The following is a 70,751-nucleotide window of genomic DNA, read 5'->3' on the forward strand; positions in this document are numbered from 1 at the left end:
TTTGGTAATACCTATGACATACAACTTTGACCGATTAGTCCAATTCTTGTTGCCTTCACCTGGGACCCACTTTTAACCCAAATGTATATTTGAAGACCCATTTCTTAATCTCTTGACATGGTGACAGTGCGCCTGTTGTGAGCCACCTTGGATCAGATTACGACCCACTAGTGGTTTCTGACTCATCAGCTGAAGGTCACGAATACAGATGGCAGAAGCAACAGTGAAAAGCACACGGCCTCTGTCCCACTCCTCATCCAGCTGTCACACCAACTACGCAGGTTTGCTTGTGTTTTGGTACTGGCCAAGCACCAGCCAGATGAAGTGGATGAACTTTAATATTACCAAGACTCAAAGCCTTGATTCTTTAAAATGATTTGATTAACAGGGAATAGGAACAGGAATCTGCAACACACCCAATTGTCCTCCCACTGTAGAGTCACACGCTTATTTCACTAAGAAAAATAAGTTTATTTGCAAAATAAAAGGAATTACATAGTGATATAAATAAACTGACATGTACAAATAATCTATGTAAATCCCACAAGATATATTTCTGCTCAAACACTTCAATGTCAAAGTGGGCCACCAAAGCTATCTACAGAAGCCAGAGGTTCTAAAGTCTGGCTTGGAAATAAATGGTGAAATCTGTGTTTTCATACATGAAGCTTCATTTATTCTTTTTTCTACTAACAAACATAGTTGAGTAGGAAAACTACTGAGAGCCTCAAAGTCTGACCTTTCAACATTTCTCTAGAGAAGAACACACCTCATTTTAAAGGCATTACTTTCATGGTTAACACTATGTAAAGCATAAGGCCTACTTTTAATCTCATTCCTTTAGATCAAATGCAAATTTGTGTTGAAAGCTCCTATGGATTTAGAATAACACTCTTAAGAAGGACAGGATACAGCTAAGCCTTGATGCTTAATGTGGAGGCAAATCTATACAACAGAGAATGCAAGAGGACATTTAACACTTCTCTTACACTGAAATGCAATTTCACACATAAGCTCCATTTACACAGGCACACTGACTTACTGAGCACCATTCCTTAGCTTCTTTTAAACTTGAACACATTAATGTTCAACTCTGGCAATGGAAAAAGAAGTACTGTCAAGATGTAAGCATCACAGTATCAAAGCAATGGAAAGCAGGATTCTCTTGGATGATGAAACGCTTTGACAACCAGACTATCCAACACTTTTACTGAAACCAAGCTACCCTTTCAAAAAGAAAAAAGGGAGGAAGAACAAACAAAGCACAGCATTGTTAATCATGGTTTCTCCAAGTTCATTGCAGGTGCCCTTCCCTCTGAATTCGAAGGCGCTCCTTCTCCACTTGCAAACGTTCTTTTTCGATTTGCAATTTCTCTGATTCAAACTTCAAGAACTGAAGCCTCTCCTTCTCGAGCTGTAAGCGCTCCTTTTCAATTTTTAGTTTTTCAGTTTCTAGATCCAGAGGTTGCAAGGCAGGTTTTTCTGACTGGCTGGGGTCATTTTCCAGCACAGGTTTCTCAGCATGCAAAGCCTCAAGCCTCAGTTTCTCTCGCTCTATTTGTAATCTCTCCTTTTCCAGTTGAAGCCTCTCATGCTCCAGGTCAATGTGTCGTAACCGCTCTTTTTCGATCTGCAGGCGCTCCTTCTCCACTTGCAGGCGTTCTGCTTCGATATCCAGCCGCTGTTTCTCTAACTCCAGCTTCTGTTTTTCAAGGCTAATCAGCAGATGAGAATCTTCATAGGCCAGCCTAGCTTGAGCAGAGCTTAGATTGCCAAACTCTTCGATGTGAGTGAAATCAGGAAGGTCACTTTCCTTTTTAGAATCTGGCAACACTGAGGACAGAATCTCCTCTTCTTCCTCAATAGGAAACTAAGAAAATTAATTAGCAATTTAATGATGTTCTGCACTAGGTAAAGATACACCTATCAGCTGTAGGAAACGCAAGGCAGAAACTTTATATAGCTTCTGAGAGAGGCCCTCAGACTAAGATTTTTGTGAGCCTTTGGAAGAGCACATTAAGATCTCACCTACATGTTTCATTGTTATCCAAACTTTGTGCAGATTGAGCAATGGACAGAGCAATCCTATCTTGGGGTGGGGCCCTGTAGTGTTCTGCTACTTCCTAAACCTGCTGGCCCTTTTTAGGGACAGGTCTAATGGACAAGAGGTCTGAGGATATTGCAGCTCTTTAGCTACCCTGACTTGCCCTCTTGTGGTCTCACCACTGGCATAAGACTGTTGGCACAACATCTATGCCTGCAGAGTTTTCCTCATGGGGGCTCCAATGCCATAAATGCCATCCTGCCAGCAGGCCTCTGAGTGGCACTTACACTGCTTCCAATGACCCATCAGTGGGCCTTCAGTCAGATTTTAGTATAAGGTTACCAGATTTTTTCAATGAATCCAGGGACACTTTTCACTTCAATGGATTTTGTATGGGGATTGATCTGTAAATCCAGGGACTGTCCCTGAGAACAGGGACGTCTGGTAACCTTATTTTAGTATTGCTCTGTAAAGGTGATTTCGCTTCAAATCTAGGAGACAACAGAGTGAGTTGTCACTAAGGACTGGAAATTATACAGTAGCTGAGCTAGGAAATTTTACAGAAGGAAAGCATACAAATAAAATATACTTACCATGAAGGAACTACTTACTTCAAAACTCTGTGGATCCTCCTCCTCTTCTTCCACTTTTATTTCTGTTAATGATCCACCTGCTTCTCTAAAGTCTGTAATATTCTGCCATTCAAAACCAGCTTCAGTTGGAAACCCAATTTTCTCATCAATATCTTCATTGAGAGAATCATCCAAATCAGATGATGGAAGGTGAAAGCCAGCACCCACAAGCTTTATGTTGGTATTAAGTCGCTTCCGTTTCATAAGGGCCCTCCAATCAAGGTATCGCCTTTTGACTTCTGTCCCTGTCCTTTGCTCTCCTTCACCAACAGCATTAACACATTCTGCTATTTCCTCCCAAGCCTTCCGCTTCATCTCATTAATGGTTGTATTTAATTGTTTAGAAAAAAGCACTTCTCTCCTTTTTCGGATTTCTTTAAGTAGCGTTTGAGTTTCCTGAACACTAAAATTGCTTTTCCTTTTCCTTTTTAGCTGTTTCATCTTCTTCAGTTTTCAATGTACTTCTTCCTGTAGCAGACAAGAGATTAGTGATTTGCTATGTTCCTTAACAATCACCCCCGCAATTCAGCTTGTTCCTGCAGTGAGATCTTGTTTCAGTAGTTCAGCTTTTCCTCTTATCTTTCATAAATGCAAGAAAGTAAATGCCATCGAGAAATATGCAAAGACTGAATTTTAACCAATGAACTAAAATCAGTTCAATTAAATAAAAATAAAAGCATCTAATAAAGGAACAAAAGGGGAGGAAACCTTAGAGGTTTAGACAAGACAACCAATTGCGTAATAATATTTACGCAATAGTATGGAAGATACTATTGGTTTCTCATCAAAATAAGTGTTAGTGGATGCTATTTGTAAAAAAGATATAGTACTTCAAAGACATCAGGCAATCAATTGTCTAATGTGAATCTTTGAGGTATCCAGTTTTTATTTATAGAATGCAAAAGCCACCAGGTTTCACAAGATGTGGCAATGCTCACTGGCCTAGATGCCTTTAAAGGGGGATTAGTCAATATCAATGATAGATTTATCAATGGCTTATTCACCACAACAGCTAAGGGAAACTTCCAGGTAGCTTACTTTTAAATAGCATTTGCTGTGATATATAAATACTCAGTTTTGGGACAGTAGGGAAAGTCCATTGCCTTCATTACCTGGTTTTGGGCTTCCCAAAAGCACTTGGTGAAACACTGTAGAAAACAGGATGCTGGACTACATGGTTCTTTGGCTTTACCCTGAAAGGTTCTTCTGCTGTTCTTAGCTTCCATATGCCAGTTGCAAATGTGGCAATAGCCTGCTCTGAAATGTGTACATTTGTGTGACTGTACAATTCAAGTTTGCTTCTCAAAAGCTCTTTCCCATTTTGAAAATCACTGAGGAGAAAAATTTGTTTAAAAGCTAAGGACCAAATGATCTATGGGGAAAGCTTTTATTTTTAAATTTATAAAACCTTTCTCCTGGTATTATGCTTTCTTCCAAAAAAAATACCAATGCTGATGATTTTTAGAAATGAAGAGAGGTTAATTCAGAAGCAGAGACAGATGCTGCATATATAGAGATGAGCTATTTCCACATCCTGTTGAAGCTTCTTAGAATTCCATCCCCCGCCCCAAATGCAGCTCCTTGCATTCCATTTTCTATCATGAATTTTCTATCACAAGACCTTGGTGTCATAGTGCAGTGTTTTTCAACCACTGTTCCACGGCACTCTAGTGTGCCGCGAGATGTTGCCTGGTGTGCCGTGGGGAAAATTGAAAAATTCGAAAGATTAAAAAAAAAAAAAGTCAAATTTTCGCCCACTAGGCGGGCGCCGGACTGTGTCCACCCTATTTTCCATCTGTCCTGGGTGGGGATCAGATTGGATGGGATCGGATGAGAGTGGACAGGCGGTCCGCTCTCATCCGATTCCCTATAGAGAGCAGCAGGGCTCTGACATCTCACTCTCCACACACAGTGCGGAGACGGAGCTGTCATCCGCCGGCTTAGCAGGGATCAGCGGATCGATCCCCGCTGAGCAGAGAACGGTCCACAACGTTTTTGTTTGCCATTAAAGAAAAAAATATTAAACATTTTCTAATGGTGGTGTGCCTCGTGATTTTTTTCATGAAACAAGTGTGCCTTTGCCCAAAAAAGGTTGAAAAACACTGTCATAGTGGATAGTTCGAAGATGTTGACCTATTGTGCAGCAGCTGTGAAAAAGACAAATTCCATGCTAGGGATAATTAGGAGAGGAACTGAAAATAAAGCTGCCAATATAATGCTGTTATACAAATCTCTTGCATAAATGCATTTGGAATACTGTGCAGAGTTTTGGCTGCCTCAATATTTTTTCTATCCATTCGTGTTCTTCAGTCTGTCCTCTCTTAAGATCCTAATTGCAAAACTAAAGACTGACTTCACAGCCTTTCCTCAAAACCAAAAAGTACTTTTCCAGATTTACAACAGCCAATGAAAACTGAAAAGTCTGTACACACATTATGTAAAAGCTTTACATCTTTCCAAGGAGCTGTCCACAGCAATTCCAGCACCTCTCTCTTGGGTAGCAACAGCTAATACAGAACACAATGTTCTGTAAATATACCTGGTGTTCCTTTTCTAGTATATTCCACCTGTCAATATTGAATGTCATCAACAAGTTTTATTTCCAACTTGTTTATGCTGCAAGATCCAACAATAATCTTCACAGTTTACCTTTATCCCACTACCAATAGTCTATTGATCAGTGTGCAAATACCAATAATTTATCCTGTGCCCTCTGTACACTTACAGAGGGATGCATCACAGAAACCTGAGAATAAACCGATGATGTCAATGAAGTCTGGAAATCCCAGATTTTAACCTTGGGTTTAGGGAGAGGGTAATTTGTGGATCCATTTTGGATTGCATCTCAGATTGCCCTGGTCAAATCGTAAATTGAACTGGAGGTTGAATTATTATTTTTTTCAGACATCTAGAAGAGGGATGAGCAGCCTGTACCTGTTAGCCTCATTTAATGTGGCTGTCAAGAAGGTGGTAAATGGGGCTAACAGTGAGAGAGAAGTGTTGTACCTTGCCTACTTTGGGTTCCACCTCTATCCTCCACCCACATATAAAGCACCCAGCCAATTACCCCAAAGGAATGTAGCCCTGAAGGTCATCAGCTGCAGGAGAATGCCTGACTGGGCAGGAGAATCTAGTGGTTCCATATGATTTTAAGACTGTACCTTGTCCATGCACCTTCAGTGTTAACTACATCACACAGACTTCTTTGTAAACAGAACCGGGCAGGTTTTTCTTCTCCATGAGTTAATTTACTCTCCAAATGATTACAAGAGGCAGTAAGGGCTGCAGCTGATACTGTTTTGAAGAACACTGAATAACAGGTGACCAGCAATACTATCCTATGTTGCAAATATGATCAGAAAGATGGGGAAAGCACATGATATATATTTAAAGTGTCTAAGGGGGAAGAGAAAGCACAACATCCATCCTGTATGAGCTACCCTTCTTCACCATACAACGCCTGGGCTTTGATCAGCATATGTTCATATCATGGCCAACACAATCCTAACTCCACTCAAAAAGTCCCACTGAGATCAACGCTGCCTGTTTCCTATGTTAGCTGACTGCATCACACTTATAAAGTGGCTTTTTTTCTTTATAAAAAAGAGATGCTGGATCTTGACCACCTTTTTTTAGGGGGAGCATCCAGCCAAAGTTGTTGAGTGACAGAGAGCCTTTGTATGATTGGAACAGGGTGCCCAGAGGAGGATGTTTTGAAAACTAGCTCTAGGTGCCGTTGATCAGGAAGTCGCCACCTCAGCATAGCCCTAATGGCCAACTTTCTCCATAAACTTGTGATGCAACCACTAATCTACTTTTAAAGGACACCCTTTTAAAAAAAAAAAAAACCCATCTCATTGTAAGGAGAAAACAAGCACTGTGGGTGAGAGTTTGGCCCAGAACCTATTGTGCAATTTCCCATCTTGCAGCAGTTTACAAACAGGTATGTAGGAATAATTCGAAAAAGGAATATGGGGGAGGAACAAGAAGATGAAATAAGAAGATAAGGTATCAGAAGGCAACCCTCCTCAGCTGCCCTAGGAAATGAACTCTTGCTCTCCAGCGGGGCTGTTGCTTTAGCTTTCGAGTAGGCAGTCCTTGGTGCAGCCACTGTGTTTTCTACACGTCGCACACCACTCCAACGGCTCTGGTAGGAAGAATGGGGATTTAAATCCAACAAAACAGCAAAAACACAACGACAATAGCGACGGCAGCATCCCTCACCAGGAGCGGCGCGGCCCATTCTCCCACCTCGGGGCTCCTTCGGGGGACGAGGGAAATGAGGGGCCGCCGCGGTTCACCTTCACACAAGACACACACATACACCCCGCTTTGAATTTGAACGTGTGGAGATGTTACGAAGCGTTGTCGACGGCGAATATTCTCCTCGGGAAAACGGGTGGGGCGCGGGGAGGCTGCGCACCTGGCGCCCCCCGGCCACGCCACGCGATGGCGGAAGAGGGGAAGGAAGCCCGTGAGGGAAACGGAGGCAGGGGTGGGAGAAGGCGGAGGAAAAGAGCCGAGCTTCCCCCCCCCCCCACATACACACACACCATAGCCAGGGAACTGGGATCTACCCCGGCGCTCCCTCACAGGCGGACGCGGCTCCTCCCCTTCCTTCCTTCCTTCTTCCCTCCCTCCTTCCCTCAGCAGCGCAAGAGCGACTCACCTGCGCGCACCGCTCCCCCTTCCGAACAGCCGGCCTTTTGACCCAACCCCCACCCGCCTGCCGCGGCCGCCGGCGAGGCCGCCTGTCACTCACCCATCCACGCGGCGCTCCGATTGGACGGCGCCGCGCGCTCGCCACTCGCTCGCGCTCCCCAACGGTTCCAACCGCCTCCTTTCCCCAACTCGCGCAACTTTGCCCGCCACGCCCCTAGCGCCACGCCCCCACTCGCTCGCTCTCGCGTTCTGACCCGTCTCCCGCCTATTGGTCCCGGCGGCTGCTTGTCAACGAGCATGGCTTCCGTCATTGGTGGAGGGGGCGAAAAGAGGCGGTTGTTTTCGCGGCGCCTTCGGAGGAGAGGGAGAAAGGGCGGGTGAGGGGGCGCAGGCGAGGCGGCGGGTTGAGGAGGAGGAGGGAGGGAAGTCGGTGGGCCTTCCCTAGGTACGGCCGCAGAGGAGGAGTCGGTCTTCGCCCGTGTCAGTCCTCACCGGGACGGAAGGGGGCGGGCAGAGGGCGGTGGATTCCGTTTGCGATTTTTGGGATACCGCTGTGGAAAGGATTGGATCACCTCAGAGCACGCGCAAGTTGCGTACCGCTGCCCGCTGCGTTGCCGCCTACCTGAGCGGCGCAGCGGGAAGGGTTGGGTGCGATCCCCGCTTCTGCAGCTTCAAAGAGAGGGGACATCCAAAAGGGGGGAACATGCTTTATAAACTAACATTTTTTTAAAAAAAATAGCTTCGTGCACGCCACATTCGTAGTTTGCAAAGTAGCCAGTTGTTGCTGGTGTTTGCATTTCCCTGCGCACAGCTGCTTCCACTGCAGCACGCACACCCCATCCCGTACAGTATTGGGTGATGACATTTGCCTCCTACGATCCTCGGCAATGGAAAAGTCCCAAACCTTTGCAGCATGTGCCGTGTTGGGGTGTTCACTTTGCTCGTGTGTAAACGACCACTCAGTTCGGGAGAGTAGTGGCAGGGGCATGGAGGAGACAGGGAAGAGCATCTGTCTTGCAATGCAAGAGGTCCCAAGTTCAAGCCCAGGTATAGCCTGGAGGGATTTCTTCCTGAAACTCTTGCAGAGCTGCTAACAGTGCTGAGCAAGGTGGGCCAAAGGTCTGACTTGGCAGCTTTCCGATGTCTTTGCATTGGCTGGGAGCTGGGAAGACAACATCATCTTGGAGGCCATAGATAAGTCCCCCATCCTTACTGTTGGCAAGGCAGTAGCAGCAGGCCCATGCTTCTCCCTCCAGAAAGAGGGAGGGTGAACAAGTGGAGAATTCCCTGTAAAGAGCAGCCACAATTTCTTCCTCTATTTCATCCTGGCCCAGCCCTCCTTACCCTGACAGCAACCTTGTGCAAAGAGAAGGCAAGCAAGGGGTTGGTAGACCCACCCCCTCAGAGGGAGGAGGCCGGAAAGTCTGATTTTAACAGTATCCCAAGGGTTTAAAATGGGATGTGGGTGGCGCTGTGGTCTAAACCACAGAGCCTTGGGCTTGCTGATTGGAAGGTTGGCAGTTCGAATCCCCGCAACAGGGTGAGCTCCCGTTGCTCAGTCCCTGCTCCTGCCAACCTAGCAGTTCAAAAGCACGTCAAAGTGCAAGTGCAAGTAGATAAATAGGAGCGGTGTTTCTGTCCGCTGCTCTGGTTTGCCAGAAGTGGCTTAGTCTGCGGACAAACGCCAGCTCCCTTGGCCAGTAAAGCAAGATGAGTGCTGCAACCCCAGAGTCATCCGTGACTGGACTTAACGGTCACGGGTCCCTTTACCTTTACCTAAGGGTTGTAAAGCATTTTATAAGGGTTGTAAAGCATTTTATAAGTGATCAACACTATCACTTACTTCACTCAGTGCAGGCCAGAGATAGAGGGTGAGCAAGCAGAGGGAGTGGCAGTGGCTGTCAGTTTCCTTATACTGGTCCTGGGCGTTAAATAGGAAGTTTTTAGAGTTCATACTTGTTTTGATGGTTCTATAGCTTTCCTAGGGTTTTAATTACAGATAGGTAGCCATGTTGGTCTGCCATAGTCAAAACAAAATAAAAAAAATCCTTCCAGTAGCACCTTAAAGACCAACTAAGTTAGTTATTGGTATGAGCTTTCGTGTGCATGCACACTTCTTCAGATACCAGGTATCTTCAGGTATCTGAAGAAGTGTGCATGCACACGAAAGCTCATACCAATAACTAACTTAGTTGGTCTTTAAGGTGCTACTGGAAGGAATTTTTTTATTTTGTTTTGACTAGGGTTTTAATGTAGATCTTTCACACTCCATTTGGGGCTAAGAAGTGGGAATGCCATCAGGCAACATTTCTATGACTTCCAAAGCTTATATTATTCTTTTGAACATTGATCATAACTATTTCTCACCTTTGATTTTTACACCCAAATCCCAAATACATTTTCTTGAAAGTTTTGATTACAACTGAACTTACTTTCAGGTAAGTGTTAAACCAAGAGCTTAATCATTTATTCAGAAGGAAATCTCTGCAGCATTCATTCTTCATTGTAAGGAAAGTGCTAAATGAAGGTATATGGAGGTGGTTCTTCATTGTGAGATAGAGCAGAAGCTTAACATACTACAGTAGTTCAACTGCTCAGTGTTTTTATTATGCAGATTAATGAACATTCCAGCACTCACACAGGTACAGGCATATTTCTGTCACTTCAAGTGGCTTGTAGCACAGTTACAAATACTTTAAAGATTTTTTCCTTCTGCATATCAACGGCTAACCAGGGATGTCACTTCCATATGTCACTTCCATAAGGGATTTTGGGGATAATTACAGTCAAATGCCCAAGAACACTCCTGTGTCAAAATAAAGCCTTCCCCCACACCTTCCTGCCTCAAAATGGCAGGTGCCCAGTATCCCCCAGAGCAAGGAAGTTAAAGAACCCCAGTGACACCTGTGGGGCCATTTCCTCTGGCAAAAATTGAAGGCAGCTGTGATTCAGATGATCCAGTAGGAAGCTCCAAGAGGAGGAGCAGAATCCAATGTGGCAGCAGGAAATTGCAGGAAGTTCAACAATTTTGCTCTGGACCCTAGAAACACCCTCACCCAACCTCAAAAACTGGGTGGAGTAAAAGTACCTCAGATGTAGAAGACTCAGAGCAGCAGCAGAAAGAGGTAGCAACTAGTACTCTGGGAGCAGGGAGGAGTGCTTAGCAACACGTAGTGCTCAACTCTCAGGTGTGGTGGCCATTCTCTACCACTGATGAGTAGTGTTCAAGGAGGAGCAACAGGCACCTTTGCAGCAGGTGAGCTAGCAGGAAGGGACTGATCCTCAGCCTTCGTCTTCAGGGTGATAATAGATGTCCCAAATTGAGGGGGTGGGCTGACGGGGACCCCTCACTTCAGGTGCCATGAGGGAGAAGGATAACAGTCCCACCTCCTCCAAGGACTGTAGATGGGGAGCTGGAATTTGTGCCCGATGCAATAATTTTTTGTGTGACAGCTCTCCAAATCACTGAGCCCTGGGTCTGCGAAGGGACTAAATATTTTTCCCCCGGGTGTGGGGAATAGATTACAATTGCTAGGGTGCTTTGAGGAAAGCTATAATAATAGAACATGATTTAAATCACTTTGTGTAGATGTGCCCTTTCCCATACTATGTGCTACAGCAAAATCTCTTACTTTGAATGTCAGTTATTTAGCAATCATCATTTTTTCTGCCTTATCTAACCCTTTTCCTCAGGGTAATACCAAAGTTTCCGTTAACATTTTTACAGCAAGGAGAACTAGATTGACTGTTCTGATTCCAATACCTTTAGAGGTAGACTTGGTCATAGGTGCCGTCTCTCACTGAAGATTGCTCCAATGGACTTGGCAGAGGAGTGTAAAAGTGAAAATAAAAAACACAATGTATAAAAACAATGCACTGCATTTTGACACTGACATTTGTGATACAGTAATTGCAAAATAATATCTATTGAACTAGTGACCACTTAGCAATAGTTCAATCAATTAACTGACCACAGGAAGAAATTACATATATTAAATGTTCATTAGCTCATGCCATATTTTACCTTTACTGATAATACAATACCAGAATAATAGAACTGTTTTGGTGTGGTTACATTTTTAGTGCAAATAAATTCATATACGTTGGCATGCAACTCCTTTCTACATTATAATGTAGGCTGGGATCCGAAGAACTGCAACACTTGTTTCTCATGTCCAGCATACCCTAGTGACTGTGTTTCTTGAACAATACATCTCCCCGTGGCATACAGCAAATTACTTTTGAAACTTGAGTGAAGGGGACTTTCTAAAGCTGTTTGATATGTCATGAAGATCTTGATCTTCAAAGGTTGCAGGGAAGTAAAAATTCCACTAGACTTGCCCAAGTTCTTGGGCATGTCTAAAATACCTCTTTGGATCCCAGCCACTATCAGGTAAGACTACTAGATAATACGTACTCCTTAAAAGTGCATTTGTACAATTAATATTTTGGCCTCTAGTTTGTGTTTTGTGGTCTAGTTTTTGCAAGATGTTAAGCAAACATCTTACAAAATGTTTACTCAGGAGTTAAACCCCACTGAGCATGCATAGAAATGCAGCCTTAGAAAACTAGCTATATCCTTCTCTTATATCTAATGTATTGTAAGTACATGAGATGGATGACAGAAGTAGGTATGTGCAACTGGCATGCCCTTAATCAACTTTATACAGATCATCAATCCAGTTACAATTTAAGGAAGAATGAGGAAATGCAAAATTAGGATCCAAACAGTCATGAAAGATACTGCCTCAAAAATACAAGCTGTGCAGTATAATCCTTAGCAGGTTCACTCTGGAGTAAATCTCACTGAATTCAAATGTACCTACTCCCAAGTAAATTTACACAGGCAATGAAACTTAATTTTAAATAAATATAAATTTTGGCCACCTTCCCCAATCTGGTGTCTTCCAGAGATTTTGGGATCCAAACTTCCATCATCCCTAGTCAGCATGGGCAATGATCAGGGATGATGTGAGCTGTAGTCCCAAAAGATATGGAGGCATTCAAGTTGGGGAAATACAATTACACTGATCTATTATAACCCCTCTATGATTTTACACCAGACTGATGAGATATAACCCGATGCAATAAGCACAAGTAAAACATTCCTATATTGTTTTGGACAAAGGAAATAAAAACTTTACTGCACACTTGCTACCACAAGCATAAGCATAAAGGCACTTCCTTGGGCTGTGTCTGTTACCTATGGCTATCATAAAGAGAAAAGCACAGCCAACAGCATTGAAATGACAGACCAACTTAGGACCTATTAGTAACATCAACAAGCTACACCACTTGAGATACTGAATACTCAACTGAATCCACTACTGTCTTTGCTTAAGCCATTTTAGTCTATCAGTGAGTGCAGTTCTTTGCCTACTCAAAAGTAAGTCCTATGAGTTCAATGAACATACTCCCAGGTGAACAGAGTATTGCAGCCCAAGTTAATAAAAGTTGTTTGTGAAAATTATTGTGTGCAATGTTCCTATCAAAATAGTTGACATTTTATTTAATATCTAATAGAGAAAAATGCTAAATTAAGCTTTAAAAAATCCAGAATTGAGTAACTTACAGCAAGCCTACACATTTTTACTCAGAAGCCCACCCCACTGAGTTCAATGGGGTGTGCTTCCTGGTAAACAGTTAAGCCAACATCCAGAAAGCAACTAAATTCAGCCTATTTTACTTTACTACATATTATGGAAAACTTCAACTTTTAACTCCATTTTTTTCTACTGGCAAAACTATGATTGATCCTGGTTACTCTTACTTTGGGCCTAAAAGTGCATTAATCTGAAAACTTGGGCCAGGATGTAAACTGCTACCTAGGCTCAATGTAATTTTTGATATTTTTTTCTTTGACCAGTTGACCCCAAATCATACCATAAATTGCTTTTCAACATATTGTAGGGTTGACTGGGGGAAAGGGGAAAAAAACCCTCACATCATCTACATTACTCTTTAGTTCACAAAGCTTCTGGTTCTAGTTGTGGTCAATCCCTTTTTTTTGGGGGGGGGGTTGCTACTGAAATTTAAAAAGAGGTGTTTGAATATATTCAAACAATCAAGCCCTGCTCCTTATTAAAATAAAAAGTGGCTGCAAACCATGTTAGCAGATTGGGCCTCTAATATATGGGGCTTTTTGGCAAATGAAAAGCAAACAGAACCATAAAACTTGTGCAGCTTCTTATAACTGATATACTGGACTACACTGCTATTGCAAACAACCATGGGTCCCTATATTTATTAAACTTAATCACCTGACAATAGAACTCAGTTAGGGCTCTTGGCATGGGTGAAACCTCCTCCCATTCAGACCTACTGCTATGGTAGACTTGTACTTCATCAGTGATTTCATCAGGAGCATAATCTCCACCGAGGATGTAAATTTTATCTTCTATTCCAACTGCTCCTGCATTAAAACCAGCACATTCAAAAGACCCTTCCCCTTTCCAGACATATGTCTCTGGGCAAAAACTATAAACCTTGTAGGTGGAAAGGTCACAGATGTACAATGTGCAGTTCACTGGAACAGCTTTGATTAAGGTGGCATGAAAGAACTGCCCAAATTCTGCTACCAGCTCAGACCACTGATCAGTTGCGGCATTATATTTAAAGAAACAATCAAGAGATGGGTTAAAGGCATCAGTAATTTCTACTTCAGAACCAAGCACATAAATTATATTCTGACATGCACTTGCTTCTGGATAATAGATACCTCTTGGTAAGGGACTCACAGATTTCCATTCCCCAGAGAGAGGACTGTATGCCTCCACATCTAAAAGACTTTTGATATCCTTAGATGCCCTTGTCTTCCCCCCTATTACAAACAGTTGATTTAGGGTCACAACAGATGCATGCATTGTCCTTGGCTTCTTCATGGCTGATACCGATGAGAAGCTGTCCTTCACCGGACAATAACACCAAGTTTGGTCAGTGGCGTCATGATACGTTTCGGCAATATGAAGTCTAATTGTCCGGAAACAGTTCCCTACACATCCGCCAGTTATAAACAGCTTTTCACCATAACTAGATAAACTTGATCCTGGCAGATCTGTTATGTGCGTGTGCATCAGTTCTTTCCATTGATCGGTTTTAATATTGTAACAAAACGTATGTCGATGTACTCCGTCTTCCTCAGTTTTGTGAACAAGTATGTACTGTTCTGTTGTTGAAGGGCGAGCGTCTGGAAACAAACCGCTAAAAGTTTGCACACTTTTAATTGCCTCATTGATTATTACTAAGCAACCAGCGCTTTCAAGTAGTTGTTCTTCAGAGTGCAATACTTCCTGCAGTGTCTTCTCCGATAACTGATGTAACCTTATTTTTTTCATCAAGTGGGGAAGATGCTTCTGTCTTGTTTCTAAGTTATGTTTCGTCCACCAAAGGGCAGCTTTTAACACAGATTCCTCATCTGGGACATTGAGCTCATCTGCTTCTATACATTTTAGCAGTATCTCGAAATTCATTTCCAGAAAATCATTTGACTGGAGCAGCAAGGAAAAATGGCGCTGGGCATATTTGAGGGTATGGTCAAACAACTGAGTGGACCCATAACTTTCGGAAATGGATAATAGCTGCAAACAGTTGACAAGATCAATGTTCTTAATTAGAAAGTCACTGCAAGCTTTTGAAAGAGTGGAAACTTGAAGAAAGGATGAAAGCTGAAATAACATTTCTACGTTATCGTTTGTTATCTCTGTTCTTCCAGTGTAGGCATAATCAAGAAATGCCTTCACTGCCTTGGGTGATAAATTACTAATAGTAACACTCCCATCATCTCTTTCTTTCATGTTAACTTCAAACATGGCCCTGCAGTTAAAATACAGAAGATGAACACACAATAAATCATCACTGATATCTGTTCCATCTGAATATAATGTAGAACCAAAACCACACAGCTTAAGGTGAAGGGAATTATTTTCAATAAACATCTTTTGGACATTTTAGGTAAATTATTTGTAGAGTGAATAAATGCAAAACTAATGCAGTATAAAGCACATTTAAGAAGAAGCAGGGTTTTTCTATGAGGTTTTCATTACTTTTAAATAGTTCGGCATGATAAATTCAGGCATCATTCCAATCAAGGTATGATGAGTGTATATCTTAAAACACAAATTAGATCAGTTCATAGAATAGGATCCAAACTACAGGCTTACCTAAGGCAAGTCCACTGGAATTTTGGGATTTGGTTTATTTCTTTTAACAGCTACATCCACTCTCAGATTCAGATTGCTTAGAATCTTTAAATTCTTAAAAGCTCAGAGTGAGTAAAAGAGCATGATGTATTGCCACAGGATTTCTGCTTCTGTACATCCACTTAGCCAATGTGGAGCCCACCTGATGCTGTTGGGCTATAACTTCCATCACCCCTGACCAAGAAGCCAATGAGAGTTGCAGTTCCAACAACATAAGGTGGGCACAAACCAAGGTTCAATGGAAATGCAGCTCACCCTCCTGGAAGATAAGGGATACCCATGTTAACAGTGTTCTTGTTTTCATAGATAGCTTGTAATTTCTATTATACCCAAAGTCTGGAATGTATTATGGATGTATCTAGACCCGTTTTTGTTTCTGCTTCGATATCTTGTACCAGGTTTCTGTGATTGTTCTGTTTTATGCTTGATTTTGTATTTTAATAAAATTAAAATTATTTGTATGTCTTCTCTGAGATCTTCAATACTAGACACTGTCAAACAGAGGATATGAGCCAAGCAATTTGATTTGAAATGCTATACTGTGTTGCATCATAGAGTATCCAAACAACAACAAAAATACTCATTGAGAAACAGTTATTAAATATTCCTACAGATAAATAATTTTATTATCGATTAATGTTATCAATACACCCAGCAAAGGTGGTTTGCATATAGAAGCAGTATCTGTAGGTGCATGCCCTTCTGCATTGTGTTGAATTGGCTGTGTATAGCATTTAAGGCAGATGGTAATGCACATCTCCACCTGAAACCTACATATGAAGTTGTACACAGTGAATGGGTTGAAGTCATGCTATCTAACAAAAACAAATGATTTTAAAATCATTTCATAGCCATTTCATAGCTGACTGGATCTACTAATCTACTTTTGAAGGTCAACATAGGATGAGAATTACTTCTATGTTTTGAGTAGGGGGGTTGTGAATTGAATAGAAGAATGAATTAACTACATCACATATGTAACAGTGATATATATATATATCTCCATGTTTATAGTCATATATATCTATATCTATATCTATGCACACAAGAACTACATCATAGGCTTACCTGAAAAAGTCACTACATGCTGCCAATACGCAACGGTGACATGGGATCACTTCATCTTTCACAAGTATTTTGAAGTCAAAAAAGTTGTTTTGATCTCTGAAGCTTTGCAGTACATTTAAGATTTGTTGGCCATGGCCTTCAGCCACCAAGGAGCTGGCTTTCTGCTCACGAGATGAAATTCCATTGCAAGTTGGGGTGCTAATGAAATCATATTGGTTGTCCATGGTTTCTGCACTCTATTCTTATTGCTGAAGGAGATAATATAAAAGTTAGACACATACAACAAAATTACTGACCAAAAATGACTTCATAGGTATGGTATGCTAGGTGTGGTGATCCAAGGAATCTTTATCCATATTGGGAAAGGTGTATAAATATTTAAAATAATAAAAATAGCTAGAAATGCCATCCAAATAATACATCACAGGTCGGAATCAAATCAGTAACTTGCCTCCGGGTATACTTTCAAAGCAAGTGATGAAGAAATCCATGCACAGAATGATGCTTGTATGCTGGTTTGCAGTGAATATATTTCACTGTAACCACCATGAGTTCCTAAGGCTTAAATGTTTTAAGTGACTTTGTTACTAAAAAAATAAAAATAATCTGGGGTATAAACTGTAACTATTACTGCATTGCTTTATTTGTTTTTTTGAGGGAAAACAAGGTCCCAAAGAATTATATCCAAACCTTGCTATATAAACAACTGATTCATATATTCGAACAGCGAGAGTTTGCCCACTTTCTTACTTGTTTGTGTTTTGCTGGTCAATGGTAGCCATTTTGGGCAGAAACCATGGGGGTAAAGAGAGAGATCGGACAAATCAGTTTTTCCTCTTTGGCTTTTGCTGATTGGCTGCAGCAGTTTCAGGCAAAAAAGCATGGAGGGAGAAAACCTGGATTAGAAATGTTCCCACAGGAAATGAAGGATATAATCTGCTCACTATGCAAACTTGTCACTCTGAGTAAAGGTTGAATACCATCCTAACAAATGTATTATGATACAAGCTTTCATGGAATATACAGTATGATCACATCTTACACGGGGTTGCATTCTGGGGATAGAATGTAAAGCCAGAATACCATATGGTCAATACAACCCTTTAAAAACCAGGTAAATGGCCCATAAAAAGCACACCAGCATTTACCTGTGCACAATGACCGTGTTGCTTAGTCTTCCTCATCCTCTTCAGGGCTTGAGGTTGCTCCAGGAGATGATGGGCCAGGCCTGAGCAACAGATTGCGAGTTGCAGGCAAAGTGGTTGGCTCTGTTTCAGCTTCAGAAGTTGATTGTGTGGGCTCACTTGCTACCGCTGCGTTTTTTGTGAGAAACATGGTGCTTGGCAACTGTCGCTGTTGTCTCTTGAGCTGTTCAAACATTTCTCGATACAGTCTCAAACTGTCTGTGATACCCTGTGTGATTTTGAGGCTTCGTTCCATAGAGGGATCAAACTTAGCGATCAAATCATTCAGGTGTTTTGCTGTTTGGAAGACTTGAGCAAACTTATGCAGATTCCAACTTGCTGGCTCATCCTGTTCATCCTCCTCTTCATCTTCTGTACTTGATCTTAGCAGTTCCTCCAGCTCTTCATTAGTTAACGTTCCTCCATGGCCATCAATTAACGCTTCAACTTCTTCCTCAGTGAGGTCAACAAAGCCATCACCACCCATTTGTCTGGCCATCTGGACAATATGTTCCACTTCATTGTCAATGGTTGGGAAACCCTTAAAATCATCCACACATTCTTTCCACAACTTGCGCCAGCATGCATTCACCGATTCGGGCTTGATTGCATCTACTGCTTGCTTAATGTGAGTGATGCAACTGGCCATGTTAAAGGACTTCCAGCACTCAATGACATCAAAGTTGGGATCAGTATCCATAGCGTTACGTATCCATGAGAAGGTTAGCCTTGTGTAAGTTGCCCTGAAGCACCGAATCACACCTTGGTCGAGAGGTTGGATGATGGAGGCCGTGTTGGGCGGGAGAAAGACAACTTCAACATCATTATGTGCAAAGCAGAGTGCCTCGGGGTGACCAGGAGCATTGTCCACAATCAGCAACACCTTAAAGTTCAGTTGTTTCTCTTCAAGGTACCGCTTAACTTCCGGAACAAAGCAATTGTGGAACCAATCTTGAAACGTTGCTGCAGTTACCCAAGCCTTTCTATTGGGTTGCCAAAACACAGGCAGGAGATTTTTGTTCTTGCCTTTCAGGGCACGGGGGACAGCAGACCTGTACAGCAAGCCTGGCTTTATTAAGTGCCCACCTGCACTGCCACAGAGCAACACAGTCACACGGTCGTTAGCTGCTTTGAAGCCAGGGGCTTGTTTTTCTGATTTGGAGATGTACGTCCGCTCAGGCATTTTTTTCCAGAACAGCCCCGTCTCAACAGCATTAAAAACTTGCTCAGGAAGGTATCCCTTTTCGTCTAACAGTTCCTTTAATTGCTTGGGGTAGGCTTTTGCTGCCTCTTTGTCTGCAGATGCAGACACTTCACCAGTTGTGTGCACATTTTTCGGTTTGAAGCGCTTCCTAAAACTAGTAAGCCAACCGTGACTGGCTTTGAATTCCTTCACAGGCTGGCCATCCTCGGCAGAAGGTTTGAAGAGTGCATAGAGGCTGAGAGCCTTTTGCCGTAACATCACGCCATCAGTAGGCATGCGTTTGCGGTTCATGTCTTCAAGCCACAAGTTTAATGCCTTCTCAGTCTTTGCTAAAGCCTCGTCGTCCACCTGGCTTGTCACCTGAGCAGTTATTGGAGCACTTGCTGCCACAATGTCATGGATTTCTCTCTCTCGAACCTGGATGGCATGGACGCTCGATTCGCTGTAGCCATATTTGCGTGCCACACTAGAGACTGACATGCCATCTCTCAAGCAGTCCAGCGCCGCTACTTTTTCTTGCCGTGTTGGAAGCAAACGTTGTTTCTTGTGTTGCACGCCAGCAGAGGGCCCTGGCTTGCGTTTGGGGGCCATGTTTTCTTAATCACCAAGGCTACTCTCAATCGCCAACTGCACCTCCACACGTTCTCCAACGCTGCTGGCACTGACTCCACCTCATCACCCTTTCCTAAGCTGTACAATGATGGGTGGGATGTCGATGAGGTCCCCACCCCCCCGCCCGTCACGCACACAAATTTGGAAATTGCCTATGTTAAATGTGCATAAGCAACTCACTTCATCAGACACATAAAGTACTGTCCTCATTTACAGATGCATGTATATGTACCGGATCGGTCGTGGGTGGGTGCGATTGTAAAAGTTGCAGAAAGTCACTTAGGCCAAAAGGAAGTGCAGCAAATTAATTAACAGTGGTAAAGCAGAGCATGCTTGACGACATCTTGGCATCGGTAAGCCACTTAGGAGCAAAGGAAGCTGCAGGCTGCTGGTACATCTAGCTTGCTAGAACAAGCAACAGCTCTCCAGGGTTTCAGCCAGAGGACATTCCAAGCCCTACCTGGAGATGCTGTGGACTGAACCCACGACCTTCCGAATGCAAAGCAGAAAATCTGTCACTGAGCTATAGTCTTTCCTCTTCCACATATGGGGGGGGGGAGTCCACTATCACTGAAACTCTCTGCTGCTTTTCCTGCAAAAGGCCAACAAAACTGCCCTTCGGGAAACAGCAGCACTTATTCCTAGCATCATTCAGCTTGAATATCATCGCCTTACTGTCTATAGAAGCCTTCGCAGCTGGGAGGAACGCCTGGGAACTAAGGGCACACGCTACGTAACAGCTTCAGTGGCTGTTCTGCGCATGCCCCACGCGCATGCTCATCACCAGAGACGCCAATCTAAAACACGGCCCGTTCTATAGCGCTTTCCCTTTTACCTCAGACAACCCAGTTCAAGCTGCCAGGCTGGCGAGTTTAACACCCCTCGTTAGGAACGCGCCGCCTATAACCCAGCGGAGGTCTTCCATTCTGTGGTTTCCCCCTCGGTGCGCGCCGCTAACCACCCACCTGCATCCAACGCAGCCACTCGGAGACCATCCGCTACGGCCTACATCTGCAAAAGCCGACGCTGTCCTCCCATTGGCTCTTCCTGCTGCCCATCGATCGCGTCTTGTGTTGTGAGTGGCGCAAGTCCGTGTCGCTAAGAAAGCGCAAAAGCCCGCCTCCTCGTAACTGCCGGTGCCGCCGACGTTGTCAAGAGCGGGGACCGCCCCTCGCTCCCAAGAGCCATGAGCTCGATGAAAACAAAGAGACGCTTCAGGTTATCAATTGAAAGTGAGCGTCGGGGAGGGGGGGAAGCAATATAAATAATATAGGACAGGGTTCTATATGGAAATTCAGATTCTCCCCCCGCTTCGCCCCGTATTCTATGCAATGCTGTTGCCTCGCATGTGGCTGCTGTAAAGCAGAACTCAGAATGAGCACCGCGCGCAACCTCCTTTTTTTCTTGTTATACCTCTATGTACTCTCCGGAGGGAGCTGGTGATTGGTCTGCCGTATTTTGCATTTGGCTCCCGATTGGCTGCTGCGTTTCCTCTCCCTCGCTTAACCTCCGCGAGTCCCTCCTTCCCTCCTCCTCTTTTTCGAACCTTCCTCGAAGGGAGCGAGCAGAGGGGAGAGTGAGCCACGCGCACTGCGGAGCTTGCACTTTATTTCCCCTCCAGTTTTGCTGCTGCAGTTCTGCAGCGCGGACTGCTTCGCCTGATTACTCGGAAGCAAGTCGCGTTGAGTCCAGCGGGGCTTCCTGCAGCCTTGGAGTCTCCTGGCTTAAAAAGTTTTGGGTGCAGTCCTAAACCACGCCTATACTCTGAAGTAAGCCCCGTTGAATTCGGCGAGGCTTACTCCCAGGTAAGTGGGGTTAAGAATTGCAGCCATCTCTACGCTCAGTGCCCAGCACTTCGGATGTTCGAGTCCAGCCAGCCCCGTTCCCTCCTGGAAGCAGCAGCAGCGCTATTTCTCCACAGGAGAGCAACGCGTTCTCCCCTCTCCTTAAAAAAAATCCTGCCTAGATTGCTAGCAAAAGAAGGGAAATAATTTGTCTATTCGTGTACATTTTGGCCCATTGTCAGCTGCAATGTCTCTAAGTAATGCCAAGAGGAGCAGGTTTTGAAAACTGCAAGGTGTCCCACTTGAAATCCAGTCCTTGAGAGAAGACTTTTGGGATGCATTTGCATTTAAATCCTTTATTCCCTTTCCTCAGTACAGTAGTTCCTAATCCTAAACACACCTGATTGGAGGTAAGCCCCACTAAATTGAATGGGGCTTGCAGAATTGCGGTCTGGGCAGAGGAGGCGTTTGTTTACGCTGGAGTAAAGACAGAGCATCGTTCTATTTATATGATTCTGATCCTGCCCCTTCCTTCAATGACCTCACATGGAGAGGGGCTTAATCCATTTTGCATTGACAACAACCCTGCGAGAGACTGAAAGATGGTCATTCACGCAACAGCCTAACTTGAGTAGGGATTTGAACCCAGAACTCACTGGCCCAAGAGTTCTGTCAGCCTCCTATTTCTCTCCCCATTCCGCCACGTGTGTACCCCTCGGGCTGATGTTTTAAAACATATGTTCCGGTGTGCTGTGGCTTCCTTGGAGCGTCTTGCTATGGAGAGAGTACGTTGGGCCTTTTCCTATGGCACCTGGGTCCCTTGCCGTGAGGATTGGTTGCTGTCCATGTGCGTCGTACAGCCTGAAGAAAAAGAGCGCATCGAACAGTTTGTCTTCCGTCGTGATGCCAAGGCTGCAGTGGTATATACATATGTTTATGCTCCTATTTTAAGATATACTTTGCTGAGATGAATATCTCTCATCTCCTAGTTGTTTTAGCATAAAGATGGTGCTTCTAGACAAAGACTTTTGCAAGTGAGAGATGCATTGAACCAATAGAGTCTGTGCCCAGTCTCCTATGCTGATAACTGCTGTAATAATAAAATAATAATAATAATAATAATAATAATAATAGTTTATTATTTCTACCCCACCCATCTGGCTCAGTTTCCCCAGCCACTCTGGGCAGCTTCCAATCGAGTGTTAAAAACAATACAGCATTAAATATTAAAAACTTCCCTAAACAGGGCTGCCTTCAGATGTCTTAGCTGCTTATTTACTTCACATCTGAAGGGAGGGCGTTCCACAGGGCGGGCGCCACTACCAAGAAGGCCCTCTGCCTGGTTCCCTGTAACCTCACTTCTCACAATGAGGGAACCGCCAGGAGGCTTTCGGCGCTGGATCTCAGTGCCAAACTGCCCCATCAGCATAGCGTTGGCTCCAGGGTATTGGGCGTTTGGGCCTTCATTGAGTTTCCTTAAATGGAGGGTTCTTTTAGCCTGCTTTTGATCTTGAATACTTGCAAAATGAAAATGACTGGATGGTGGGTCCTCTGTTGTCTATTGCCACTCTCTAGAGCAGGGGTTGGGAACTGTTTTCAGCCCCAAGGGCCACATTCGCTTATAAGCAGCTTTCTGGGGGCCGAAATCAGTGCTGGTCAGGGCCAGAAGCAGATGCTGGAAGAGCAAAGAATGCTTAATTTTGCCTTCGCACATAAAAGAGATCATAGAGTTGGAAGGGACCATCTAGTCCAAGCCCTTTCAACAGGAATCTTTTGCCCCACGTGGGGCTGGAACCCACAACCCTGAGATGGATGCTCTACTGACATGCTCTCAGTCATGCTCTACTGACTGAGCTATCCAGCTTGCTAGTTTCTACAAAAACTGAAACACTCCTCTCTGTATCCTCCATCCAGACAAGCAGGAGCGAATATCAGAGTTCAAGGACACATTCCAGCCTGGCAAAATACTCAAGGAGGGTACTAAGCAAGCCCAGTGAGGGCTTTGGCCTGGGGAAAGGGATGTGGCCTGGAGAGCATTCTGAGGGCCAGATAGATCCCCGGAGGGCCACATTCAGCCCTTAAACTTAAGTTTCTCTAGCCCTTTCCCAGTTGCCACCTCCCACTTGGCTATATCAAAAGGATGCAGAAGAAACTAACCATCTCTTTCCATCATCATTTTTATTTTTTAAATTAAATTTGATGGTCAGTTTATCCTGCCCGGGGCAGCACAAAGCGACTTACAACCCACCAACCAAACAGACAGACAAACCCTCCCACAAAGGTATATTAAAATCAAGAGGAAATAGAAATACATTAAAAACACCCCACCCACTTCTAAAAGGCCATACCAATTAAAGGCCAAAGGCCTGGTTATAAGAGAAAGTTTTTGCCTAGAGATATATAATTATGGCTCCAGGTGAGCCTCATCTTGGCTGGGACCAGCTTTCATTTAGCTCCTCTCCTCCCAGAACTGCCCCTACAATGGTAATGTCTCCTGGTCGTTTTATAACTTTATTATGTAACGGAATAAAAGAGTTGAAAGGAGGAGGAGACGTAGATGCCAGGCTCTTCGGTGGCATCCATGCATGCTCTGTAACGTCTACTTCCAGCCGACGTTTTAAAATAAATGAAATGTAAATCGGCTTGAGTCACTGCAGAACTGTGTGGTATGATCCATTCTAATCAGCTCTGTAGGCAGATGTGAAAATGGGATTTCTGTTTGCTGCTTGTATTATCCCCTGTGCTATAGGTGGTGCTGGTGCTCAGCGGATAATATATGAGTGCAATCTTTCTAATACTTTTCTAAATCATAAAAATAGCCCTGGGAGGGGTGTGTGGAGTACAAACTCACTGCTAAATCATAGAGAGCAATGCCTATGAGTTCCTCATTAAATGCATCATTTGAAAATGTAATAAAAGTGAACCATTTCCTGACAAACTAAGGACCAGCCATTGGTTTCTCCTGTTCATGTGTATAGACAGTAAGTTCCATCATTGCTACCATTCTATTTCAGTGTATTAATTAGAGCAGCTTCCCCAACCTGGTTCTCTCCAGATATTTCCATCATTCACTGTCAGCATGGCTGAGGGAGTTGTAGGCCGAGGCATATGGGGGCTGGGTTGGAGGGTATAGGACGGATGAGAGAAACATGGGTTTAAGCCAAGCCTACTTCTCAGGGTTGCTGTGAGTATAAAGTAGGACAGCCTCTGTTTCCGTCTTTCTTGCAGGAAGAGTGGAATGTGTGTGTGTGTGTGTGCGTGTGTGTGTGTACACACACACACACACACACACACACACAGTGGTACCTCGGGTTACAGACGCTTCAGGTTACAGACGCTTCAGGTTACAGACTCCACTAACCCAGAAATAGTACCTTGGGTTAAAAACTTTGCTTCAGGATGAGAACAGAAATCGTGCTCCAGCGGCGTGGCGGCAGCAGGAGGCCCCATTAGCTAAAGTGGTGCTTCAGGTTAAGAACAGTTTCAGGTTAAGAACGGACCTCCGGAACAAATTAAGTACTTAACCCGAGGTACCACTCTGTGTGTGTGTATGTGTGTGTGTGTGTGTGTGTGTGTGTGTGTATAGATATATAGATATATTAAGACCCCTCAAATGTATATGTGTGTGTGCATTATTATTCTGTTCTGTTCTATTCTATTCTATATTCTATTATTATATTATAAAGTAGCTGTAATATTTGGCCCAAGTTGTAGTAATAATAATAATAATAATAATAATATAATAATAATAAACAACAACAACAACAACAACAACAACATTTTATTTATATCCTGCCCTCCCCAGCTGAAGCTGGGCTCAGAGCAGCTAACAACAGCAAAAATAACACAGTTTACATAAAATCACAATCAATCAATTGAAATACATTCTAAAATCAAATCATTCTAAAATCAATTCAGAATCAAATTAATGGCAACCATTGGACTAGAGTTCTATGAAGATTACCAGAGTTGTGTTTTAATTCTGTTTTTAAAAGCATATAAAGCATAGCTGTGCTCTATAATGAACTGTCAAAACATTTTTGAAGGCAAATGGTATCTTAATATAATACCCCTCCGCCCCTTTACACAGAACAGTTACTTGCTGTGCATTATTTGTTCATTTTGCCTCATAGGCTGGCCGGCTGCTGATAAGAAAATTAATTGCAGAGAAGCTGAAGATTCCTTGGAATGAAATAAAGTTACAAAGGACTTCAAAAGGCAAACCTGTCCTTGCAAATGACTTAAGCAGTGCCCATTCCAGCTTCAGCTTTAATGTCTCCCATCAAGGGAATTATGCTGTTCTTGCCGCCGAGCCCGACTGTCAAGCTGGCATTGACGTTACGAAGACGAGCATGCCAGGTAAGTGTACTATAGTCACTCTTAAAAAAAATAAATTAATAATCTACAGTACGCTAGGACAGGAAAGAGAAGCCACTTTGCTCATTTATTGCAACACACACTGTAGAGGGATTTTTGAGGTGACAGCGATTGGCTGAGCTTTCCTTCGTTCACAGTCTCTGACTGCCATTGGCTGAATTGTTCCAATCTTAGGAATGCAGGAAGCTGACTTATATACCAAGCCAGACCATCAGTTCATCTGGCTCAACATTGCCCACAACACTGTGTGGCAGTTGCTGTCCAAGGTTTTAGGAGGGAATCTTACCCAGCCCTTCTTAGTGTTGGCTATTTGCAGATTAGTTGTGCTGCACATGACAAGGAACACAAAATAACTTTAGCTAGGTTTTAATAACAAAAACAAAAACTCCTTTTACATTAATTATAATATATCAATAAGCATGACCCAGCCACCAACCCAACCACCAGGGTACTGAGAGAGCTAGGTGCTGCTCTTTATATACTATACCCAACTGCTGACACAGCTTAATTAACACAACTTAACAGCACCTGCTATACTGCTTCACAGCTGTAAAACTAGGTCATGTTATTTGCTCTGGCCCTTAAAGAAATACACATCTTGTGAAACAATAATGAACCTTCAAATTTAAAGAGTCCATTCAACACTTCTAATTTGGTTTGACATGTTTTTATTGAATGTATGCTTGTACGTATTGTTACAGAAGTTGGGCGCCACCCGCAGTGGGTTCCAGGCGCTCACCCAGGGTTTGTGCTGCTTTGGAGAATTGAAGACGTGGTGGAGATGTCGAAGCTTTAAGAAATATGATTTATTCACATATTCACACCTTCAGTCTATGTGGAGGAAGTCCAGACCTTACAGGAGGCATCCCCAAACTCCACCCTCCAGCTGTTTTGGGACTACAATTCCCATCATCCCTGACCACTGGTCCTGTTAGCTAGGGATAATGGGAGTTGTAGTCCCAAAACAGCTGGAGGGCTGAGTTTGGGGATGCCTGTCTTACAGCATGGTCATTTCAAGAGGGGCTGGTCCCCCACAGCCATGGAGTCAAAGGCATCTCTCCCAGCCAGCCTGCCCAAGATGGATCCCAGTCTTTGTTCTCCCCCTTCCTCTTCCCAGCACACCTTGCTCCAAAAACTCTCTTTTCTTGTCACCTCAAACACACACCCCATCACCATGGCAACCTCTGTCTGCCTAGGCCCTCTCAGATGGGCCATCAACACTTTTTGTCACATTAATACCTCTAACCTAGGTGAGGCCCTAGCTTGGAACAGAAGCTTAGCTTGTGTTTTTCCACTTGACTGCAATTTTCCCTTCAGTACTCCAAATATTCAAAATCCTGCCATTTATAATTTCTAGGGTTTAGTCCCTAACAGTATTTATTTGCCCATTTAAGGTATTTCTACCTCACCTTTGAGCTGAAAAAGCTGGGGTGTGGGAAATATCAGTACTAAGATGGTACCTGGCAACAGGCTTATAATCTAAAAAGACATGACAGATGAGGAAAAAAAAGAAATGGCAGTGAAAAGTAATCTCAAGCACCAAGTTTTTATAATACAGTTGTATGTACCCTGCCTTGGGCTAAGCAATTCATGTAAACAAACAACCAAACGATACCAATATGATTCTCTGGAAAACGAAAGGCTGGGCTGAACCCCCCCCCCCCCAATTCTGTGGAATGGTGTGTGTGTGTGTTTTTCCTTCCAGAAAGGAAAGAGGCTTTATGTTCCAAAAATTAGAGTTACAAGGGATTTGTATTTTTCTTTATCTTAGGAGCAGCCACAGGGTGGCACTATTGATCTGTGGAAAATCTTTCCATCTGTTCTGATATTCAGATTCCAAAACATTAAGCACTTGCGGATGAAGCCATCTGCAACATTTAAACCGCCACATTGAAAAGGGGATTCTCGTCATGATATGTGAAAACCATTTTGGCACCCAAATATGCTATAATAACCAATCCATTTTCTCTTCTATAAGAGCTGTATCTCTGTCAGAGAATGAATAGACATCTCTAACAGGAAATTCTCAGCACCTTTGCTACACTACAGCTCCCAGGATTCTTTGGGGCAAACCATGATAATCTAACTAGCAGGTATTTTTGTAGTGTAGATCTGTTCTTCAGACTAGGCTCCTTAATTACTTTGTTTTGTCCTTATCTCTTTTTAGTAGGGGGTGGATAAGTATACGACATGTTAGTTTTCCAGTGATTCTATACTGTTCTCAATGCCTCGCCAACACTCAATAACTGCTTTTATTTACAGAGTGCTGGTAAGATCCTGTGGAGATTGGTGATAATCTAGCGCCTTGCCTTATGCAAAGCTATAAGAAATCGAATCAGGAACCTAAAAATTCATTAAAAGTAAACATTTTGGGTGAAACCCTCTAAGTAAGAGCTGCTTCATAATGTTTAAAAATCAGCAGGTATGGAAGACCGCCAGGAAAGATAAGCTTTAACTGCATTCTAAAAGGCAGGCTAAAATGGTGCAGAGATTGTTCCTGAATGGTCTGCGGCCATCAACTTCCAGCGTCACCTTGAATGTCCCGGCTGCAGATGCAACACTATATCTCCCTTTCTGCAAAACTTTGGATTGCAGTCTAAAGGGATGAATGACCAAGGCCAGCTCTGATCATTAATGTCCTTGTCCCTGCCAGATTACTGTTACGTGCTGTCGGAGGGGCTGCCTTTGGTAACCTCAAAATCTGCTCTGCAAGGTTAGGTGGGCTGGAGGCCCTGTGGATTTCTGTTGCACAAGCAACTGCACATCCCAAGTTAAGCACTATTTGAGTCCTCTAAATAGCGGCGAGAGTTGAGCACGGGGGCTGCTTGCCTCCATTGAAACAAACGCAACTTAAAAGTAACTAACATGGCGAAAATAATGTAAATGGCTTTCCGGTGCTTAAATGTACAGAGAAGAGTTATCTGCATCTGTATAATATGCATGCTGCCATTTCCGCTCACTTTTTGATTAATGGGCTTTTCAAGGTTCTGCTGTGAAAAAGCTGATAATGGAAGCAGAAAGTATTTTCCTAGGGGAGAGAGAGTAAAAGAAATTTCGACTCAGATCCAAACTGCTTGCTTATCTAGCATGCTACTGTTGTAATAGCCTTGCATAACTAGCACAGGAAGCTGGCATCATGCAAGCCAGTGTAAATTAAGCCAGAGTAAAGATAGGGACGCGGGTGGCACTGTGGGTTAAAACCACAGAGCTTAGGACTTGCTGATCAGAAGGTCGGCGGTTCAAATCCCCGCGACGGGGTGAGCTCCTGTTGCTCATTCCCAGCTCCTGCCCACCTAGCAGTTCAAAAGCATGTCAAAGTGCAAGTAGATAAATAGGCACCACTCCGGCAGAGAGGTAAACGGCATTTCCGTGTTTGCCAGAAGCGGCTTAGTCATGCTGGCCACATGACCCGGAAGCTGTATGCCGGCTCCCTCAGCCAATAAAGCGAGTTGAGCGCCGCAACCCCAGAGTCAGCCACGACCGGACCTAATGGTCAGGGGTCCCTTTACCTTAAAGATAAACCAGAGCCAAATTCTGATCAGCAGTGAGGCTACAGCTGGATGAGCCAGCCTAAGCATGGCAGAGAGAAAGCCAGCCTTCAATATTGTGTTTGAGTTACACCACCCTTTTTGCCGGCTTAATTTATACCAGGTTGCCAGGTCATGTGACTCAGATGAACCAGGCTTAGGATCCAGCCTAATTCCCCCCTGCCATGGTCTCGCCCCCGCTGCAACCCCCACCCCACCCCTTTCAATGCTTACACTGGCTGAAGATTGAAGATCTTCTGGGCTCAGTTCAGCCAGCTAGGTCCTGGCTGAGCCAGGATGAGAGAGATATACCAGCCAAGGATGAGGGAGTTTCATCAGTATAACCCAGCTGGATCCTAACCCATCCATCTTGCCAGATAGGATTGTTCCATAAGTCCCTCTTCGGTGCAATTAAAGCATTTTACGTCCTATGGCTACTGCTGCTTTTATTTTTTTCCATTTTCATTTGCATCATGATCCCACCAGCATATTCCATCAGAGGTCTAACTGAAGTATGTTCAGTCACAGCATGAGAACATTTCCAGGTTGTTGGTTTTTTGCATTCATTTATGGGAATAATTGCATTAAGATTATTTTCTGTGAGTGGCAGGACATACAGAATATTATTTTTAGCTGTGAAGTGTGGCATGGTGGAAAGTTTCGGGCTAGTGCGTATTATCCTGATAATATTCAGCTGTACTTTTTTTTTGTTTTGTTTTTTGTTCATCAGTGGAGCTTAAAGTGCTTTACTGTATAGATTTCAAGGGAGGCCTCCACAGGTGTCATGCAGAGATGTGGTTTTTTATATATAAAAACAATGGGGGTAGAGTAGAGAAAGAGTTAAACTCAGGCTCAAGCTTCCCCATGGCTGTCGTTGGGAAGATGGGAATGCAGTAGTGAAAAACTATGCCTGTTGAATTGCCTGTTGTGCACTTGGAAATACTGCAGGACACCTGTCAAAAGGGAGGGGGAAAATAGCAGAGTCATGCCCTATTGCTTCTCAAAACTGCTCATGAATACCACCCTACCTGTAAGAATAATGTGCTGACAGGTTCTGCAGTGATTTATAGAATTCATAGCTGCACGCTAAGGACTGATACTTGGAATGCCCTGAATGGTATTTCCTTTTCTAAGTACCTGAGACATAGATACCTTTTGTGGTGTGTGTTTTTTTTAAGATGTACTTCTGAAATGTGGGCCTAGAGCAAACCAGAAACTGCACACCCCTCTCTCGGTGCCTTCAAAATACTCTTCACTTTCCCCCTAACATTTTTTAGCCGTCATTAACATTAATGTTATCATCCGTCCTCAGGGCTTATCCTACCCCGTCAGTTAACAGTTATCATCTATCCCTTGCCAGGGGAAATCAATTAAAAATAAGTTAAAACTAATTTTACAACTGCTGACGCAAAGCTGGATTGTCTGCTCCCTGAAATGAACACTCTAGAGAGGGAGCGAAGTTCAGATACGATTCATTCAGAAGGAAATTAGACATGAAGATTCTAGCAGCCAATTATTCTCTTCCCAGACAAATCCTGCGCATGAATACTTAGAAAGTTAAGTTCTGCTGTTTCACTGGGTCTTGCTCCCAGGTACATGTGCCTAGGATTCCTCCATTTCAGAGATCTAAAGCCTTTGTTTAGTGCCCTGGATGGTGATAATATTTGACTTATTCCCCCACCCCGCATAAGAAAAAAAGTGTTTGTTGCTTCTCTGTTTGAGGGGAGATAAGAAACTGTTGCTTTCAATTATGAACATAAGGAGTATGAGCTGCACAACAGCTTTTTTAATCTATTCATAACAGATAAAACATTAATTACGTTTATGTTGCTAATGAGATATTTAGCAGCACAGTTGCTGAAAAGATTTTTTTCTGTCACTTCATCCCATTTTATAAATAGGTACCTCATGCCTAGGTTTTTGTGACCCAGAAGTCTGTATCTAACCTGCAGGATTACAGATAAATATGTTTTTTTAAAAAAAAACCCAAAGATAAATATGTTAGCTTTTTATAAGTTTTATTTGAAATTAAAATAAAGCATTTATTATTCTTGGGAAGTTGCCCTCCCTCCCCCCACTCTGTTGCCTCTGTTTAAGTGCACACTGAAAAGGAGAACGATTGTTTATTGCTGAAAGGGTTTAACATTGGAAAATTCCATTTTAGTATATACTAAGCTACAAGACAGCTCTCTCTGAGCTTTAGTTGGATTGACCATTAGCTGTTGCTGTTCTCTGCTGGTTTACACATGAGCGTTTAACCTTAGATCATGTGATTAAGGTATTCAATTGCAAATCTCCATTTTGAAGGAAGTTGCCTGTTAGTCTCTCTCTGGACGCCACAGATAACAAAAGAAAGAAGTTATGGGAGAAACATAGATTTGATTTTTACTCTGATCATAATTACATTATATATATTTAAGAAGAACCTATGCTTGGATATGCATATGCCTTATGGAATTATCCGGCTGTATCGTTGATTGTTTTGTACTTGTTTTTGAAGAGGTTCTAGCTAGTAAAGCTTTGAATAATAATTATGGGCCTGGACCATTTTGCTTCCAAAAGGAGTCAGCTTTTATGCATCCAGTATTAATATTTGCAATATTCTCATCCTGTTTCCAAGAAAATCTATCACATTTGTAAGGTAAAGATCTGCCAAAATTGTCAATATCCTTACTTTCAAACGGATGATGGCAGAACTTTTGGAGAACCTGTGGTCTTCTAGATGTTGCTGGACTCCATCTCCCACTATTCCTGACCATTGGCCATGCTCACTGGGGTTGATGGGAGCTGGAGTCAGGCAGCATCTGGAGAGGTACATGTTTCTGCTGCAAGTTCTAATCTTTTACAAAATTTCATGGTATTATATAGTTAATCAGATACATTAACAAGGCAAGATGGTAAGAACTTGGCCTTCCAAAGGAAAAGGTTGCTTCTGAAGTTGGCTTTTTAAAATCCCCCTCTCTTTAAATGCAGTTGGTAGGATTGTAATTGCTGTTATTTTTTTTAAAAAGGAGAGAGATGTCTTTTTTTCCAGATAATGAGCTTGCTAATAATTTCCCAGTATGCTTAGCTTTGTAAGCTAAAACCAGAAATCTACAAGGCCTTGCTTAATAATGAGTATATGTCTTTTGGTGATTTCTCCAGTAAACTGATATTATGCCTCCATCTTCATTTCTCTTATTTAGTTTTATTTATTTTTGCCAGCTACCCCAATGGATTGGGAAGCATGGATTCATTTTAATTTAGTGTACTATTGCCTTGAGAATTCTCTGGTGTATTTCTAAAGATTCCGGCTTTCCTGTTTGCTTCTCTGTCCACCTTATTCCACACATTTTACTTCAAACACTTTACCTAGACAACAAGAGAGCACAAAAGTTCTGTTGTAGAAGTACTGGACCCAAAATAAATTCTTTCTGAATACTTCCTAAAATTAGATTTTCACAGCAACTGTTTCCAACATTTTTCTTTTACATTTGTGAAATGAAATGACTGATTTTTGCAGTGATTTTATTTTACTTTTCTTTGCTGCTCTGTAAAACATCTCTTGTTATATACTGCCATCATCATCTGTCAGGGACTGTGCTGAGGAGGGCTGCACTGAGGAGGAATGGTGGAAACCTCAGGATCCTGAATCTTCCTAGGAGCAGGAGGACAGTATAGATTTGGAACAGTGGTTTGCAGAGGGACATAGTTCAGAAGGCAGAAGCTGGGAAGTACGGATGGGGAACAGCTAGGAGGAGGAGAACTGGGAGAGAGTTAACAGACTCACTGTCACTTGAAAGCGTTCATCCACTCAGCTTGAGGTCAAGAAGAACAGATAAGGTGGCAGCATAGAAAGCACAGTGATTGTGAGATCAGGTTACAAGACTATGGAGGAAGTGGGTAGAACCCTTAATTGGGAGCACCTTCATTCCTAGAAATGGATTTTTTGTTCTCTTGCTGTGATCATTAAAATTTCTAACTGGTAAGAGACTCCTTTCTCTTTGTTCTGCTTATTTACTGCCAAAGGAGGGCGATGAGCCAATTCCCTGAAGCCTGACATCATCATATGATGATGATGCTAAATGGTGTAGCTAAATCCAGATTTTGAATGTTTTTATTACTGGCTGAACTTGTTTGTGTGGTTGCGACCCAAGAGGAAGTGTGGTCTAGAAATATGTTCCATCATAATCATGGTTTGTATACATTATCATAGAATCGAGGAGGCTATCTAGTCCAGGAGCTGCCATTGTGGTTCCCAAAAGTGTCTCTGTGCCCTTCTCTGGCACCTGTGAAGGTTCTCCAGTGGATTGAGCAGACGAGATCAATAATGGGTCAATAAGACAGTTTCTGCACATGCTGTAGAAGAAAGCGAGAGGCAGATGGGGCCTGTCAACCTGGGAAGGTAGCCCATCTATAGGAGGAGAAAAACTCTATCCTCAATTTCTGCCTTGTGGGATATCTTCAGGAGAAGAAAAGGCTAAACCCTACACAAATCCAGAGTGGAATCCCTAAGGCAGTTGGATGGCACCTTATACCTCCTCTCTCAGCAACTCCTGCAGCCAAGCTGGTGCCAAATATATTGTTCTGATTTCCTTTGGACCACACCAGTGAGGCCAAGAGGGGGCCTTCTTGCCTGGGCAGCCCTGGACCTCCAGACACACTGCCCAGGAGAGTGTATGTCTAATTTGGAAGAAACTGGCATACTGAATCAGGGCCGGATTTAGGTTTGATGAGGCCCTAAGCTACTGAAGGTACTTGAGCCCTTTATAAGTCCAGCTGTCCTTTGTCAACAGATTGTCGCTGTTTTTTTGTGATGAATATACAGTGGTACCTTGGGTTACAGATGCTTCAGGTTACATACGCTTCAGGTTACAGACTCCGCTAACCCTGAAATAGCACCTCTGGTTAAGAACTTCGCTTCAGGATGAGAACAGAAATCGTGCAGCGGTGGCGTGGCAGCAGTGGGAGGCCCCATTAGCTAAAGTAGTACCTCAGGTTAAGAACAGTTTCAGGTTAAGAACGGACCTCCAGAACGAATTAAGTTCTTAACCCGAGGTACCACTGTATGCTATATGGTAATTTATGCACCTAATAAGTATCTGAAGCCATTTGCACATAACAAATAGGAGCCTATACAACATAAAACACTGTTGCTGTATCTAGGTTTTATTTTTATTTTTTTTAATCTTATATTTTGGAAATGTACATCGAGTTTGGGGGGCGGGCAAGAGAGTGGGGCCCTAAACTATGGCTTGTTTAGCTTATACATAAATCCGGCACTGTACTGAATAGAGCAGAAAGTTGGCTGAGAGGAGGTTTGTTCCCTGTGGTATGTACACACCTGTGTCTTTATTCTGTCCCACAACTGCTTATCAAAAGACTTTTCCCCTCAAGTCTTAAACTGAAATTTGGAACACGTGAAACGTATTTTGCTGGTCAAAGTAGGATGGATTATCAGCAGCAGCCATCCCTCTTCCAAATTGCTATTTTATTTTCTGAAGGGGGAAAAGAACTGCTGATAGCCTTAGCCTTCTATGTGAAAGAGAAACACCTTATTGAAATCTAGGGATAAGAAAGGTGACAATGTCATCAGCAATAAATTCCCCTTTGAATATGTGTCATCCTGTGATCTTGTGGGAAATCACTTGACCTTATGGCTATTGGCCTTTTTATTTATCCTTGTACAGAAATCTCTTTTTAGTTGAGATCAAGGCTTCTTAAATGCTTTTTGTAAAAGCCACCGCTCATACATTCACTGCAGCCCTTCCAAGAAGTTGTCTTTGTTGTCGTCCCCCTTCCCCCCCCCCACCCGCCATTTGCAGCTCTCAGTTAAAAGTGTCTCAACTTGGATGAAAAAGCATTATATATCAATTTGGGCCTTTAAAATATGACCTTCTGTCTCTCTTCCCGTCCCACTTGAAACAGGCATATCCAAGTGTGTTTGAATGCAGCACTTAAGGTTAAAAAATGCTGCTGGAAACATAAATGAGGGTCAGTTGAAAATTTGTACATTGTATTATAGTGCAACATTTCAGAGCTAAACATTTCGAAGCATCATTCACAGAATTAGACCACAACACCAGGCAAAGGGTTAAAACCCCTCACTGATCTATATAGGGTGCACCAGCACCATTCTCACAATCCCTTTTTTTAAAAAAATAAGTTTTATTAGGCTTTCTAGAGAAAAATTCAAAGGTTAATATCAAATTTCTTTTCCCATTTTTATCTGAACTAAGACTTTGATCTAAATTCCATTAAAAAAAAAACAACCATAAAAAGGGAGGACAAAGGAGTAGAAAAAGCTAAAGAAAAAGAAAAAAGAGTAGAAAAGAGGTTAAAAGAGAAAGATAGAAAAATAAAATTAGGAAAATAAAGAACTTAAAATCCTTCATTTGTCTATATCTAAATGATATTCGCTTTGTCCAATCCAATATAACACCCAACAAAGCCACTTTCTGCAAACAAACATCTTCAATCATCTAATCCAAATATCATTATTACTTTTTTCTTTTTCATGCAAAAACTCCACGAGAGGTTTCCAATCTTTAACAAACGTTAACAATGACTTTTCTCTACTTGAACGTGTCAATTTTGCCATCTCTGCTAAGTTCATTCGTTTTAACAGCTGTTCTTCCTTTGTTGCTAATAATGAGCCCTTCCATCTTTGTGCATATAAAAGTCTCACAGCCGTAATCATATATTGTAACAAAGTTCCATAGTCCTTTTCTAACTGTATATCCATAATCCTCAGCAGGAAGAGTTCTGGCTTCAGTTGAAAATTCCATCCTCACTGACCTTGGCTCTCCAGATTAACGTGCAATTGACCATATGTGAATTGCCCCATTCCTTCAGTATGTTTGATGTTGCCCTTGCCTGAATTTGTAACTCCTCACCTAAGACAAGGGTCGGAAACCTGTGACCTTTCAGATGTTATTAGATTACAACAGGGGTCAGCAACATTTTTCAGCTGTGGGCCGGTCCACCGTCCCTCAGACCATGTGGGGGTTCGGACTATATTTTTTTTTTGGGGGGGGGGGGGATGAACGAATTCCTATGCCCCGGAAATAACCCAGAGATGCATTTCAAATGAAAGCACATATTCTACGATACGATACGATACGATACGATACGATATCTTTATTGTCATTGTCCCTTGCGGAACAATGAAATTGAAAAACTACATAAAAACTACATAAAACTACCACGAAACTACATAAAACTACATAAAAACTACATAAAACATTCAAAAACCCCTAAAAACTCTAAAACCCCATTTTAAAATACACTATATACTACAGAGACCCCTTATGCTGTGTTTAGAACCAGAATTGCATTAGCGTAGAAACTGTTTTTCAGGCGGCTAGTCCTGGCCTTTAGAACCCTATACCTTTTTCCAGAAGGCAGAAGCTGAAAGAGATAATTTCCGGGGTGCGTACTATCATGTGCTATCTCTGCCGCTTTCTTATGGCACCTGGCAGCATAGATTTGATCTAAGGTGGGAAGAGTGCACCCAATAATTCTCTCTGCAGTCTTTACAACCCTGGATAGCATTGTTTTTTCCCTGGCCGTGCAGCTCCCAAACCACACGCACAGACCGTAAGTTAGTACGCTCTCCACAGTGCAATGGTAGAATGTAAAAACACTAGGCAGGCCCCACAAATAACCCAGAGATGCATTTTAAATAAAAGGATGCATTCATGTAAAAACACGCTGATTTCTGGACCATCTGCAGGCCGCATTTAGAAGGTGATTGGGCCGCATCCGGCCCCTGGGCCTTAGGTTGACTACCCCTTGATTACAACTCCTATCATCTTTGGTGGTGGGCTTTGCTGACTGGGCGGCTGATGGGATTTGAAATTTAGCAGCATTAGGGCAGCCACGGTGGCTTAAATTGTCTTTCTCTCCTCAACCTCTGTGAAGACACAACGAGCTGCCAGAGAGGGACAGAGCACAGAAGGTTCAATCTCCACCATCACTATTTTATATATATACAGTGGTACCTCGGGTTACATACGCTTCAAGTTACATACGCTTCAGGTTACAGACTCGACTAACCCAGAAATAGTACCTCGGGTTAAGAACTTTGCTTCAGGATTAGAACAGAAATCGTGCTCCGGCGGCGCGGTGGCAGCAGGAGGTCCCATTAGCTAAAGTGGTGCTTCAGGTTAAGAACAGTTTCAGGTTAAGAACGGACCTCCGGAATGAATTAAGTACTTAACCCGAGGTACCACTGTGTGTGTGTGTGTGTGTGTGTGTGTATGATTTTTATTGGTTTTACATATAATCACATTATGTAACATCGCACCCTCCTATTTTATCTCTTTGGCTCAACTGAGCTTCATTCCCTCCTGTCTGATGGTTTACAAAATTAAACTTTACATCTTTACATTTCACTTTACATTTCCTATCCTTGTTATATCATTACCTAAAATATTATATTACTCAGCCCGAATAGGTAGCAATTTCATCTTGCAAATCTTCAGATAAGCCTGCTAATGATGATAATGGCTTGCAGTTGTCTTACAAATATCATATAAATTTGTTCCAGATCCTTGCCATCTCTAGACAGGGCTGGGACAGTCTCCCTTTACAAAATCATGGAGAGCTACTGTCACTCTGTGTAGACAGTACAGTGGTACCTCGTTTTACAGACGCTTCAGGTTACAGACTCCACTAACCCAGAAATAGTACCTTGGGTTAAGAACTTCGCTTCAAGATGAGAACAGAAATCACGGTGCAGCGGCAGCGGGAGGCCCCATTAGCTAAAGTGGTACCTCAGGTTAAGAACAGTTTCAGGTTAAGAACGGACCTCCAGAACGAATTAAGTTCTTAACCTGAGGTACCACTGTACTGAGCTAAAGGAACCAGTGGTCTGGTTCAGAATAATCCCCACAGTTCCTAAACAATCTTTTTTCTCCCACTCATTTTGCTTTCTAATTGCAGGGAGTGGTTCAATTCCAGACTTCTTTCGAATTATGAAGCGGCAGTTTACAGAGGAAGAGTGGAGAGCAATCAAGTCCATGAACAGCGAATGGCTTCAGTTGGATATGTTTCATAGGCACTGGGTAACTGACCATTTTTATTTTTAACCGTTTATCCATAATCCATCAACACAGCCTCTCTTCAAATATTGAGTGGCTTTGTTTGGAATAACTTTTATTGCATCGTTTATATATTTGCTTTGAAAGCCTACAAAGAAGAATCGGAGGAGGGTTTTGTTTGGCCTGCATTTTGCAAAACAGTTGTGTTTAAATGTATCAAATGTACAAAATGCCATAATGTTAATATATAACATAGAATGCACAATACAAATCTTAAATACTATAATGCACTATAATCATATTTCATACATCATTTCAATATTTGCTGCTATGATTAACAATCAGTCTTTATGTACCATCTCCTAAAATATATTTAATTAGTGGGGTGACATATTTTTCACTACTTCCAACACATCCATGGATTACATTTATCTTTCAGATTTCACACACCTCCTAATTTTAAATTACCAATCTCAACTTTAAAAAATGTACCAAAGTGCATCGAAAGTAGTATTTTAGGATGAAATACATTTTAAATTTTAAATTACCGATCTCAACTTTAAAAAATGTACCAAAGTGCATCGAAAGTAGTATTTTAGGATGAAATACATTTTAAATTTTAAATTACCGATCTCAACTTTAAAAAATGTACCAAAGTGCATCGAAAGTAGTATTTTAGGATGAAATACATTTAGAAATGTGTTCACCAAGTTAAAATACTATTTTGTGATAAAATATGTATTTTCATATGTATTTCTTTTTTAAAAAATTTTTTAATTAACTTTATTAAATTTCTTCATCAACTACATAAGTTTCATACAATATTTTTCACAATAATGGTCATAATACATGCATATCATAAATGAAGACACAAACATTATTCATACAAATACCCACTTATTAAACTGTCAGTAAATATTAAATATTTTATAATTCATTAATCTGCTCTTTTGAAATTCTCATTATTACATTAAATATTAAATAAGAGAATATGAATTCCCTCCATCTTCCATTATTCCTCCTTTCTTACATATTGCTCTGCTAATTTCCAGTCTTCCTGTTTTCCTCTGTATCCTTCCACTTCTTTAATGTGATTGTTCATGTAATAATTGACATTTCTTTCCCCTATTTTTCTAATTACTTCTTTTCCAAACCCAGCTTACATTTTTCTTCAACATTTTAGCATTCACAATCCTTGTCAGGGTTGAATTATACAGTATCTTGAGTCCAGATTTATTTGCAATTCTGGGGGGGGGGGGGTTCACATAGTTTGGGAGACATAATAGAAAATATTCAGTTATTATCTCCTTAATTTTTTCATTTATAACTATTAGCACCGTCCTCCAATATTGCTTCACCCTTGCACACTCGCACCATGAATGGATACAGTCTCTCTTAATGTTATTACAGAACTTCAATTATTTGCTTTGTACAACACTGAAGCATTTCCCCTCTCATCTCTTCCCTGCCAAACAATTGATGGGCAGGTGGATTCCCGAATCCTGTTACAAGTCACCTTGCACTTTCTCGTCCCAAGAAAAGGCCCATGTATTGAGGTTTCTGGCTGGGGTTCCATTCCGATGTCATATAAACCCTGTTTTATTTATTACTTCTTCTTCTTATTTATTTATTTATTGGGTTTATATACCGCCACCCATCATAAAATCTCAGGGCGGTTCACAGAATAAAATACAGGATGAAAACAAGCAAATAAGTAGAACAAGACAACAAAACAACAACACACTCACCCCTTCCCACTGACACATTTAAAAGGCAGTAGAATATTAATCAGGTTTGGTTGAGGAAGAACGTTTTCACCTGGTGACTAACACACGCACACACACACACACACTATATATATATATATATATATATATATATATATATGTAATGGTTACATATATATATGTAATGCGTAAGTCGTCGCCACACCTGGCTGAGTCACCTGGGTGAACCCTTTCTGTCCGGACAGCCACCCATCCGTGGCTGTCTCAATCGCTGGCAGAATCCGTCAGTGGGCGTTTCTTGAACTTCTTCCAGCAAAGAAGTTCTTTGATGCCAAGTCTCCTCCTACTCTCCCTGCGCGGAAGTCTTCTGCACAGGGAGGGAGTGGGTAGCGGAGTACCCGTGCTCTCCCTGCTGGTCTCTGGCGAGGAGTCATGGAGCCACCTCACCGATTCCCCCATCTGCCCCCCTTCTCCACTGGTGCTACGCTGATTTCCTTCCCCCACAGATGGGCTGCCTCTCTCCCTCCTGGGACGCTCTCCGGCATCCCTCTGGAGCCCTCCCTCCTCCTCTGGCTCCGATGGCATTTCCCTGACAATATATATATATATATGTGTGTGTGTGTGTGTGTGTGTGTGTGTATGTATTATATAAAGGCACCCGGCGAACCTCCCTGGGGAGAGCATTCCACAAATGGGGAGGCACTGCAGAAAAGGCCGAATGCAGAGTCTCGGACAGTTTATATGGGGAGAGGCTTTTTTTCCCTAAAATAATGTTTAGGGGTCCTCTTATTTTGACTTGAGAAAATCAAAATTTTATAGTTCAATTTGGGAAAAGTAAATATAGTAAATGGACAAAAGGCTGCCATCGGGGGTAGCAATGGAACTGACAAGTCCCTGTGCTGGGGAACAAATGATTTTTTTTAAAAAAAAAATTAGTTTATTCTCCCATTAGATTGACAAAATGTTTAGGGGTATGTGTACCCCTGCACACGCACACCCCAGGAAAAAAGCACTGGGGAGAGGTATTGTGGTCCTGAGATACACTGCTTGCCAGTTCATTTCCCGATTAAGTTTGAGGTTTAAATTGGTGTTTAAAGCCCTAAGCAACTCTGGCTTGAAATATGTGAGCAATCACCTCCTTCGCTACAAACCCTCTTGAATGCTGATATCGGCAGAGGTGGCACTCTTGGTAGCTTTTCCACACTCAGAGGTTTGGCCCAGGAGAGTGGCCTTCTCTGTGGTGGCCCCTAAGCTGTGGAACTCCCTCCCTACAGAGATGTGATTGGCATCTTCATTATACAGCTTCATTTTGATAGTAGAAGTGAATATTTTTAGAACCCACTTTATTTTCACGATTGCAAATTGTTTTAAACAGTTCTTAACGTTATGCTTTAACGTTGCAACATCTGCCCTTGCACCCTTATAGTGAAGGGCAGGTAATTAATTAATTAATAAATAAATAAGAATAACATTTGATCAGTTTAATCATTCATTAAGCATAGAGAATGGCTTGGTGGCACAATTCCACTAAAGCTAAACAAGGAAGATGCTTTGCAAGGTGTTATGGTGGGAGACTGCCTAAGAGCCATATATAAGCCACTTTGAGTTACTTGTAGGAAGAATAAACAGATAATCAGTGAATTGAATGATCAGCTAAAACCTTCAGGTTTCGTGACCAGTTCTTATTAATGCAATGGGCATTTTGACAACTCGGGTATCTGCAAGAAGGCTTCTGTGTTGTCCCATGCTTACTCCTGCCAATTGTACTCGCAAGATATAACCGTGGAAATTCTCTATACATAACAGGCAGAAGAAAAAGACCTGGGATTTGGCCCCGGTTTAATCGTGTATAGGTGTGGAAGAATTGTAAATGTAAGTGGGGGACACACAATATAGAATCTTGTGGTGCCTATTAGGCGGAGATTCAGAAAGCCACTCTGCATATAGTGATTGGAACCATACATGGGTTGACCACCTGCATTTTGATTTTTTCTTTCTTTTAGGCGCTAAAAGAGAGCTTTATAAAAGCCATTGGTGTCGGGATAGGTTTTGACCTTCAGAGGATTGAGTTTAATGTATCCCCACTGCAGCTGGAAGTGGGGAAAACGTATAACGAGACAGTTATGCTCTTGGATGGCGAAGAAGAGAAGGAATGGAGTTTTGAGGTGAGGCTGCAACCTACAAACTTCTCCCTAAAGTTATACTATATACTGTCTTGAAATACCATAAGATGTTGGTGTAACGCTTAAATTGCCTACTCGTGAGCCCCTGCTTTCTTGGGATCCCTATTTGTGAGGGTGCAGGGGTAGGAGAAGAAAAGGAGCTTGCCTAGTCGGTGTTAGAATTCCTGCTCCGTGACTGCAGTCATGGGATTGTTGTCTATCACATGACGGTGTATGTTTTGACTCCACAGAGTGGGAAGTGAAGACAGGATGTTTGTGTTACTGTGTTCCGTGAAGTGGGACTATTGTCCTTTGTTCTTTATCTCTTTGCTGTCTGATGCTAGAGAGAGAGGGAGCCATGTTGCAGTGCTCCATGTGTGTTTATATGTAAATAAAGTAGATTAGCCAAAATGCTGTGTTACTGAGGTCTATCACGCAAACTGCGCAGACTCTGCAGATCCCTAAGTGTGCGGATGTCTGTTGGCATTGGTCGCTGTGATGTATGGGCTGAAGAAAGCTTATGAAGCTCCCGAACGATTGACCAGGAGGTAGAGAACATGCCAGTCGGGCATGTGTCTCTGCCAGAGTCCTACTCGAGTGTAGGCTGAACACCTGACCATCAGTTGCATGGACAGTGTTTCTGGGTCCCCTCAAAAATCCATTGGCCCGCGGGAGACCATCGTTTGTGCCTGATTGATTTTAAGGGCAGAGGGCAGACTCGAGGCAGAACTTCCTCCCTCAGGGAGATTTTTTTGTGCATTTTTTGGTGCCACCCTCTCCACCCACCAAAACCTCTCCTCCCCCCCCCCCCCCCGCTTGGTATTTGTGCTGTGTCTCAAGGAGCAATCAAAACAACATTCACGTTTTGCCTTTAATCGCCAAATTTGCCCATGGCTTTCAGGAGCGATTGTGCTGTTGCTTTGTTGAACTCTCATAAAGAAATTTGCTGGTGTTTGCAGAGAAGAAGGAAAAAACCCGCTTTGTCCTCTAGCAATGCCGCACAACCTTATAATGCACCCAGTTGGAGCACCCGTAAAGCTTTTAACGTCTGCAGTCTGGGGAGACCTCATGCCAATAGTGGCAGTAACTAACATTTAGACTCCTGTGTTTGCTTTTCGAAATGGGAAATGATGTTAATATTAAGTCACTGAGAAATAACCTCTTAACTTCACTTTAGGGAACTCAGTTTCTGCTTTGATAATGTATGAAAGGGGGGGAAGGGATCAAGTATAGTAGGTAAAAAAGAGACTTATTTTTTTACCACCCACAGCGAACAGAGTAGAAATTGTCAAAGCACTGGTCTTCAAGCTGATGAGTTAGGACCTCCCAGTAGGTCATGCACTGACAACTAATGGCTCCATTGCTGTTTTCTTTGTTTTCTGTTTCCTTTAAAATAGGGAGAAAGACAATCCAAATGATGGGGTGGAAGAGGGTTAAAGGGTAACCAAAGGGTAGGCTACTCTTCTGTGGTTGTGTAGAAGACAATGCATTAACAGCTGTGACTTTTTTCAGCACCGCTTGACAGATTTGCAGCTACCAAAATCCTCATTTCTGCGGACAGAGGGGCTTGGTGGAGTGGATTTTGCCCCTAGACAGGAGGTTCCACACCCCTTCCTTAATATTACTTGCTGCAAATATGCTCTAGAGCAGATCCACCTTTGCAATATTGCACACGTGGAACAGGAAGTGTTACATAAGAGGGTTGACAGGCCAACAGGTTAATTTACCTAGGCTGTCACATCACCGGACTTCCTGAAACATGGAGCAACAATGGGGAAATGTAGGCAGTTTTTCCTGTCCGTACTATCTAATCTTTTACTCTCCTACATTTGCTTTCTATTGGTGTTGGTAGTTATTCAGTACACTTTCCCCCCTTTTGCCATCTAGGAAACACGGCTAGATGATTGTCACCATGTTGCAGTTGCTCTGGGGAAACCAGGAGTGTTTGGAGAGAAGCCTGCTGCGGTAAGATGTTCGGGTAATTTTCAGTATCAAGCAGAATTGTTAGTAGTGTTGTGATATTTTGTCGTCTTCCTTGAGATGGCTCTATGCTAAATAGCTGTTGAATTTTTAAATACACAATAGCACTCTTGACTGGAATACAATTCCAAGCAGCTGTTAATAAAAACCTAGAGTAGAAAATACCGTCCACCTGTATTCAGATCCTAGAATAAAGTAGAATACTTGGGATATGATATTGGAGATCATCTAGCCCAATCTGCTGCTCAGTCCAACAGTTCCTGGACCTGCTCCGCTTTGCCACCAGAAAACTCCATGGTGGGGCTCTCTGCTGGCTGCTGCTAGTAAAGAACTTGCTGGCAACATTTCCTCCCCCCTTCATTTTGGTGGGTGGAAGGGGGAGCTTCACAATAATATGAGAGCCTTATGGACCAGCCCAGTGGCCTGTCAGGGGTTCAGTCCCCAGCTTGATCACACAGTAAGCGTAGTTGATTAAAAAGGATGATTTTACTGTCAAAACAACAGATAGCTCCGGAGAGCTTAACACAGCCTCCGCCATCATCAATCAAGATGACCCTTCTGAAGATCCCTTCCGGTTACAGAAGATATTGAACTTTCTCACTTTGCTTGCTTTGTTTCCGGTCTAACAGCCCTCCCCTTAGCCGACTCTTAGGAGGGATTGGATCAGCTCCAATCTGTTCCCATTCTGACAAACTGCTTCCTTCTCTGTTTGTGCCAGTTTGCCCCTCCCAAGAGCGTTGTCTGGCTTCCTGCCAGCTCTCAGCCATTCCCTTATCAACTGGCATTCCAAGGAGTGGGGGAGTTGGCACTGTTGTTGTTGTTTAGTTGTTTAGTTATGTCCGACTCTTCATGACCCCATGAACCAGAGCACGCCAGGCACTCCTGTCTTCCACTGCCTCCTGCAGTTTGGTCAAACTTATGCTGGTAGCTTCGAGAACACTATCCAACCATCTCGTCCTCTGTCGTCCCCTTCTCCTTGTGTCTTCTCTTCTCTTGATGTGGCCAAAGTATTGGAGCCTCAGCTTCACGATCTGTCCTTCCAGTGAGCACTCAGGACTGATTTCCTTCAGAATGGAGAGGTTTGATCTTCTTGCAGTCCATGGGACTCTCAAGAGTCTCCTCCAGCACCATAATTCAAAAGCATCAATTCTTTGGCAATCAGCCTTCTTGATGGTCCAGCTCTCAGTTCCATACATCACTACTGGGAAAACCATAGCTTTAACTATACGGACCTTTGGCACTTTGGAGTTGGCACTAGCTGATGCTCATTCTGCCTGGCAGTTAACCCTCTCTGTTCCTGGCTGATTTCTTCAATTGTCTGCAAACCTTCCCTGAGAGCTGGCTGCAAACCATCACTGGGAGCTGGCTCATTCATGACATGGCCCTTCTAACCCAGCATCCTGTTCTCCCCGAGGCTCGCCAGATCTTGCGGTGAAGTGATGCTGGTGTCACTCTACAGATGTCTAGCAGGAGGTGGTGTAACCCAGCAGGTCTGGGCAGAGGGACACCTCCTCCCAACCAACCCCACTCGCCCCAGCCTGATGTGAAGGGTGTTTGCATTGTGCTGTTAATAGTAAACACATAAAAAACAACAGAAAAGGGAGACTTAAAAATCGATATCCCACAGCTGACTTGCGTGGTTTTTAAAAAATGCAAAGTTGCTAGAAAGGCTATGGTGCAGTTTGGGATAAATGCAAACTTTGATGAATAGTACCTTAATGGGACTATTACGCATGGCGCGTGGGTGGCGCTGTGGGTTAAACCACAGAGCCTAGGATTTGCTGATCAGAAGGTCGGCGGTTCGAATCCCTGCAACGGGGTGAGCTCCCATTGCTCGGTCCCTGCTCCTGCCAACCTAGCAGTTTGAAAACACGTCAAAGTGCAAGTAGATAAATAGGTACCACTCTGGCGGGAAGGTAAACGGCGTTTCCGTGCGCTGCTCTGGTTCGCCAGAAGTGGCTTAGTCATGCTGGCCACATGACCCAGAAGCTGTACATCGGCTCCCTCGGCCAGTAAAGCGAGATGAGTGCTGCAACCCCAGAGTCATCCGCGGCTGGACCTAATGGTCAGGGGTCCCTTTACCTTTCCCTTTACCATAAAAATATTATACTAAGTTTCAGAAGAATTTGGTTAGAAGAGAGAAACCAGAAGTCCTGTTATGTAAAACAGATTTCTGTTGCACAAGCAAGTGGGTATCATTGGATGTCGGCCAATGTGAAAATATTAAAGCGGTTAAAGAACCGGGGGGGGGGGGTAGCAAAAGCAGAATCAATCAACAATTATTTCAAATCAAATCAACTGAAGCAATTAATGTATAAATATCTGCTTTTCACAAAATCTATTAAAGGGAGCCATGAATCACAAATGTTTCCATATGCTTTCTCCCTCACACAACTGAATGTTCTCAGTTATTTTGGGCATTTCTTGATGTGATCACACAACAGCATGGATTCCATTTTCTTCTCTCTCACTGAATCAGCATGCATATGCATTGGTGCATACATTATTATTATTATTATACTATTATTTAAATAATTAATATACTGCCTTTCATCTGAAGAAGAAATACCAAGGCAGTTCACAACTGAATAAAAGCCAATAGCAAAATAACAAGAATAAACCCAGTTACAAAAATAAGACTACATTAAAACATCCATAATTAAAATATATAAAACTAAATCTGTTAAAACAGACATAGTAAATGCTTGTCTAAACTGGTGTGTCTTCAAGAGCTGGCGGAATGCCAATATTGATGGAGCTTCCCATATTTCAGCATATAAGATGGAGTGATGGACAGTTGTGTACCGAAAAGTACAGAAAACTGCACGTGGCAGTTTCAGGCAGGGTAGAATGTGGGGCAAAGCAGACCGACGAAATGATAATGGACCAAAATGGGGAAAGTCTGATCCCCTTCACCCTGGTCCTTCAGATTCCAGAACCTTGGGGTTGTGCTCAAATGTGAACATACTGGGTTGCCTTTCAAAATCAGAATTAGATCTATCTTTGCCTCTCCCGTCTGTAAAATAGGTCTGTGTGTGTGTGTTTTAATGTTACAAACACGGAAAAATAATTACAACCTTGTTCTTCAATCATGGAAATACTGATCTGCATTTCTGTGAATTGAATCCCCCTCCCTTCTTCTTCTCAGGTGCTTTCTTCTGCTGCGACCCAGACTACATTTACAACACTGACTTTTGATGATTTAGTTGCCTCTGCTGTGCCTCTTGCACCTGAAGACCCTGCCTGCTGGGATAGCTTTTGTGCTAAGCAGGAATCGCCAACACGCCAGGGTTCCAATCCAAGATAAGAGAGGCTGTGTTTGCAAGGAGAGAAGCTGAAAGCACTCACAAAGGCCACACACTGTTCTCCTTTCCAGTAGTTAATTTGTATGTTTGGTGGTCTGGGTGGTGGAAATGCTAAAATTGCCTTTTGTGTTCTAGTTTTTTGGCTGTTCCGTATCAAATGATTACATTTTTCATTGACCTTTTCCAAGCAGACTGGATTCGGAAGAGGAAAAACTGTTGGGTTTTCTGCTCTCTGGCTGAGTTCATATTATTATCAGCTGCTGAATCTTTGTATTTCATTTCTGCAAATATAATCGAGAGAGGGAAAGAAAGGAATGATGTTGGCCGACTTTAAAAATATTACATCAATCCTGATTTAAATGTAGTATTTTCCTATAGTGGAAGAGTTGGTGCATTTCTGTCTTTCCTCAAGTACCTTGTGTAATGTTTATCAGGAGGACTTCACGTGTGTGGCTCTTTATGCAATAACCTGATTAATGCAGTAGCACCACTACACCACCATTTGATGACACAAATCATACAAACAGAACAATTATCCATTCAGCAGCACCTAAGAAGCCCCTGTGTAGTCATGGTAAGCACAGGGGCACATGGCCACTCTCCCACCAAAGGGAGGGGCACACTTGTCCAGTAAAACATGAACCAGGTCTTTATTGTTTATTTTCCTGATAAGCCATTTGCCATTTCTGATTCCTAAAGTACTTGCAGTGAGTAAGTCTGCAAAGTTAAAATGTGCATATGTAGAGTATTTGGCAAGAAATGCCTTGGATCAATGGAATAAAGTGGTGCTAGTGTGGAGAGAGCAGCCATGAAATTAAAAGACGCCTGCTTCTTGGGAGAAAATCAATGACAAAACCTAGACAGCATCTTAAAAAGCAGAAACATCACCTTGCCAACAAAGGTCCGTATAGTAAAAGCTATGGTTTTCCCAGTAGTGATGTATGGAAGTGAGAGCTGGACCATAAAGAAGGCTGATTGCCAAAGAATTGATGCTTTTGAATTATGGTGCTGGAGGAGACTCTTGAGAGTTCCATGGACTGCAAGAAGATCAAACCTCTCCATTCTTAAGGAAATGAGCCCTGAGTGCTCACTGGATCGTGAAGCTGAGGCTCCAGTACTTTGGCCACCTCATGAGAAGAGAAGACTCCCTGGAAAAGACCCTGATGTTGGGAAAGATGGAGGGCACAAGGAGAAGGGGACGACAGAGGACAAGATGGTTGGATAGTGTTCTTGAAGCTACCAGCATGAGTTTGACCAAACTGCGGGAGGCAGCGGAAGACAGAAGTGCCTGGTGTGCTCTGGTCCATGGGGTCATGAAGAGCCGGACACGACTAAATGACTAAACAACAACAACAAAGTGTGGAGACCCTACAATTTTAAAAGGGAAGGAAACGACCACCTAAGTGATGGGTGGATGATCCAAAACTAACAGAAGGGTTTTATGTGGAACACTACTAAACCTTAGGTTACGTAAATACAGTCCTGGTAACGACACACACAACGTAACAGGCTGTTTTTGACTATGTAACTTTTATTTCAAACACAATTCAGCATATAATATCTCACAAAGTGTAATTCCATAGATCAACACATCACATGCAAACATATCAAGAAAATTAAAGTCCAATGGATGGTCAGGAGATAAAGTCCATTTGGTTCCTAAACTGGCATATTGGCAATAACCACAATATGTTATTCTTATCTTATGATGTTCCACGTATTGCTGCTTTGAGGATTCTAATGTTCATTGTATGTAAATATTGGATCAGCTGGAAAACTTGAAGGTATGGCACATGTAGCTATCGGATCAGATGGAAAACTTGAAGGTATGGCACGGCAAGGATTCCTGGATAATACCTTGTTTTGCCCAACTGGGCTTTGTGAACTGTGCATACTCTAAATTAAACAAACATGATACAACATAATCCTTATGCAAACTAAGTAATATAACATACCAATTAAACAAGTTAACATACCATATTATTTTATGACGGAAACATGGAACAGAATAAATTCAGTTAATCCAATCACTGTCCAAAGTTCCTTTTTAGACAGAGAGGTAGTATAGATTCTAACACAGGTGGCTACAATTTCTGTAAATGTTAATGAAAGAGACCATATTTTCATGTTTAAAGAAATTAATGATGTACCTTTAAGAATTAACACATAATGACTCGTGGATGTGAGATGCTGTAGAAGATTTTCTTGCATCTTCAGTTGCTACATGGCCGCTACCGCACTGACGATGAGAAAACAAGCGGGGGAAAGATAGTAAACCTTCATTCTTAGTGCATGGCAATGGTAAAAATGTCACCGATCACCAAGAAAATAAGGGGTCTCTAGTGGCACTAAGAAGCTGAAATAAACACAAGGAGATAACAATGGTGGTGATACATAAATTATGAATGGAATAGGCAGGTTCTGCTCAAAGTTTCGATATATGAATAGCAATTCATATCCAAAGTTTGGATACGTGAATAGCAAGAGTTTTCTGCACTGGAACCCCTGAACAGAAGCTGGGTTTACAAAAAATAAAACAAAAAAATAGTTCTGCAATGCAGTACTTGAGCAGAAAGTGCAGCCTCACATGCTTATTTCGGCTTATAATGGACTGTATTTTTCCTGGTGCATTTTAACAACGATCAACATTTGTTCAAAGGTTTCGCCTCAGTGAACTGAAAATAGCACTCTCAAGGTAGCTATCCATATTGTATAGAATGCATTCTTCAATCATGCAGTGTAAATATGAAAGCAAGGGGAGAAAATGTTCTCCAGTAACATTTGGTTCCCTGGAGTTGTTTTTTTTCAAGGTTGTAGGCAGTGCTGCTCTTGTCTGGGCTTGAAGTGGCACCCTGGAAGTCTCCAGTTCTGGCAAGGCCAAGCCCGAGTTGGGTGGAAGTGCATGCAGCAAGGAGCAGTGGCTGGTGCAGTAGAGCTGCCCTCCTAAACACTGGCATAAAAGTAGTTTATCTGGTCAAGGCTAAGTGGACACACTGGCAGAGCCAATCCAGCACTCCCACTGGTTCATCCACATAGCTGGATCTTTCCCGATCCAGGTAAGTTACAGTCAAACTAGCGACATTCCACCGCATCAGCTGCTACTGGCAGTTAGAGCAAATACTAAGCAGGAAGAGTCTGACCAGGTCCTATACCTGACACCTCCAGTTAAAAGGATCAGATACATGATGTGGATGTTGGGATGCGTCCTGGGAGACGGGGGCAATTGGCAGGCCCCCAGATGGCTCCAGCCCACCGGCCGGCAGCTAGGCGAACTCCGGTTCTCGGAACAACATCAAAACTGCGACTCAAGCCTCAGAAACCTTTAGAGACTGAGCACACAAGCCAGCAGAGATAAGAACCCTTTGCAACGGAAGAGCGGGCAGAGGCATATGTAAGCATATTTATAAGCATTTTATTCAGCATCAGGACAAAGGAAAAACATGTCTGCTCCCCTTCGTGTTCAAGCAAAAGCATAAGCGAAAGCTGTACACAATGGAAGTTCCCAGCAGGCTGTGCTGGAAGTAAACAAACATGTGACATACAACAATCCACACATCTGTTTTAAGGTGGAACAGAACATCATAACCCTAACATCTTCCCCCTTTCTGTGTAACCTGTTTAACCTGTGGTTCAACCTAATTGCAACCACTGTACATAAACCTTAAGTTGTTCTCTGTCAACAACCTTAGACAACAGATCTGCAGGAATTTCATTTCCTGGCATGTAGGACACCTGAAGTTCCCAGCAGGCTGTGCTGGAAGTAAACAGACATGTGACATACAACAGTCCACACATCTGTTTTAAGGTGGAACGGAACATCATAATCCTAATGAAGGAATGGGTTTCTGTGCAGTCAGTTTGAAACTGACCCCAAATCCCCAAGAGTTGGTGACCTTCTTACCCCAAGATAAGAGTGCCGGAACAGGAATACCCTTATATGGTCAAGAGTACAGGAAGAGGAACACCCTTTTATGGTTTAAAGTACTGGAGCAGGAACATCTGTGATGTCAACCTGCGTGTATAAGCTGACATGGCTGGATTCCTGGGGAAGGGGGGAGAGGGTGCCTGGAGGATATATATACTGCATGAAATTTCTCATTTCTTTGGACTTGCTGTGAACTGACCACGCAAGTGCCTTCTGCTATCTGGAGAGCAGAATAAACTCTCTGAATCAACCTCAGTGTCATTTGACTTCCTTTCTCCCTCCTGGGAGCAACGCAGACCCCACCAGTCGGTAAAGCCTAATAAGGCTACACTAACAGTGGAAAGCCCCTTCAGAGCCACAAAGTAGACCATCCTTCTCCAACCTGCTGCCCTTCATATGTTGTTGGACTCCCAAATCCCATCAGCCACAGCCAGCAAGGTCAATGGTTAGGGTTGATGGAGGTTGTGGTCCATCAACATCTGAAGAGGCATCATGTTTGGAAGGCTGAAGTCGACAATACTGGGCTAAATGGGCAAATAGCCTGAGCTTGAATGTGGCAGCAACTGTCTGGTCTTTTTGGCTTCAGCGCCCTGGACAGATCATAAAGAACAGATGATTTGTTCAGCAAGTCCAACTGAACTTACCAGGTAGGTTAGGCTGAGAGGTGGTGGCTGGTCCAATGACACCTAGTGAACTACATGGCTTGAGTGGGGATTTGAACACAGGCCTCTCAGGTCTTAGTCCAACACTCTAACCGTCACACCAAACTGGCTTTCATGAGAATGTCTTGCCAGGATTTCAAGTTAGCTATTTTTGTTTTCATTATTGCTGCCATGGTTCTTGGAAAATCCTTAAGAAGTCCCTCTCCTGCTTCACACAATGAAGGTACTCGTTTAAAAGCACAAAGCGCTCAAGTTTTAAATCTTGCATTGTACTCTAGAGCAGCCAAGCTGGATGATTCAATAACTCTAAATTCAAGACTGCACAAAGATACAACAGCCCTCATGAGATCTCTCAGTTTTACAATTCAGGGGAACCTCATTTATTCACAGTGAAGCATCACGCTTCTCTGAGGAAGCGACTTTTAGCACATGCCGCTAATTGACTTCATACCCTTAATGGCACCACATTGATTACCCAGTACTAAGGGATGGAAAACATTGGAACTTCTATGGAAAGAGGTGGAAAAATTTCTTTATGGAATATTTGAAAACTCATTAGCTTTCCTCAACTTTTTAGTGGAACTGAACCATAGCACTAGTTTGAGCAGGGGAATCCTGGGGTTCTGTTGCAGCTGCTTTCTATGTTTGATAGAATATAATAGCACTGTATGTGGATTCATCTCTCAGACAGTGAGAGATTTTACTTTTTTGGGCTCCATGATCACTGCAGATGGTGACAGCAGTTACGAAATTAAAAGACGCCAGCTCCTTGGGAGAAAGGCGATGGCAAACCTAGACAGCATCTTAAAAAGTAGAGACATCACCTTGCCAACAAAGGTCCGTATAGTTAAAGCCATGGTTTTCCCAGTAGTGATGTATGCAAGTGAGAGCTGGACCATCAAGAAGGCTGATTGCCAAAGAATTGATGCTTTTGAATTATGGTGCTGGAGGAGACTCTTGAGAGTCCCATGGACTGCAAGAAGATCAAACGTATCCATTCTGAAGGAAATCAGCCCTGAGTGCTCACTGGAAGGACAGATCGTGAAGCTGAGGCTCCAATACTTTGGCCACCTCATGAGAAGAGAAGACTCCCTGGAAAAGACCCTGATGTTGGAAAAGATGGAGGGCAGAAGGAGAAGGGGACGACAGAGGACAAGATGGTTGGACAGTATTCTCGAAGCTACTAACATGAGCCTGACCAAACCGCGGGAGGCAGTGGAAGACAGGAGTGCCTGGTGTGCTCTGGGGTCATGGGGTCATGAAGAGTCGGACACGACTAAACGACTAAACAACAACAACAATAATGTGGATTCAGGACTTACTTGTGAGTAATAACTAGGTCTTTATTCAGGCAAGCAACGGTACAGGCTGGGCTGCAGACACAGTGCTCAGAAGTCATGATTCAGGATTTTAGATAAGGGTATGAAGTTCAGATAAGACAGAAGCAACAAAGATGTCCCAACAAGTTTTCCCACCCCTCCCACCAGCTTTAAAGATGTTATTGTGAGTTGTCACCCACCACAAAGTAATTTTGGAATTAGTCTTTAGGAAGTTTTCTTGCAATGTGAGCTGGGAGATGGGGTAGGGGTTAGAATTTATCTGCAAACATTTGGCTCCCGGCTTTTAATGCAATATATGGTAGTGAGAACCACAAATATAACTGCTAATATTCTCATTTGCATTTAGATAAACATTATAAATACTGTTTAGGTAATAAGGGTTCTCAGGCTTCCTAAATGGATGCTAATGGTAAAAACAAATTTCAGCCTACCTGAAATTAGCTGTTTATTTCTATGCATGATTAACTTGCTGACAGACATTTTGTCATTTCAATTACCATGCCAGCCACGCTTGGAAACGTAATATCACAACAGCACAATTCATGTGGAGCAGATTAAAGAAAAGGAAGGATTGTAAAAATTTCACTTGATCTTCATCTTTTCTGATTGCGTAGTCAGAGTAAAGAGGAGGAAGCTAAAAGCCAGGACCACCCACTTGACTGGTTGTAAGAAGGCAAGAAGAACAGAGCCTGACTTTCCCATCACCTGTTGTTGTTGTTGTTGTTGTTGTTTAGTCGTTTAGTCATGTTCTACTCTTTGTGACCCCCTGGACCAGAGCACACCAGGCACTCCTGTATTCCACTGCCTCCCGCAGTTTGGTCAAACTCATGCTGGTAGCTTCAAGAACACTGTCCAACCATCTCGTCCTTTGTCGTCCCCTTCTCCTTGTGCCCTCCATCTTTCCCAGCATCAGGGTCTTTTCCAGGAAGTCTTCTCATGAGGTGGCCAAAGTATTAGAGCCTCAGCTTCACAATCTGTCCTTCCAGTGAGCACTCAGGGCTGATTTCCTTAGGAACCGGCAAGCCACTCCAGTATCCCTGCCAAGAAAACTCCATGGACAAAGACAACAGGCATCACCTGTTACCTGTTTTTAAAAAGAAGTAACTCTGGATATACACAGAATTGAACCTGGACAATGTGTTTACAAAGGATGTGCATTACCACTAAGCTGCAGTCCTTTAGCTTGAGCTATGGTGCCTCTCCTGGCTGAGCTCTTTGGGCAGAACTGACATCCAAGGTTAACATCTAGCCTTGAGTAAACCCAGCATCTATTGCATGGGTAGGCAAACTAAGACCCAGGGGCTGGATCTGGCCCAATCACCTTCTAAATCTGGCCCACAGATGGTCTGGGAATCAGCATGTTTTTACATGAGTAGAATGTCCTTTTATTTAAAATGCATCTCTGGGTTATTTGTGGGGCCTGCCCGGTGTTTTTACATGAGTAGAATGTGTGCTTTTATTTAAAATGCATCTCTGGGTTATTTGTGGGACATAGGAATTCGTTCATTCCCCCCCCCAAAAAATATAGTCCAGCCCCCCACAAGGTATGAGGGACAGTGGACCGGTCTCTGCTGAAAAGGTTTGTTGACCCCTGATCTATTGCTTCACCTGACAAGAATCCATTGAGCAGCATTTATTAGAACTAGTTAGTGAGTATTGCAGCTGTTTTTCATTTATCGGAATGGTAATTGGCTATGGCAAAAGAAAAGTATTTTCTGAGCCAAGTGAAAGTTTATTCATATACGGATGATATTTCTCAGATAACCCTCCCCTCAACAACAACAACAACAACAAAAATCACTAGTGATCACTTTTTGGTATAGTCATTATAATAAAGAACACATTGTAAATTTAGAGAGACACATGAATGCAGCATCAGTTTCCAAAAAATGAATTTCTAAAATATCAAAGAACATATTCACCCATAATTGTAAGTGGCAGATTACTCCATATATACAGCTGAAGCTCAGTCTCTTCCATATTACCCTGAAACAATTTTTACTGCAGAATCTATGACACAGTGGAAATGAGCTAGCAGCTCTGATAAGCTATGAAAATCAGTCTCTTATAAATGAAAGTTTTGCCATTAGATGAAATGAGTGGAGGTTAGGCTCCAACTCAATTTTGCTCAGCTTTAATGAAGTTTATAACTGAATTTTCATCCACTGGCAAAATGACTTTCTCTGAGAAAACAGACCAGAAATCTGAAGAAGAACCATGTTAGTTTTTTGAAACAAAAACTATGTAGTTCTGCAATATGCTCCTTTGCTGAGCACATTTCTGTCACATCAATGCATGGAATGGCCAGTGAAGATATGTATTGTGTGTTGCCTTAGGACTTGCAGAATCAAATTTTTTCTTTTTCTTTTTCTTTTCTTTTCTTTTGTTGAAAAGCGGCTCCATGCAGAGAGCACTGCAACAATCTAATCCAGACTGTCACTAGTTTGAAGGATGGATTCAAGCGCACACCGTAAATCTAGGTTTGCACAATGAAAGTGGAATAAAATGCTTTGTAGCCCTTTGCAACAAATCCACCTTAAAAAAAGAAGCAGGTGTTTTTGCAGTTAGGAAAGTGACAGGGAAATGAAAAGTGTAGGATGAATGAATATGAATGGGAAGACATATAAGCATTCTACAAGCAAATCAAGATAAGTATGTATTGAATGTACATTGCTGGGTATTCACAGACAGGAATGTTCTATACAGGTTGGAAATAGTCTAGCCTCCATGGAAGCTTTTGTGGAAGCAAATCAGCCTGCACAATGAGCGGGCTGTCTGGAGGAGCCCATGATATGAGATGCCATAAATAGGGATGGGGGAGAAATTTGATTCGGTTTGCATTTAAAAGTGAATCTTTCCATTTTGCATTTTCTGAAACAGTATGCAAACTGAAACACAGCTGTCCTTCAAAACTCACACTTACCTGAATTTTGCAATGCCGTTCTCCAACCAATCATTGTTTACAAAAATGCATATACTGGAGAAAGTGTCCATAAAAATGAGTATATTCACAAAAATGTGCCAAAATTCATTGTACTACTAGTACTAATAATAAAATTTTATTTATATTCCACCCTCCCCAGCCGAAGCCGGGCTCAGAGTGGCTAACAACAGTCAAATGATACAACATTCTAAAATCATTTCATTATAAATATACTAGGGGAAATTGCTTGCAAAAATGTGAACACCAGTCAAATCCATATACAAAAATGTGGTTAACAGGAGGAATTTGCAGTGAAGTGCTGGTGAATTTGCATGAGGGTTCTTTTTAACAAAAATACAGAAAATGACAAGTTGTTGCTGAATTTAAGATGTGGAAAATGAGAAACAGAGAAACACCCCTACCCATAAACTAGTGTGCTAATCCTTGGTTCTTCATGAGCTAATTCAGGAAAGATGATGGCTATCTCATCCCATCAGATTAAAAGTCAAAATGAAGCTAATTCAAGTTGTAGCTGGACACCTTCCCAAGAACTCTTCTAGCCAAGCTGGCTCTAGATGCCTTGGCAATTAACTGAACTTCTCCATATCGCCAGCAAGCTCAAGAGAGGATTTCGATGCTGGGCAAGTCTGAGTCTTGTGAAAGGACACTGTATCCTTTCAGCTAGAAATGCTACCAGCCAGTCATCTTGTGAAGATGGATGCTTGCCAGCTATGTTGTCCTGAGATAACTGCCGTCCTCCTATTGAACGGCTACTTCTAGGAAGTCAACGCAATGATGGGTGTGAAAAGGGCAGTTGAAAACAAATTGTAGAATGTGATTAAAAGTAATGCCTAATTTACCCAACCAAATTGAATTTGCTGACTTGTAAACAGGATTTGCATAATCCAATATAAGGGAAAAATTGCCTGTGAGGGTAAAACATTTCCTGGCTTTCTAACATCGTCGGCTTGTAAGAAACAATTTTCACATCGTAAAATGAAATGTAATGACAAACCACACGCAAAACAAAACAAGGGGGGGGGGACCTCCAAATGAAACTATTTGCTTGCAAACAAAGAAAGGAAAATAAATCCAGCTATAGCAGCACAACAGTTCAAGGCTACATGTCCATGCATCAGTTTTCTTCCTGAACATTACTTACGTATAGGAAAATAATGATTTTTAGTAAGGAAAATGCATGGAATAACAAAATGACAAAAATAACGAAAAATATTGCACACCTCGATCTCGCAGTCTTGGCAGACCCAACAAACAGATACAGCCCTCTCCTCTTCTGCCTGCCACCAGGAAAAAACTGGACAAAGATTTTTATTTTATTTTTTACATTCATACAAGTTGTTGGCTTAAAAAAAGCCCCATACTTGCCTGTAAATGGCAGGTTGTTAAAACTCTACAAATGCACAAATCATATGCACACAAAGCTGATGCAAAGTTCAAAGGCATCTAGTGAGCTTAATGGCTGAGTGAGAATTTGAACCCTAGCCTCCTAGACCTTAGTTCAACACTCTAATCACTATGATACACTGTCACTTCGTAAAAAGCAGAACAGAAAAAGAATCCTTAATGGGGGGGGGGAGTGGTCAGTGGAATTTTGCAGCTAAGCTAAGCAGAAGGAACACCCTCATTTTCTCCTCACAGCTTTTGTTTTTATTTTTTGTCTTCTTGCTTGTGAACTGCCTGGGTTCTTGCAGGGCAGAGGGGCATGTGGTTGTTTTTTTTAATGGACATGTTGCATTCCGCCTCATAAAAATGCTCGCAGTTTCCCATGGAAATCAAGCAATTTCCTTTTCAAATAAACACCAAAATATAAGACTGCTGCAAGTGAATGAAAACTGACATTTCAGTTAATTCCGTTCGAAGCTGCCAAGCATTTGCTCATTCCATGGTAATGGCCTACAGACCCGTCGTTCATCAACTTGTAAGGAGATGACAGCACCTTATGCCAGAGTAACATATTACCTTTGATTGTTGAGATCAGGTGGTCTGTGCAGGTTTGAGCTTCAGGTTTTTTGTTGGGGGTTTTTTAGGGTGGAGAAAGAAGGTGACGAAAAGACAGACATACTTCTTTCTAGAACTTCCCTCTGTTGTTTGAAGCATTTCTTCCCTACCTCATAAGCCTTTGTTTCTGATCACACTTCATCTAATTTAGTCCTATTCATCGTAGATGTTTTTCATTTATATTGCGAGCCTCTTTAGGGAATGAAATGGCCAAAGATAGGATCTGCCCATGCTATGCCTACCTGGTGGAAACTCTAGCGCACATGGCCCTTAAATGTAAAATGTATGATGATCTCCGCCAACAATTTCTAGACCATCTATGTATTCCAACATGGAAACCAGAGACAGAGCTTATACTCTTCTTATTACAGGGGAGAGACCAGGAGCTCACCAAGACAGTAGCTAAGTTCTTCTATTTCATTTTTTGTCACTGAAGTACGCTACAGGATCCTGCCCTTGCTGGAGACCCACAGAGACGAAATAGATTGCTCGCCTCTTCTTCCCTTTGGCAAATGACTGTACTGTTGAAATGGCGACGAGATCGCACTGGCCTATTTATTCTGAATGTATTCTGAATGCTTCTATGTGATGCCAATAAAGGTTTGATGATGATGATGAAATGGCCAAACAAGATGTTGTGTTAGTTTTGTAAGCAGGATGTTTTGTTTTTTAAACACAAATTGCCAGTGTGGGGTGGCCTGATCCAGATCGGAATCCTAGCATGAGGGTTAAGAGGAGTTGTTGTTTTCAACCCTTTGCCCCCTGATATGGATCATAAAGGGTGGTTTGTACCTCTACGAAACACCCATTCACTTAATAGGGATTCTTTGCGAAGTGCAGGAGCAATTCACAGGACAAAAAGGTTTTAATGCATCATGAGCGTAGCCAGGATCAGAGACAGGACACCCACCTTTCATGTTCCAGAACCGAGTTACCTGCGACGCGATTGGTTAAATCGCGGAAGCCACACCTATCGCTCAATCAGTATCATCCATGTGACCTCAGCGAGCATTTTAATTCTGATTGTTTCTACTTTTAGTTAAGTATTTTAAATTATTTACTTGATTGGGGGGGTAGCTGCCCCCCCTGCCCCCGGCTACACCCATACTCGACACAGAGTGAAAGGGGGAGGGAGAGAACCAGAGAGAGGACCATTCAAGGAATCTCATGTGAATCAGGCCTCCACACTGGCAGTTTGTGTTTTAAGAAACCCAACACTTAAGGGCACAGAGATGCATCTAATGAACCATATAGTTTGTCCCTCTGTCCAGCTCATTGCCAAGATGGAATATCTGTTTCTTTTTTTTCCTGGAAACTGCATGCAGTTTGTTCTGGTTTTGCTCTGTTTCCATGGTTAAACACACACACACTCCTCCAGAAGTTTCAAAATCATCACTTCACCGGCATCTATGTGACTTTTGTTGTAAATATTGGGTGAGGAAACTAAGAGGCTGGAAAGGAAGAAGTAAAACAAAAAACAAAAGTGTCCAAATACCTATTATGTTACTTTGGGTTATGTTAGGTTGGGGCCCACAGCTGAATGGGGTAGGAAATGCCCTAGACAACAGTGGACTAGATGGCCAAATAACCTAAACTGGTATACAGCAGCTTTCTATCAACTTTTCACCTTGCGTGTCTCATTCATTTCCTCTGTTCCTTCTGAAAATTTGTCTTTACGTGTTAAATCTAAGGCCATGGGGAAAGCATGATTAATTTACCACGAGTTAATTTACAATGTTAACTTTCCCTTCCAAGTTTCCACCTTCCCCTCACACCACTTTTGATGTTAGCTTTTCTATTCACGAGATCAAGGGATATTTCTCCTTGCCGGTTCTCTGTATTTATCTCCAGTTGCATTTTGCAAATGCGTTGGGCACACATGGCAGAAGCCCGCTGTGCCTTTTGTTGGCTTAGAGAATTATCCTGCAAAGTCCGTGCCTGTGTAATTCATTGTGTAAATTAGATAGCGATGGCGGGAAATAGCTTTTTGTAGCATTGCACAACTTCTATAGCTGGATTAATTTGATTAAGTAGTTGTTTGCGGATGGAAACAAATGCAATTGCAATTGGAATAAACCTGGCAGGAGCATGAACAGTTTATCAAGCCTAAATAAAGGCCCCCTAGATAAATCTCTTTGGTGAATTCTAGAAGAGTAACTATGTTAGTCGATGCCAGCTGCAAAAAGACAATAATGTAGTGGCATCCAGTGGTGGCTAGTACCCATTGGGTCTGGCTGTTAAGTATAATCATTTAATGTACATTGAAATGGAAAATAAATATATAATGTGCCTGCTGTGTTGTACTGTGAAGCATGACTGGAAATTTCCATTGAGGCTGAAGAACAACCTAACAGGTTAACATTCATGGAGCTGTATCATGGGACTGTATCTCTGCTGGCTCTGTCACATGAAAGAGATTGTATTACAGGTCTACGCACATGCTAATCCATAGGCATCCATCTTGGGTGGGACAAGAAATTTGTGCTAAAAGACTGTAAGAATTTGTGCTGAAACACTCAAATTTCCACGAAAAACCACATGTTGTTGTGAAAGTGTGGAGAAGAAGAAGAGGAAGAGTTTGGATTTGATATCCCACTTTATCACTACCCGAAGGAGTCTCAAAGCGGCTAACATTCTCCTTTCCCTTCCTCCCCCACAACAAGCACTCTGTGAGGTGAGTGGGGCTGAGAGACTTCAGAGAAGTGTGACTAGCCCAAGGTCACCCAGCAGCTGCATGTGGAGGAGTGGGGAAGCGAACCCAGTTCACCAGATTACGAGTCTACTGCTCTTAACCACTACACTACACTACACTACACCACACCACACAACACAATATAAGAGTAGAAAAAGCAAGAAACGGAAAGAAATTGAAACTGAAAGATATGTCCATCTCTAATTAGAACCCACGTTTGCCCCGTCCTGGCACAGCACTCCGGCTGCAGGCTAGCTTAGCAGGCAGGGGTTGGGCCAGGTGGCACACCCAGATCTGTCTTTCACCAGAGAGGGACAGCTGCCGGGCTCAGGAGGAACAGCTGAGGGCTGTCGTGGCTGCCCTCCTCCCTCGCACCAACTGCCTGAGGCAGTTGCTTACACTGGTTAGGGCTGGCCTCGGCTTTTATAGTTCTTGAGTGAATAGTGCTCATCAGCCGCACCAATCAAGAATATTTCCCATGCGCTCAGCCAGCACAGAGACGCTTGTATTCTTGTCACTGGGGAGGGTCTGTTTGGCTGACCTTGACATTCTTGGTGGTGGTGAGGTGCGGGGGGAGAGAGTTGTGGGGGACGTGCTGACAGAAAACAGGCTGGCTCTGAGATAATGTGCTGTCTCCAGAGGAAGATCGAGTTCATCAGTAATCTTTACAAGTTGCCGTTTTGTTTACCCTGGAAAATAGCCTTGGAGAGGGGTCTGAGTGCCTCAGTCATTCTCTTGGCCACTGAGCTGTGTGAGAGATTATATGTTGAGGGAGCGTGGGACCAGCTAGTGACAGGACACATTAAAACAAGAGGGGAAGTGTGAGGGGTGGGGGTGGGGTCTCTCTCTCTCTCTCCCCAAGCATTCAAGGGCAAGTCTGTCTGCCAGATGGAATACCAAGAGCAAACTGAAAGGAGTCAGATGCCGGTTCTTTCAGCATCCTTGGGTTTCTTCCTGTTTCCCACACACACAAACACACACACACACACACACAGCCTGTCACCATGGCTGCTGTCTAATCCCACCTTATGCCTCTTAGGAACATAGGAAACTGCCTTCTCCCAAGTCAGACCCAAAGGTCCATCGATCTCAGTGCTATCAACATTGACTTGCAGCAGGTCTCCAGGGTTTCAGACTTCCCCAGTTCTCCCCAGATAAGCTGGGGACAGAGCCCGCGACCTTAGACATGCAAAGCAGATGCCCTGCAACCGAGCTGGGGCCCTTACCTGTCCTTCCCCTCTTCTTGAGTCTCTCTCCACATCTGATCCAGGATGCTGGTGTGCTCCTTTCTCCAACAGCTGGCCTGGGAAAGGGGATTTCTCCAGCTCTGGTGCTTGCTCAGTGGTCTGCATTGCTCAGGAAAGAAGGAGGCAATCCCTTCCTCTCTCCTTAGATCAGAAGAGGGGAAATATTTTCAGCTTGAGGGCCGCATTCCCTCCTGGGAAACTTCCCAGGGGCCACAGAGGCAAAGGGACATTCTTCCAGGGGCCAGAGGTGGGCAAAGACAGAGGGGAAAGTGGGCAGAGTAACGTCTGTGAATTCTGCCCTTGTACTGTAGGCCAGTTCCTACGTTTGCAGGTATTCTTCTTGATACTCCAGGCATCCTAGAGGCATTATAGGAATTCAAGGACACGGGCAAAAATGTGCCCCAAGGACCCAGACAGAGAGGTCTGAAGGGGTGTAACTGCCCCACTCCCAGCTGGAAGTTCTTCATCCCTCTCTAGGACAGGAAGTTGTGTGTGTTCCCAGAACAGGGGTGGGGAAACTTCAGGCCCAGGGCTCAAATGAAGCCCTCCAGCCCTCTTGGTCTAGTCCAGGGGTCTGCAACCTTTAAGACAAAAAGAGCCACTTGGACCCGTTTCCGAAGAAAAAAAAACTGGGAGCCGCAAAACTCGTCATTATAAAAATAACTTTTTTGTCACTTTTTTATTATTTCTTTCTTTAACCCCTCAGAATTAGTCCTCCTCATAGAAATAAACGTTATATTAACAAGTTACCTTTTTTGTGTGTGTGTGTTCTTCACTCCCCTTCAAAACAGTGACCAGCGTACATGCTCCCTTTCAATACAGTGACCAGCGTACATGCACCTTACAATGTAGCGGGCGGGCGGGCGGGCAGGTGACTAACGCACGCACCACCCCCATGCGACGTCACAGCCAGTACAGCGCCCGCCACAGTGGGGAGTGTCGGGGCGCACAATGTGCCTCTTCCCCTCCCCGGAGCCGCGGCAAAGGTGTAAAAGAGCCACATGCGGCTCCGGAGCCGCAGGTTGCAGACCCCTGGTCTAGTCCTTGGGACTTTCCCCGGGCCACACCCTCAGCCTTGCTTCACACCCTTCTTGAGTGTAGGGTCAAGAAGTCCTTGCCATGGGCTGGCTGGATGCAGAAGAGTGGTGGGAGGCACCAGCTGGAAAACAAAACCCCAAGGGAACCCCCAGGGGAAGAAGGCTCAGAGCCAGGAGATTCCTGGTGAGATGACGATGAGTGGTCAGAGGGAGAAGAGGGAGCAGACTGGGAGGAGGAGGTGTCGGAGGCTGAAGAGGTAACAGAGTTTAGTGAGCAAGAAGAGGCTGCGGCAGAGAGCAGTCCAGGCTCAAAGGTAAGAGTGGAAGCTGGAGAAGGGGGGTGGGGCAAGAGGCAGAGATCAGGCAGCCTGCTGAAGAAGGCAGGGTGTCTAGCCCTCCTGCTGTGACCAGCTCCCCTCCCCACGGTATCCCAGAACCTGCAGAGGTATGAAGAGGGTGGAGGAAAGGCAGGCAAGATGGAGAAGTCTCAAATTCCTTGAGAAAGAACCAGGTGAGGAGGAGACTTAGAGAGCGGTGGGACTTTCAGTCCTCGCAGCTGCCGCACTAGGGCAAGAACTGCTTGGGAAGAGTTGCTGTGCTCACTAGGCCTGAGCTGTTTTGTTCCTTTGAATAAAGAGTTAACTTCAATGATGCCTTGTGAGTGATGGCTGACTTGCTCCCAATACCTGCCCTACTCTGATAATGGCGCTTGCCTGGTTGGAAGCTAGAGAAGCGTGTGGAAGTGTGCATAGAAACTAGACTACTGTGCAGAGCTAAAATTCAAATCCATTGCTCTACCCACCTTTGCCTGCTTGCCACTGGCCTGTGGTTCCGAGAAGGGACTGATGCCCCTAGGCTGGAAAAGGTTCCTGATACTTGAAGAGAGAGTAAGAGAACCATCATTTCCCACGATGCACACACACATTCCCATAAACCACGGCTCTTCCCAAGCTTACAAAACAGTCAGGTCACAGACCAATGAACAGCAAAAGCAATAAATTAGTAACAGAATGCATATATATCATATGTAAGGTATAATAAAAGGAAAAGAAACAAGATAAAACTATGTTATGGAATGAGTAATCGATTCTAAATCTGTATAGAAACAGATGTAATAATAATAGTAAGTAATAGGCAGTCTAAATACTGTGTATCAGTTAAATGAAGTGATAAACAAAATCTATACATAAAAATCTTCAAATCTATACATCAGTTGAATAATACACAGTCCAAGTACTATAAAGCAATTGAATGACAAAAACTCTAGAATGTATTTTTGTTTCATTACTTCTTGGGAAGCTACTGTACTATACCACCAAGTACAGTTATTTATTTCACCGAGATATAGTTTTTAATGTTTTGCATCCTCTTATTGTACTTCATATATGATATATGTGTTTCATTACTCAGTGTCAGGGACTGGGCAGAGGAGGAATGGTGGAGACCACCTCCCCAGCCTGAACTTTCCAGAGAAGAGAAAGAAAGTTTAAATTTACAACAGGGGTTTGAGGGAGGTGACAGCTCAGAGGCAGATGAGGGGGAAATTTGGGAAATAATGGGAGAGGAGGAAGAGGAAGTACTGGGGGGCGTGACAACTGATGGACACAGTGTCTTTAGAAAGCATTCCAGACCCACCCCCAAGAACCTGGCAAGCCTTGAAAGTAGGAGAGCAAAGAGCTCAAAGACAGAGGGCATATAGCAGCACCCGTAGAAGAGACCATGTGAATGACGAATGAGGAAGTGGATGAGACAGGGGGGTGGAGATTCACTCGAGACAATGCCATTATTCAAGAGCCTGGGTTCTATAGCCTCTCTCTGCAAATACTGAATAAAAAGCAGACCGTAAGAACATTCCTTGTCTTTGTATGTTCCTGGGCAACCGACCATGGGAGTCGTTGGTAGCAGCGACTGACACTCAGTTATTATTCCTGACACTCATTGGTCCATGACCTGGTTATTTTGTATGTCTTTTTTAAGGGACCTCTCCTTTGGTTTATCATCTTAGCCAAACTATGTCCTCCTGGCAACCTTCTAAAGCAGTGTAGGGGGAACCAGCTGAAACAGAAAGAAGGTCGGGTGCTCTCCGAGCCCCATGTAATTTGTGCACTACTGCAGCCTCCAGGCAACCCATAAGAATGAAGGGGTAATTGGATGGGCCAAATCATAATTGTACAATCCCGCCCCACCCTGTTCATCTACCCTGGTCGTGGGACCTGCATTATGAGCTGAGGCCTGGGTTTCCTGGAGAGAACATTTTGTGCAGTGTGTTGGAGTTCACTCCCATGAATGCTCATATAAAGTTCTTATTCCTCTTTGGCATGTCAAAACGATTCATTGTTAAAAGACAATTGGAGTGATTTCTCAAGTGATCTTGGACTGATGTTTGGAGTTTGATGCGGAGAGGAAGGGAGGCGGACCCATGTGTTTTCATATGAGAGAGCAGTCAGAAATAAAGGCGTTGTTCGGTGAAGATTCCGACCCCCGAGAGAAGGCATCTTGAACTCACTTGCTTTCTGAATGTATGAATAATGGCATACAAGAAACATCTGCCTCAATCCATTAGGAGATGCAAATAGGAAGAATTAAGTTCTAATTTATGCACAATTTATGCACAATATCACGATAGGCAAGTTGGAGAGTTCACCTCTCCCTGGTTTCCTTTCCACACTTATTTGCATTCTTTTAATCATGGGTAGCGTGAGCAGTTGGTCTAAAAAATATTCTCAAAAACTTATAACTTCACTGGACCAGTCTGCTTCCATTTTAAATGCTAAATAGCACCCTCTTGCTGATATATCTCTGTGCTTCAAGGACTCCTCTATGCTAGGCATGCTTTTATTGAGGATAATGGCATGTGCCCCTAAGGTAGTCTGGTACACAGTGTGAAATTGAAACTTCGGGGGAATAAGAATGAGTGCGGAAAGAGGACTGGGGAAAGTTATTTTTGGAAAGGTAATTCATTTCCTCTTCTTTTAAGTGCCTTGGAAAGAATGATGGGCAGCTTCCAGTATTTCTTTCTACTATCATATTTTGCATTAAGCTGAAGATCTCCCCATCCTTCCCTCTTTTTTTCAGACCATGTTTCACGGCAGCGAAATAGAAACACTTTTAGCAAAGCTGGGATCTACTGCTTTGCTTCCGGGAGGAAGAGATGGTTAAGAACATAAGATGATAAGAAGAGCTTGCTGGATCAGGCCAATGTCCCTTCAAGTCCAGCATCTTGTTCTCACAGTTGCCAACCAGATGCTTGCGGGAAACTGGCAAACGTGGTTGGACCTGGCAAGCTGTCAACTGATTTGCTTGTTTGAGTTGCCAATATGGGTATCCTGAAGGAGCTGCAACTCACTTCTTAGACCAGGATGTGATGCTTAGTAGGAAGTCCAAGTGTTTGTGATTTCCAGGGTCAATGCTAAGCCCAGGAAGGGGCAAATCCATCCTTTTTGGTTTCTCTCCATTTTTCATTTCCCCAGTCTTAACCTCTCATTTCCACATCAGTTTGTGGTTTGTTTCTATTTATTTATTTTAAAAGTGTCCTTATGAAAATTCATCATCTCCTTAAAGTAGCAGATGCCATGGCTGGGCGGGAGAGCTCACTTGACCTTCCAACAGCAACATCTGGAGTGCAAAAAGTTTCTCCACACCTGTTCTCAATCCACCTTTAATGTGGGAAAAGCGGAGTTGTCTCCACTCCACTTTATATAAAGCTTGTTAATAGTATCTGCCAGTTCTGCAGACAGCTCCAGATGCATTTGACCTTAACATAATGAATTTCTATCTCCAGGTAAATAGGATTTTTGTCTTTAATTTATACTTGTCCAGATTTAGGAATACTTCTTGGCTGGGCCAGATGGTAAAATGTCACCGACTTCTTTTGCAAAGCACCACTAGAAGATGCTTTGTGTTGTGTTTACTAGATGGCGGAATTCCCCATCAGCTCTAACTTCCTAAGGCAGCCCTTTCTAAGAATCATCCCAATAACCCAGAGAGTAGTGAGAAAGAGACAGAGAGAAGGACGCCATGAGGGGAAGGAGAGGAAAAGGCTTAAATCTAGCCCAGAAGCTGGCCACCAGTTTGGATGGCTTTATCAGAGGATTAGATAGGAGGACAAGACCACCAGAGCCACAATGACTATGTGCTGCCTCCACAGTTTGAGGCATTATGCTTCTGAACACCAGATGCTGAGAATCAGAGGTGGGCAGAGCAGGTGTAGGGAACCTTGCTCAGGGACGGACTTTGGTAATCTTTCTTAATATGGCACCCTTTTGCAAGGCCACAATTTGGCAACCCCAAGTGGATCTTCTCAATTTTGCACCCCCCTCAATTTCGTACCCCATGTGAGGGAACTGTCCACATGACCCTAAATCTAGTGGTTCCTTCCTTGCTGGGGCTGCTGGGAAACTATCTGGTGGGCCAAAGATTCCAGATCCTGGCAATACCGCATAATTATATAAAGAATATTGTTGTAGCCATCAAATGTTTTGGACTACAACTTCCATCATCCCTCATTTTTGGCAATGCTGGCTGTGGCTGATGGGAGTAGGAGTCCACAACATCAGGAAGTCAGCACATTGGCTACCCTTGCAATGCATTATGCAATTAAATTAAATTGCATTATGCAAATAAATGCTTCCTTCCTCAACCAACTTGTCCACTTCTCCAACTCTGGACAAGTTTGTGGGGTTTATCACATATCTAATAGCCCAGATCTGTACTAACCAATCTGATATTAACATCTTTATTTTCCCACTGATCTCCATACCGCCATTCCAAATTTTTGTAGGGCCCGTGGAGCGACGTTTATGCCTTTCTGTGAATATTATCTTCCCATTCTTCCCATTCTGCAAACTGTATTTTTCCATTCTTAACATTAAGCTTCTTGGCTGCATAGGATGTGATGGAAGGCTTGTGGCACCTGAAATCCTCAGCTTAAAGGATAATATTCCATTAAAAATGAAATCTAGATCCAGGACACTGAGGGCATCGTTATGCTTCCACTTTGTAGACAGACAGGCAGACGGGGGGGGGGGGGAATCCTTCGGGCTGAGATAATGTTCAGTTGGACGTAAAAAATATAGCAGCTGGTTACCCGAGAGAAACTTGTGATGAACTATAGTGCCATGGGGGTATTATTTCTATTAAACATCATGTCTTGTTCCTGCCCTGGGCTTTCATAACATATAATAGAACATAGAGAGGGCAGAGCTGGAGTTAAATTACCTTTAAGCCCCTCTGTGGAGAGCAAAGTGTCAATCCACATATATATGGGATGGAGGAATGAGAAGAAAGTGGGGAGCACTTCGGGGGGCTGCAGGGGATTTCAATCAGTCATTCTGTGTGTGACTTCAGAAATGTCTAACGAGTTGCTCAAAGACCCGAGGCACTGAAGGAAGATGCAGAGGACAGGAGAAAAGCATAGAATTGTAGAGTTGTGGAGTTGGAAGGGACACCAAGGGTCATCTAGTTCACCCCCCCCCCGCAACGCAGGAATCTTTTGCCCGATGTGGGGCTCAAACCCACAACCATGAGATTAAGAGTCTTATGAGCTATCCCAGATTATCTCACCTATGCACTGAACGTGAGATGAGATCTGAGTCGTGGCATTGCAAGAACCCTCAATGATATGATACTAAAAGTTAAGAAAGGTAAAGGACCCCTGGATGCTTAGGTCCAGTCAAAGGTGACTACGGGCTGTGACACTCATCTCTCTTCAGGCCAAGGGAGCTGGTGTTTGTCCACAGACAGCATTCTGGGTCATGTGGTCACCATTTACTGGTACCTTCTTGCTGCAGTGGTACCTATTTATCTACTTGCATTGGCATGCTTTAGAACTGCTAGGTTGGCAGGACCTGGGACAGAGCAACAGGAGCTCACCCTGCTGTGGAGATTTGAACTGCCAACCTTCTGATCAGCAAGCCCAAGAGGCTCAGTGGTTTAGACCACAGCGCCATCTGCTTCTGTATGATACTAGCCCTACATGGATGCTCCGGTACAAAGAAGAAGCTCAATCATCTAGTCCTGGACTCCCCAGTCTGACGAGAACAGCCCTGGATGTTCACTGACAGTCGTAGCAAAAGGGGCTGCAAAAGGGGGTGGAGCAATGGATGTGACTCTTACAATCCAGAAGTCTGCCCAGTCCTGCCTTATTCTCTGCCTCTGCAATGAACACCAACACTTTTGGGGTGTAGTGGTTAAGAGCGGAGGACTCGTAATCTGGTGAACCGGGTTCGCTTCCCCGTTCCTCTACATGCAGCTGCTGGGTGACCTTGGGCTAGTCACACTTCTTTGAAGTCTCTCAGCCTCACTCACCTCACAGAGTGTTTGTTGTGGGGGAGGAAGGGAAAGGAGATTGTTAGCCGCTTTGAGACTCCTTCGGGTAGTGATAAAGCGGGATATCAAATCCAAACTCTTCTTCTTCTTCTTTGTACATACAAAAGTCAGAATCAACCCAGTCAAGCACTGGGTGTTGTATGTGGAAAGTCAGGGTCAGACAGAGGGAACCAGAGGGCTTCATCCAGCCCCTGGACCCGAGGTTTCACATCCTTGCAGTCAAGGGTCCATTTTAAACCACTGACCTTAGATGTCTTCTTGTGGAGAATGTCCTATCCAGGTCTAGATTTGGGCGTGGATATATGCCAGCTGCTGCAGCCGAGCTCTGTTTATCTATGCATTCCATCACGTACACACAGATAAGCTCGGGTTTGTTTTTAAGTACAAAGTTATTGGAGTCTCGTGGTAACAGGAGAAAACTAAATTGGGAGAGAAGCTTAGCTCAAGAGACTGGCTGAGCCTCCAAAGAGCAGAGGTCGGCATCCGAGAACAAAATGAAATATGATTAAAGCTCAGGATGTCGGGTAGATGATAAAAACTTCATATTTTATTGGCAACTTTGGGCAGCTTTCCCACAAAGGGATTTTTAGATGCTTGTGTTACAGGAACTCTCAGAAGTATTAATAAAACATCAAAACTCGCAGAGGGGTGAGAAGAGACCAGGAAAATAGGGAGGCACAAAACCTCTCCATCGCCAGCAAACACCAAACATGTCATGAGCGCTGGAAGAGTTTTCCTAACAGCCAGGCTCTGATAAAAGCAACTTTCTTCTATTGGGTGAAAAAGTAGGGAAAGGTAGACCATCTGCTCTGCACGCAGAAACACGCAGAGAAGTAACATTTCTCCAAAGCGTTCCCAAAGCCACCTCCCTGTCTATTCATCTCCAGGACTGCAGATGCAGTCCTGGCCTTGGGTGGGGGACAATATTTGTCAGTTTTCCAGATTCTGCTCCTTTCCCATGATCTCTAGAAGTTCAAACTCCCAGTGGGGAGGAGTTAAATTGTCAGAGTCTTGCTGAAGCGTCAGGGATGGGCAGAGGAGCATGAGAACTGGAGAAGGTGTGGGCAGAAGAAGCTTAACATACCCAACT

At 43.1% G+C, this 70,751-nt stretch overlaps 4 protein-coding genes and 1 long non-coding RNA gene across 10 annotated transcripts; 2 read left to right on the top strand and 3 right to left on the bottom strand.

The window, feature by feature from the left end:
- Nucleotides 1-447: 447 nt before the first annotated feature.
- Nucleotides 448-7,549, bottom strand: MSANTD4 (Myb/SANT DNA binding domain containing 4 with coiled-coils). 4 transcript variants are annotated; one of them, XM_079974039.1, is made up of 3 exons: nucleotides 7,439-7,549; nucleotides 2,656-3,144; nucleotides 448-1,870 (listed from the first exon to the last, which is right to left on the bottom strand). In XM_079974039.1, exons 2-3 carry the CDS (start codon nucleotides 3,115-3,117, stop codon nucleotides 1,295-1,297), a joined length of 1,038 nt encoding a protein of 345 aa, XP_079830165.1. In that variant the 5' UTR covers nucleotides 3,118-3,144; nucleotides 7,439-7,549; the 3' UTR covers nucleotides 448-1,294. The 4 variants fall into 4 exon arrangements, with proteins under 4 accessions (XP_079830165.1, XP_079830164.1, XP_079830166.1 ...); XM_079974038.1 differs by having other exon boundaries at nucleotides 7,346-7,442; XM_079974040.1 differs by lacking the exon at nucleotides 7,439-7,549 and adding an exon at nucleotides 7,230-7,291.
- Nucleotides 7,550-9,927: 2,378 nt separating this feature from the next.
- On the bottom strand, nucleotides 9,928-20,814 carry KBTBD3 (kelch repeat and BTB domain containing 3). 3 transcript variants are annotated; one of them, XM_079973800.1, is made up of 3 exons: nucleotides 20,570-20,814; nucleotides 16,605-16,852; nucleotides 9,928-15,150 (listed from the first exon to the last, which is right to left on the bottom strand). In XM_079973800.1, the coding sequence occupies exons 2-3, from the start codon at nucleotides 16,826-16,828 to the stop codon at nucleotides 13,545-13,547; spliced, it is 1,830 nt and encodes a 609-aa protein (XP_079829926.1). In that variant the 5' UTR covers nucleotides 16,829-16,852; nucleotides 20,570-20,814; the 3' UTR covers nucleotides 9,928-13,544. The 3 variants fall into 3 exon arrangements, with proteins under 3 accessions (XP_079829926.1, XP_079829925.1, XP_079829927.1); XM_079973799.1 differs by lacking the exon at nucleotides 20,570-20,814 and adding an exon at nucleotides 17,753-17,884; XM_079973801.1 differs by lacking the exon at nucleotides 20,570-20,814 and adding an exon at nucleotides 17,355-17,724.
- On the bottom strand, nucleotides 17,775-19,583 carry LOC307213944 (tigger transposable element-derived protein 1-like; the record flags this gene model as incomplete). The annotated part of the gene is made up of 1 exon (XM_079972179.1): nucleotides 17,775-19,583. The coding sequence occupies one exon, from the start codon at nucleotides 19,581-19,583 to the stop codon at nucleotides 17,775-17,777; it is 1,809 nt and encodes a 602-aa protein (XP_079828305.1).
- Nucleotides 20,815-21,153: 339 nt separating the features above from the next.
- On the top strand, nucleotides 21,154-47,852 carry AASDHPPT (aminoadipate-semialdehyde dehydrogenase-phosphopantetheinyl transferase). The gene is made up of 6 exons (XM_079974103.1): nucleotides 21,154-22,308; nucleotides 25,522-25,747; nucleotides 38,218-38,339; nucleotides 42,046-42,207; nucleotides 44,092-44,169; nucleotides 47,333-47,852. Exons 1-6 carry the CDS (start codon nucleotides 22,126-22,128, stop codon nucleotides 47,489-47,491), a joined length of 930 nt encoding a protein of 309 aa, XP_079830229.1. The 5' UTR covers nucleotides 21,154-22,125; the 3' UTR covers nucleotides 47,492-47,852.
- A 988-nt stretch (nucleotides 47,853-48,840) lies between these two features.
- LOC307215142 lies at nucleotides 48,841-50,064 on the top strand. The gene is made up of 2 exons (XR_013838313.1): nucleotides 48,841-49,273; nucleotides 49,316-50,064. It is a non-coding gene; the product is annotated as an uncharacterized lncRNA (long non-coding RNA).
- The last annotated feature ends 20,687 nt before the right edge of the window (nucleotides 50,065-70,751 follow it).

This window comes from Podarcis cretensis (assembly GCF_951804945.1).
Source record: "Podarcis cretensis genome assembly, chromosome: 4".
NCBI classification, from domain to species: Eukaryota; Metazoa; Chordata; class Lepidosauria; order Squamata; family Lacertidae; genus Podarcis; species Podarcis cretensis.

What these genes read in the sequence shown, in the direction of transcription:
- MSANTD4 (XM_079974039.1), bottom strand. Translation starts at nt 3,117, where the DNA reads ATGAAACAGCTAAAAAGGAAAAGGAAAAGCAATTTTAGTGTTCAGGAA. An exon ending in AGGATCCACAGAGTTTTGAA is followed by an intron (nt 1,871 to 2,655) that starts GTAAGTAGTTCC and finishes TAATTTTCTTAG; the next exon opens with TTTCCTATTGAGGAAGAAGA.
- KBTBD3 (XM_079973800.1), bottom strand. Translation starts at nt 16,828, where the DNA reads ATGGACAACCAATATGATTTCATTAGCACCCCAACTTGCAATGGAATT. An exon ending in GCATGTAGTGACTTTTTCAG is followed by an intron (nt 15,151 to 16,604) that starts GTAAGCCTATGA and finishes TTTTAACTGCAG; the next exon opens with GGCCATGTTTGAAGTTAACA.
- AASDHPPT (XM_079974103.1), top strand. Translation starts at nt 22,126, where the DNA reads ATGTTCCGGTGTGCTGTGGCTTCCTTGGAGCGTCTTGCTATGGAGAGA. An exon ending in TACGAAGACGAGCATGCCAG is followed by an intron (nt 25,748 to 38,217) that starts GTAAGTGTACTA and finishes TTCTAATTGCAG; the next exon opens with GGAGTGGTTCAATTCCAGAC. An exon ending in TTGGAGAGAAGCCTGCTGCG is followed by an intron (nt 44,170 to 47,332) that starts GTAAGATGTTCG and finishes TCTTCTTCTCAG; the next exon opens with GTGCTTTCTTCTGCTGCGAC.